This window comes from Oryctolagus cuniculus, chromosome 18 (genome assembly GCF_964237555.1).
Source record: "Oryctolagus cuniculus chromosome 18, mOryCun1.1, whole genome shotgun sequence".
Lineage (NCBI taxonomy): Eukaryota > Metazoa > Chordata > Mammalia > Lagomorpha > Leporidae > Oryctolagus > Oryctolagus cuniculus.
Genome location: NC_091449.1, coordinates 66312079 through 66367746, shown reverse-complemented (window position 1 = coordinate 66367746; position 55668 = coordinate 66312079). Strand labels below are relative to the sequence as shown.

The 55668-nt window shown below is 64.9% G+C and overlaps 1 protein-coding gene across 2 annotated transcripts; it reads right to left on the bottom strand.

The window, feature by feature from the left end:
• Window positions 1–6020: 6020 nt before the first annotated feature.
• CRISPLD2 (cysteine rich secretory protein LCCL domain containing 2) lies at window positions 6021–55164 on the bottom strand. Of its 2 annotated transcripts, XM_070061855.1 has the most exons (16): window positions 55026–55164; window positions 42233–42531; window positions 38654–38772; window positions 36906–37038; window positions 36085–36200; window positions 33817–33917; window positions 32866–32991; window positions 30179–30322; window positions 28264–28324; window positions 27134–27200; window positions 26584–26714; window positions 24636–24679; window positions 23226–23298; window positions 21595–21670; window positions 15456–15589; window positions 6021–8381 (listed from the first exon to the last, which is right to left on the bottom strand). In XM_070061855.1, the coding sequence occupies exons 2-16, from the start codon at window positions 42470–42472 to the stop codon at window positions 8327–8329; spliced, it is 1620 nt and encodes a 539-aa protein (XP_069917956.1). In that variant the 5' UTR covers window positions 42473–42531; window positions 55026–55164; the 3' UTR covers window positions 6021–8326. The 2 variants fall into 2 exon arrangements, with proteins under 2 accessions (XP_069917956.1, XP_069917957.1); XM_070061856.1 differs by lacking the exon at window positions 32866–32991.
• Window positions 55165–55668: the final 504 nt, after the last annotated feature.

Here is a 55668-nt window from a genome sequence, read left to right as displayed (position 1 = left end):
GCTAATGGCTTGTTTAAAAATAGGAACTCCATGGCACAGATGCCTGGAGACGGATCTTCTGCGTGGTCAGAACTGGCGCCCGCAGCAGCGGCGCCTGGAGGGGACACCCCGCCTCCTCTGTGGTCCCGGACCCAAAACGCAAGCCCGAGTCTAAGAACGAAGGCGCAACGGCCACCTGACCTGCGAGGCGGTCGCCAGTGCTCACGCCGTCATCTTGAGACAGAGCCAACGGCGTGGGCCAGGAGCCCCTGGGGCACCAGACGCCAGGAGAGCGGGATGGGAGCAGGGCGGAGCAGGCAGCTCCTGGCACCAACGGTGCTTTCCTGCTTTAGGGCGGCTCACGTGTGCAGGGAAGAGAACGCTCTCCTTCCGTCCGCAGAGTGGCAATCTTGGGAAGGGTCAGCGACGGATGCGGGGAGGAGGGAGGTGCCTCGGTCTGCCCCGCCGGGGCTCCCCCAGAACGCACATCCTCCCCACACCTCAGCGTGCCGCCCTGCGCCTTTGGAAAGAGGGTCTTTGCAGAGGGGATCCGTGACGGATCTCAAAAGGAAGCCCTCCTGGACTAGGAGTGGCCCCAAAGGCAGTGCCCGACGTCCTTGTAAGGGGAGGAGAGAGCACAGCCAGCCATGCGCGGCCAGTGGGCCCTGGGAGGACAGAGCGGGGACGTGCGGGACGCAGCCAGAGCCCAGGAGGCCGGGGGCCCGGGCAGCGGGCAGGGCGCCTTCAGAGGGAGCGCCACCGTGCTGCGGGACTGGCGGCCTCGAACTCACGGGGCGCACGTGTGTCATTGTTACATAGGCTCACAGGTCAACTGCCCACTTCTTTCTAAAGACTTATTCATTTGAAAGGTAGAGTTGCAGAGGCAGAGACAGGAACAGACAGAGAAGGAGAGAGAGAGAGAGAGAGAGAGAGAGAGAGGGAATCATCCATCCACTGGTTCACTCCCCAAATGACCACAACCAGCAGGGCTGACCAGATTAAAGCCAGGAGCCAGGAACGTCTTCAGGGTCTCCCACGAGGGTGCAGAGGCCCAAGCACTTGGGCCATCCTCTGCTGCTTTCCCAGGCCACAGCAGGGAGCAGCTGGGACTCGAACCAGCGCCCATGTGGGATGCCGGCACTGCAGGCAGCGGCTTTACCCGCTACGCCACCGCGCTGGCCCCAGGTGAGCACGAATGCCCGGCCTGTGCGCCCGTTTCCCCTTCTTGCCCCTCGGGGTGGGACGCGCTTGTGCACAGGGAGGAATCCGCACCCTTCACGGCCCTGTGCAGCGGCAGCGGCTGCGGGACCCAGAGCAGGCGAACAAGGAAGAAGTGGAAACTAAGTTTCATGAAAATCGTTGTTTCCTTGGCTCCCTGATAAACACGCAGAGACCCGGAGCTCCTGCCTCCAGGACCCGCAGAGCCGTGATCTCAGACCAGCACGGCCTCCCGGGTGACCAGGAGCACCCAAGGGCGCAGGCACCGGCTGCAGCAGTTAACACGCCGCCGGGGCGCCCGCACCCCACACCGCAGTGCCTGGGGTCACCCACCTGGGCCGAGCTCCCCTCAGGAGCAGAGGACGGAGCCCCTGGGAGCGAAGGGGACTCTCAGAGGGGACACTCAGTCCCGTGCTGAGCTCTGCCCACGACGTGCGCAGGGCGGCCACCAGGCTGCCAGCAGGGCTCGGGGTCCTGGACACCAGGGCAGCCCCGGTCCTCCGCGGTGGACTGGACCTCTGGTTGGGCTGGGCCAGTTGCTGCCTGCTGAGACCAGCAGCTACCCAGTCCCTGCGGCGCGCTCCCTGCGGTGTCTGGATCACAGCCGGAAATGACCAGACGCCCGAGGAAGGCAGGACACGCGGCCACCGCTTGACAGAAGGGGTCAGGACACTGTGGCCCCCGGATGGCCGTGTGCTTTCGAAAAGCATCGAGGGGTGTAGCGGGTAAGCTGGCATCCCACAGGGGCGCCAGTTCATCTCCCGGCTGCTCCACTTCCAGTCCAGCTCCCTGCTACGGCCTGGGAGAGCAGTGGAAGATGGCCCAAGTCCTTGGGCCCCTGCACCCGCGTGGGAGACCTGGAAGAAGCTCCTGGCTCCTGGCTTTGGATTGATGCAGCTCGGGCCATTGTGGTCATCTGGGGAGTGAACCAGTGGATGGAAGACACCTCTCTCTCTCTCTCTCTCTCTGTGTGTGTGTGTGTGTGTGCTCTACCTCTCTCTGCAACTCTTTCAAATAAATAAATCTTAAAAAAAAAAAAAAAGAAAAAGTGGGTCAGCTGGGTGCCCGTCCCTGGCCAGCCTGCTGCCTGCTGCCCACCTCCGGGCCAGACCAGGGGCCAAAGGAGGGGCTGGCTTTGGGGCCTGTGTCTTGGTTCTTGGACAGAGGCCGGTGCCAGCTCACTTGGCTGAGACGAAGGAGGAAAAGGAATTTGCCAGGCTTTCAAAACCGTGCCGTCGGCACCGGACTTGTTAAGGGGCCTGGAGACTTCTTAAGCCCCGGTGGCGTCTAGGGCAGGTCTGGGTTCGCAGCAGAACCTGTGGAGGAAGGTGGATTTGCAGACACTTCCATCCCGGGGACCCCCTGCTGCCCGGCCACCCACAGGGCCGCCCAGGCTGCATGTGCCGGCTTCTGCAGGGGCCAGGGGTGGAGGGCTCAGGACGCCGTCCTCCACTGCACCCAGGGGCCAGGAGAGGGGTGCAGCAGGAAGAGGAGGGTCCACTCTGGGAGTCCGATACAGCAAGGGACACGCCCTCTTCCGGGGTGGGGGGACTCGCTCCCTCTCGATGGGGGGGGGGTCCTCTCTGGGCATCGCTGACCATTAGAATGTCCTTTGTTCCACTTGGTAGGAATCTGTCGCCCTGTGACTCGCACTCATCGGAATTCAGTTTTTTTTTTTTTTAAAGATTCATTTACTTATTTGAAAAGCAGAGAGAGAGAAAGAGGGAGGGAGGGAGAGAGAGAATGCATCTGCTGGTTCACTCCCCAGTGGCCACACAGCCAGGGCTGGACCAGGCCAAATCCAGGAGCCAGGAGCTCCATCCTCGTCTCCCACGTGGGTGGCGGGGGCCTGAGCACTCGGGCCATCATCAGCTGCCACCCCAGGCACCTCAGGAAGGAGCTGGACTTGGAGTGGAGAAGCCAGGAATCGAACAGGCACTCCAAGACGCCGGCACGGCGAGCAGGGGCTTCAGCCCTGGGAAACAGACAGCAACCTCGTGGCACGCGGCACGCGCTCTGTGCACGCACGAGTCTGCCTGCATTTAGTCTGCAAGCAGCCTTAGAACACAGACACCCTTCACTGTGCCCTCTACAAGATGGGTGACAGTGCTCAGAGAGGCAGCCACGTGCCCAGCGTGGCACAGCTCAGGAAGTCCGAGTCCTGGCTCTGAACACCCACGGTGCCACGCTGGCTCCTGCCAGGGTAATCTTCAGTGACAGCTGTCACCACCCTGTCCCGCCTTCCTTTCTCCCATGTCAACGTTCTGGTTCTGTCTGTGTGGGATTGAGGAACGGGCACGTGGTCCATTTGGGTGCCAGGGACACAGGGCAGGCTGCTGGGTGACACTGGCAAAGCTTTTCTCACGCGAGAAAGAAAGTGTGAGGAGGTCCCCCCCGCTCCCACCCTCTTCCTGCCTCCAGTTGGGGACAGCGAGCGGCATGGCGCTGTCCTGTGACCAGGAAGACAGGACCAGAGCTGGCGGAGACGTGGGCCAGGCAGCCCGGACTCGCCGAGCTCCTGCCCTGGAGTCACGCCCACCCGCTGTCCTCAGGGTGGACAGCGTCCGACAGAGCGCACCAGGAATGCTGGGGGCCTGGGCTCAGTGGCACTAGGGTGGGGCCAGGGGGTCTGCATTCCTAACAAGGGCCCCGTGGGATCGGGATGCTGCAGGTCTGGGGGCCTGAGAACCCCCGCTTTAGAGCTGCCCACAGCCAGCACGGCCCAGCCCCCCTCCCCTCCTGGTCAGGCGCCAGCTGGGGTGGGGGGGCTGTGATGTAGCTCCACGCGGCGCTGTCCCAGGTACCAGGGCTGGGAGGAGGGAAGGCCGCGCTCCCTGTCTGTGGCCCCTTGGGGGCGCCCTGTGCTCAGCGGGTCCTTGGGGGAGCCACAGTATCTGGCCCAAAATTAACACAGGGCTGGCAGGCCCCCGCCCAATCATACCCCATCTCCACCTCCGTGGCTGCCGTGGCAACTTCAAGGCCGGCAGCCCCAGGGCAGGCGGGGGCGCGGGATGGTGGGGTCCTGGGGGGTGAGAAGCAGGCAGGGATGGCGCAGATGCTGAGGGCGGGAGGCAGGAGGGGAGCCCCCCCAAGCCCCGTCCCGCGGACGCAACACACGAAGCATCGGTCATTGTCACCCAACCCTGCAACCTTAGCACTTCTGTGTTATGTTTACTGCAGAGGAAAACCGTCCCACCACAGTGGGAAAGGCAAGGCAGGAGCCTCGTGGTGAGGCCGCGACAGTGGGCTGTGTGCCTCTGATCACCGGCTGAAGTCGCCGGCGTGGGCCTTTCCCCACCAGCTAAGACCCCTGCGTCCTGCAGCTCAGGCTCTGGCTCCCGGCTGCAGCTTCTCAGTGTGGCCGCTGGGGGGCAGCAGTGAGGGCTCAGCATCTGGGTCCCTGCCACTCACAAGGGAGACCCAGACTCCCCAGCTCCAGAGCCGGCCTGGCCCGGCCTGGCCCGGCCTGGCCCGGCCCAGCCCAGCCCGGCCCAGCCCAGCCCAGCTCCAGCCTCTGGGCCAGTGAACCAGTGGATGGGACTGTGACCCAAGTAAACAAAGAAAAAATTAAGTAAACATAAAAAGCATTTTATCTTATTTGAAAGGGAGAGTGAGGGAGGGAGGGAGGGAGGGAGGTCTTCCATCCACTGGCTCACTCCCCAAAAGGCTGCATCAGCCGGGGCTGGGCCAGGCCAAAGCCAGGAGCCAGGAGCTCCATCCAGTCCTCCCACAAGGGTGCAGGGGCCCAAGCACTAGGACCAACATCCCCTCCCCCTCCCTGCTGCCTTCCCAGGCCACAGCAGGGAGCTGGATCAGAAGTGGAGCAGCCCGGACTTGAACCGGAGCCCACACGGGATGGTGGCACCGCAGGCAGTGGCCTAGCCACTGTGCCACAGCACTGGCCCCGGAGTAAGCCTTTTTAAGCTGATGGTACTGAGAGTGTAGAATAATCCAAGTACGGCGCTCACAGGCAGAGCCGTGTGGGAGGCCGACAGCCCCGGGGAGTGCGTGAGCCGCTAACTGGCGAGCTGAGCGGTTCTAACAGCCGGGTTGGGCCCCGTGTGCACTCGCTCCTGCCCGGCTCGCCACGAGCTCCCTGCCCCACGAGAGGCCCACCACCCTCCTCAGAAGCCCAGCCGTGCGGCTGCCTCATCGCGCAACTGAAGCTCCAGAACCATGAGCCAGGCAAGTCTCCCTCCGTGGGCGGCTCATCTGGGCGATTTCACTGTAGTGGCAAAAAGCCGACCAACACGGTGGGCCTGGGAGGAGGGAGCCCCGTGCCCTGGAACAGGAGACCACGTGGCCATGGAGGAGGCGGGGCAGCCTGGGGCCGCGGCCTGGAGGAGGGAGCCTGTCACGGCCTGACTCCCGGCTCCGACGTGGATGCATTTGGACGTCACTGTGGAGGCGGCGATTACAGCTAAATGGGCTCTAAGGGTGGGCCTGAAGCCGCCACCACCTGTGCCCTTAAAAGGAGACCAACCCCAGGGCTGCCCACGCCCGGAGAGCAGCCCGGGTGAGGACACGCAACGGCCGCCTGCAGACCGGGGAGAGGCCTCCGAGGACGCAGACCTGGGACGTAGATCGCTGGGGTTTGTTATAGGAACCCGAGCAGGTTAGAACAGGGGGAGCAGGAACTTGACCCATCCGCGCGCAGTGTGACCTGGGGGCCAGCGGCACCCGCAGCGCCAGGGGCTCCTGAGACGCGCGGGGGCAGGCCCTGCCCCAGCCCCCGGGAGCCGGACTCTGCCTGCACTGGTGCACCCCCCATGGCCGCTGTCCCGCCCCCGGCCCCTGCCGGACACAGAGAGCAGAGTCTGCAGTAGGTTTCAGAGGTTTTATTTCACAAACGGTTGGGACTTGTTCCTCATAGACATGTTACAGACACGGCAGAAACGCGCCCGGCTGCACTGCGCCGACGGCGACAGCGGGGCCCCTGCTCACGCCGAGCGCACGCACACACGTACAACCAGCTCCGGCACACAGCAAGCGGGAAGACGGCATTTTTCATAGAGAAAAGGCAGGCGGACGGCGGGCTGAGCGAGCCCGGCCCAAGGGCCCGGCAGGTGCTCTCCGCCCACCCCCTGCGAGCTGCCCTTCGGCCTCGCGCCCCCACCTTGCTGTAAACGCAGGGCAGGTGGGGGGGGGGGGCTGAGGCCGCCGGGACCGCAGATGGAGGGGCGGCCTGCTGACAGGGGCTTCTCCTTTGTAGTCTTGTTTCTGTCTTCCGAAGAAAAATGGCTCCGACTGCGAAACGTTCGTGCCGACGGAAATGGCCAGGCCGGCTGTGGGCGAGGCCGCCCCTCCTGCTCCCGGGCCTGGGTGACAGCTCTAGGAGCTTGGGGGCTGTAACTTATTTTTCAATTATTTGAAAGGCGGAGTGACAGAGAGGGAGGGAGGGAGAGACGGGGTGGGAACGAGGGCTTCCTTCCAGGGGCTCACTCTCCCCAATGGCTGCCAACGGCCAGGGCCGTGCCGGGCCAAAGCCAGGAGCCCGCAACTCCCTCTGGGTCTCCCACAAGGGTGGCAGGGACCCGAGCACTCGGGCTACCTCCTGCTGCTGCCCGGGCACCTTAGCAGGGAGCCGGCTGGGAAGCGGGCAGCTGGGACTCGAACTGGCGCCCCGACTCGGGGTGCAGGTGTCATAGGCAGGAGCTTAGCTCACTGCACCATGCCAGCCCCGGGCAAACCCTGGGAGTTCCAGAAAGGAGCCCCCTGGGAGCCAGCCCCGGCGGCTCAGGACTCCTGAAGACCCCGTGGCGGCCTCGACGCGGCTTGTCACAGGCTGCGCCACTCCAGCCCCGAGACGTCGCGGGGAGGGTGGGGGTGCACACGCTTTTCCCCTCCGACCTTCGGCACTCGACATCAGGGCCTAGAGAGCGCCACCTGCCCATCACCCAGAGTCGGGGACGCAATGAAGCGGAGAGGCCTCCAGGCAGAGCTGCTCCAGGCGCGTCTTTGACCTTGAAAGTGCTTCGTCAGGGAGCTCGCACGCACGGGGAGCCGGCGTGGAGAGGGGGACAGGCGGGCCAGCCCGGCGGGGGACACCGGCTGAGTCATAGCTCCTGCAGAGCCATCTACAGCCGGGGCGTTCACGTCACCAGGCAAACTCCTGGCTTCGGCAGAGCTTTCGCGAAGTGATGGAAGCCAGAGACACGGCGCTCCCGGAGCCGTGGGGAGGGGAGCCGCGGGCAGGAGCCAGCCACACAAACAGGAACTGCGGTCCTGCCAGGGTCCCCCTCTCGCGCTGCCCAGGCGCCGCCGTGGGTTTCACAACCAGACAGAGCCGCGAACCTCAGTGAGGAATGCGCCCAGGAATCCGGTCCTCCCACCCCTGAAAAATAGGTCACCCAACGCCTGCCCGCCCGGGGAGGCTGCGCGCTCGGTCGGCTTCCCAAAGACCAGCCACAGAGCAGCCTTCTCCGCCGTCTCAGCCGGCTCGGCGGACCCGGGGGAGACCAGGAGCCCCGAGAACGTGGGCGGCAAAGCACAGCACTTGCAGGGCAGCCGCAGAGGGAGCAGAGAGGATCCCGATCCTCGGTCCTCGATGGGACCAAACGTCGTGGCCACACAGCGCGCGGGGTCCCGGGGCTCTGCTGAGCCAGCACTGCTGGGTGCAGGACCGGCCTGCTTGGGGCACCGCGCCAGCGCCTGCCAGGGCGCTTGGGCCTCTCCCGCCCCGGCCGTTTGACCAGCAAACATCGAGCCCAGTTTTCTCCGGGGCAGGGAAGGACCGCGGCTTTTGTTTTTAAATAAGTCCGTTCGCTCCATTCCTGAAGCTCAATCTGTGTCTCCTCCCGCTGCCCCTGCGGCCCTGGACGCCTCGCTGGGGGAGCTGTGTGGGCCTCCCCCTCCGTCCACCACCAAGAGAGCACTCGGCAGCGAGCTCTGAGAGACGGGTCGGGGTCCCCGAGGGAGACCGCCGGCGGGACGGGGCACCAGTCCTGCAGCCAAGACCCGAGGCCCAAGACGACACCTCACCAGGGACCACAGAGGGACGAGACGTCGGACTCCACTCACAGGGCTCCTGACCGTCCAGATTCCCACCCACACCCACCCAGCGCTGTAAAGTAACAAGCAGAACCCCGAAGTCCTGTGCAGGACGTGCCCCAGCGCCTGGTGCTGGACTTCACTGCCTGACCGCAAAGATCCGGAAGGCCTTGCCGTCCCCAGGCGCGCTCAGGCTGAAAGAGAAGGGAGAGTGTGTTACCGAGGGACCGGGGCCGCGGTAGGGATGGGGGCGGGGGGTCAGGAGCACAGCCAAGGCCCAGGGTCCTCCCACGGCAGGGGGCCGTTGGCTGGCGAGCCTCAGCGGGGCAGGTCAGGGTGCCGAGGCTACGTCTCACCGCGGCACCAGCCCTGGCCCGTGAGAGTCGGGCTCACCGCCCAAGGCTTCCACCAGCCCGCTCTGTGCCACCTGTCTTGTCCCGCACCAACGCGGCTCACTCAACAGGCTGAGCGTCAGGGCTCGGCACCGGCCGGCTGGGCGAGCGCTCTGCCGCTCACCTTCCTTGGTGTACAGGTGAGCAGTGAGAGGCAGCAGGCAGCGGTGACCCACTGCTGGGGGCAGGAAGCGCTTGGCACCAAGGAAGCAGGTGCTGCAGCCGGCCAAGGGCGGTGCCCCAGGGCCGCCCCCTCTCACGTGCACGACCCCTGGTTCTAAAGCCCGCGTGGGACTGGACAACCGCCTCTGCCACCCAGGCCGAGAGGATTTCGGTCACCCGCAGGGTGTCCCCCGGCCCCCTGCTCTCTGTGCTGGAAACTTCACGGAGAGCCACGCAGGAGGCGGCCCCATGTGCGGCAGTCGGGGCTGGAACGTGTGCCAGTGCCACCTCCTTTGTGCGGCTCGGGGAGGTCGTGGCACAGGGACGGCCCACGTGGGACCCGCCCACCCCTCGGGAGCCTGCCGTGGCCGCAGTCGCCGTGGCTGGGATCTCCCTTCTCCGGCGACTCACGGCGCCCGGCGCCCTTAGGCCCCCGCTGGCTTCGAGCAGGGCTCTCCGCCTTAACGCTGGGCTGCAGGGGGCTGGGCGCACACCCCAGAGATGCCTTCCTGGACACAGCCCGCAGAGGCGCTCTCCCAGGCGGGACCCATCTCTGTTTTCCTAATGCTCACTGCTACGGCATAAATGCTCCAAGTTGTGATTGAACCCAGTTTCTCTTTTTTTTTTTCCACTTGAATTACACTCTGGCATTGCATCTGAAAACCATTGCCTGACTCAAGGCTGTGAGTATTTAAGTTTGCTGTCCCGTGAGGTTTTTCTACTTGTTGTTGGTCAGGACAGACCAACAGGGCTTCCATCCGCTCGGTCACTCCCCAAAAACCCGCACTGGCCCCTGGCTGGGAGCTCACCCCAGGCCCCCCACGTGGGTGGCGGGGACCCGGGACTGCAGCCACTCCCGCTGCCTCCCGGGGCCTGCGCGGACGGCGGCTGGACTCAGGGCACATGCGTGTCTTCGCTGCTGGGCTGGCGTGTCCGGCTCTCACACACAGGCCTACAGTCCACGTGGAGTCCACGCTTGCAGCCGCCGTGAGGCAGAGGCCCCGGCTCCAAGTTCTGCTTGCCCATGTCTGGCTGTCCCGGCGCCACTGTGGGGACCCTACTCCGCCCGCTGACCGTGGACTCCGGCTGAAACCCCCGGCTGTCAGCGTGATGGGTGCTTTCCTGACCCACGTGTCTACGCCCAAGCCAGCACCATCGGTCCTGGCTGCGGCGGTGAGCGTGTGGAGCTGGGAAGCACACACACGCCGCCTGCCGAATGCCAGTGACGCTCTGCATTTGTGCCAGGTGCGTGGTACAAAGGGGCTCTGGGGGCCGGCGCTGTGGTGTAGCGGGTAAAGCTGCCGCCTGCAGTACCGGCATCCCACATGGGCGCTGGTTCAAGTCCCGGCTGCTCCACTTCCCATCCAGCTCTCTGCTGTGGCCTGGGAAAGCAGTAGAAGATGGCCCAAGTGCTTGGGCCCCTGCACACACATGGGAGACCTGGAGGAGGCTCCTGGCTTCAGATCAGCCCAGCTCCAGCCATTGCAGCCATCTGGGGAGTGAACCAGTAGATGGAAGACCTCCACCCTCTCTCTCTCTGCCTCCCCTCCTCTAACTATCAAAACTTCCCGTCTGAGCACAGGCAGCCCGGGGAAAGCTGAGCAGTGGCAGTGCTGGCCCAATGGACAGACGGCGGCTGCCAGACCGCACATCGCAGAGCCGACGCCCAGGGAGCACTCCCGGGGACTCGGGGTCCAGGCTCCATGCTGGCCCCGGGGAAGGGCATCCAGAGACTCAGGCTGACCGTTTCTGGGCAGTGTGTTGGCTGCACAGCGCGGCGGACGAGCACAGCTCCGGCGGGACTTGTTACCACGACCCCCTCAGGGCTGGGGTCTGAGACCCCGAATTGGAGGCTCCCGCACTAGGCAGGCAGCCCGGGCACACGCACAAGCCTCGGCCGTGTGGAATCCCTGGTTGTTTGTCGGCCTCCCCCATGGCAGCTTTGTGCACTTGGCTACCCCGGGGTTGAACTTTCGAAGCGTGTATCAGATGGGAGCACTCCCAGAGAGCGGCTGTGAAGAGAAGCCAAGAGCCAGCAGGCGGCCGGACGCAGGCCAGCGGCTCCTGGCGGGCCAGGAGGCGGCGGACAGCGGCTGCCTGGGGCTGAGACGACCTGGCTGGCCTACTGCTCACTGGACAGCTCACACCCCAGGGCCCTGCCCCGTCCTCAGGGCGGCAGGAGCCCCAGGCTTCTGCAGCCCCCAGCTCTCTGCACAGTGGCCAGGCCCCGTGTCTGCAAGGTCTCGGGGCTTCACAGCCCACTGGACTCACCCTGGGCTGGAGACCCTGCAGGTGGGCAGTGGGTCCTCACACTCACAGCCCCCCGCAGCCAGGGGACAAGGGAGCCACTGGGGCTGTCGGCCAGACCAGACGTGTCTAGTATCTGTGTGTCTGTGTGTGTGCATCTGTGTGTGCACGTGTGTGCCTATACCTGTGTATCTGTGTACACCTGTGTCTGTGTACACGTGTGTATTATCTGTCTCTGTGTGTTTCTGTGTGCACGTGTATCTGTGTGTATCTGCGTGTGTGCATGTGTGCATGTGCCTGTGTATCTGCGTGTGTGCACGTGTGTCTGTATGTATCTGCGTGTGTGCACATGTGTCTGTGTGTATCTGCGTGTGTGCACGTGTATCTGTGTGTATCTGCGTGTGTGCATGTGTGTCTGTGTGTATCTGCGTGTGTGCACGTGTCTGTGTGTATCTGTGTGTGTCCATGTGTGTCTGTGTGTATCTGCGTGTGTCTGTGTGACTGTATCTATGTGCGTGTATGTGTGTGTGCATGAGGCTGTTTTGTTTAAAGGATTCAACCCCGCCCCAGCATCTCCCACTCTACCAGTCTTCCAGGAAACTCAAGGCCCGGTGGACACAGGTCAGTCTCAGCAGCAGGAGCCCGGCTGGGAAGTCCATGCCTCTGGGCCCAGTCCACGCATCTGCCTGCTGTGTTCCTACAGGAGCCCTCCCCGGGACACCGCGGAGAGGCGGCGAGCCCGCCCGGGGCCGGGGGCAGCGACTGGCAGGGGCTCCTCAGCTGAGGCAGCCGCAGGTCCCGCCTGGGTCCCAGGGTGGCCCACGCGGGCTGCACGAGGGTCGTCCTGCCTGGGTCCCAGGGTGGCCCACGCGGGCGGCACGAGGGTCGTCCTGCCTGGGTCCCAGGGTGGCCCACGCGGGCTGCGCGGGCGGCACGAGGGTCGTCCTGCCCGGAGCCCAGCCCGGGGCTGCTGGGCCTCCTCAGCTGACTGTGAAGCCCACGGCACCTCTGACGGTAGCGCAGTTTCAGAGGACGGTGCCACACGCCTGCGCCGACGCCTGTGCGTGCTGCGAGCCCCTGGGGGCGGCGAGCGGCTGCAAGAGCAGGCACTGTGCGGGGCTCTGGTTCTCCACTCTGGAAACGTCTAAAGCCAGGAACCGGCGCTAAGCCTGCAGGCCCGCCCCGGCCCCTCCTCGGGAGGTCTGCGCCCCACGGCAGTGGCTTGTCCGGGTAGAAGGAGTCGGGGTGCTGCTTCCAGGAGCTGATCTCGGGGCAGGTGGCCTGGGTTCATGTCCCGGCTGTTCCCCCGTCACCTGGGTGACCGCACAAGGGACCCAACCTCTCTGTGCGGCCCCCTCCTAATGGACAAAGCGGGGCCACTGGGCTGGGGGCGGGGCTAGCTGGGCGAGCGTGCAGAGAGGCTGAGAAACGCTGGTTATGGGCAGGACCCCGGAGCCCAGGAGCAGCCTGGCGTGGCGGCCGGTGCGGAGCCCACGAGCTCTGAGGATCACTGCCCCACACTTGCCGCCTCCCAGGATCTCTGCACACGCACGGAGACGTCCAGTCACCCACGCCTTCAGACTCCCGGAGTGGCCCCTGCCACGGGCAGCCACCAAGCACCCGGGAGGGGCTTGTCCGAGGAAAACAGACCAAGTCAGAGTTCGTCCCGAACAAACTAGGAAAGAGCGTGGAAGTCTCACTAACCGCTTCTCTGTTTCAAATGATGACATCATGGATGTGTCGGGTTAAAGAACACGAATTCTAAGTCTCTCTGCTGTCTCTCTTCTCCTCAGCCACCAGGAACTGGCGAAGCCTGCGTGTGGCACACAGGATACACCTGCTGGCTTCCCAGCCACGGCCACAGCCCCGCGGTGGTGCCTCTCGAAGGAGCCGCCCGTAAGCGACGCGTGAGCTCACCCTGGGACAGCCGTGCGCCCCCACACAGCTCTGCACACAGCCACGTGCGGACACCAGGAGGTCCAGGAGCTGTCACCGCGGCGTGTGTCCCAGCTGCCTGGAAGCCTCTCTAAAACCAGTCCCGGCACCGGTGTTGCGGTGCAGCAGGTAACGCCGCCGCCTGTGACACCAGCGTCCCATGTGGGCTCCGGTTCATGTCCCGGCTGCTCCACTTCCGATCCAGCTCCCGCTAACGCACCAGGGACAGCAGCAGGGGATGGCGCAAGTGCCTGGGCCCTGCACCACGTGGGAGGCCCACATGCAGCTCCTGGCTCTGGGGTTTGCCTGACCCCGCCCTGGCCGCGCAGCCACCTGACGAGTGAACCAGCAGATGAAAGATCTCTCCCTCTAACTCTGCCCTTCAAATGGATAGATCTTAGCGCACACACACAAAACAAACACAAAACCCCGTTCCCGCGTCGGACAACACCCGAGCTGGCACTCATCCACTTCCCAGCTCACCCGAGAGCACGCAGACAGCCTTCAGCTTCCTCTGCTGTCCATCAGGTGGGGGTGGGGGAGTGCACCAGCGCGCCCCCCCCACCACCACAGGGCTGTCGGGAGGCTGCGTGGTGCGTGTCTGACCGAGGGGCTGGAGCCGTCCGCGGGCAGTCAGCTCTCACATCTCCCACGGGGCCGTCGCTGACACTGCAGGGTCCCGGCCTCCGCGGGGGACAGGGCCGGCCTCTGCGTGCACGCCTGGTTCCCAGCGGGGAAACTTCCCAGCGCCCTGCTTTGCACAGTGAGCACGGAGGTCCCGTGGAACAGGGGAGCAGGGGCTGTGACCACGCCGGCCCCGTCGCTCCCAGCTCCTGCGCTGCCCTCCTTGACGTCGCCCCCCCCGCATCCTGGTGCCGCGTCATCCACCCCCGCTCAGGGACGCTGTGGAGAGGCAGCAAGCCCCCCGGGGAGGAGGGCCAGCAACTGGCAGGTGCTCCTGAGCCGGGGCCTTGCACGCCCAGCCCTGCTGGTCCCAGCTCGCGGCCCCAACACGGCCAGGAGGGCCTGGCACGCCCGGGAAGCAGCAGCGACGCTCGGGTCGCCTCCCCGGAGCCCAGCCCCAGGGACCCCAACTCTCCTCACTTCATTTTGTGAAATACGCAGGATTTTCTAGGGGACAAAGCCTCAGAACTTGCTAGAGGGCGAGTCCCACCAGGCAGAGACCCCAGGGAACTGATCACCGCTGGGTCCTGGCACCTAGCCCATCACGAGTGCACCTGGAAGGAACCGCGTGGCTGGAGGGTTGGGACAGAGCTCAGGAGCCACACCACGGCCACAAAGACCACCCACTGCCCCTACTCCCGCCCTGTCACACATGGATCCATCGGAGCCTCACACGGGCCCCTGTGTCAGAGGAGGGGCCCAGGCCCGTCCCCGGCGACCCAGCCAGCAACAGGGAAGCAGGGTCCTGATGCCGCCCAGCCCTGCCTGCGTGTGGGGCTCGAGGGCTCACGGCCCCCTGGGTGGTCTCGGAAGGCCCGCAATGCATGCACAGTGCTCGGGCCCTGCCAGCCACATCAGTCACCCAGGGTGTGGGCCCCGTGCCCACCACTCAGCACCTGCACCCTGGGCTCACAACAGCGGCCGTCACTCCCGAGTTGCTGAGCCACTCCCAGCGCTTCCAACCCTGCAGGTCGGGCGTGGTGCCCGAGAAAGGGCTACCCCAGTGAGCTGCCCAGGCCATGGGGCCTGTGGCCCTACTGCCCCCCAGGTAATGGTTGCTATGAGCGCCCCCTACAGGCGACCGAGGGGCGGCACCACCATGGGGTGTTTTGAGATCACTGCGACCTCTCGGCACAGGGCAGGGCCAGGCCACCTGCACTGGCGAGATGCGTCCTGCGAGGGGGCCCTCGTGCAGCCTGCGGGGGTCTGGACCCAAGGAGGACGTGAGGGACACAGTCCACAGAGGGACGACACACGAGAGGGGAGGGGTCTTGGGAGCGGCCGCCTGCCCACCCCCGGGAGGACACTGGTTCTGCTGTCTGAGCTGCCGGCTGTGGCAGCTGTCGGGGTCGCCGAGCAGACCCGGATGTGCCCCCGACGGACAGACGGGCCGTGCCTCAGGAAGGGCCGGCGCCTGCTCAGAGCCTGTGATGCTCCCGACAGGCAACGCAGCACTGCAACGCGGGCCCCTGGACGCCGGGGCCTGTGACGCCCGTGAGCGTGAGCGTGCAGACCAGAAAGCAGGCTAGGCCCCGACTAGGCCTGGGCCCTCTCTGAGGAACATTCTAGAAGGGCATACCCAGGCCGGCGCCGCGGCTCAATAGGCCAATCCTCCGCCTGCGGGGCCGGAAGATCTGCCCCCACCCCCAGTGGGAGAAGCCTGCGCACCCCTGTGCTGCGCCCCACGCGGCCAGCAGGGGCGGCCTCCACGCACTCTGCAGTGACGCCACTCAGTACTGGCCGCCGGCCCACAGCAGCCCGAGGGCAGGCGCGACAACTGTCCCCATTCCCCAGACGAGCACGCGACGCTCAGAGCCCCCGTGTGAGCAGCCCGGGAAGCCGCCCTACCTCTCCGACTGCACCCCGTTCCTGAGCGAGCCCGCGTAGCTCTTCTTCTTGTCGACCGGCATCACGTCCACGTAACCCCCGAGCTCATCGACGACGGCCCCCGCGTGCACGGCCGCCCTGCAGATGCCCGAACTCTGCAAACAGAGGGGCCGCGGTCAGTGTGGGCGCCCGGGCCCCGAGTGCGCCGCGGCCGCCGGGGAGGGCCCTCCTGTCACCCTGCATGGCGGGGAGCCGAGGACACGGCCGCCCGCAGCACGGCCTTGTGAGAGCCCAGCGGAAAGAAGGGGCCGTCAGAGGAGGAGGTACTTTTCTCTGCAGGGAGGAGAGAATTCCACTTTGCTCCTGGCCCTGTTGTAAATGCTGCTGGAGTTTGTGGTCACAAAAGGCTTGCATAGCCTCGGGTGGCCGCTGCCATCATACGTGAGAGTGTCAATTGCTAAATCAACAACAGGAGTCACTGTGCACGGACGCCCCACGCAGCACCTCTGTCCTCAGGGAGCTGCACTGTGAGAATTAACTGTGAAACTTCAGTTCTGTGTGAGTGAATGTGGGCAAACTGTTCACATCTCTACTTAGCAGAGCGCTGGTCTTCTGTGTACAAAGTCAACTGAAAATGAATCTTTGTTGTTGTTGTTGTTGTTGTTTTTTTTTTTTTTTTTTTTTTGACAGGCAGAGTGGACAGTGAGAGAGACAGACAGAGAGAAAGGTCTTCCTTTGCCGTTGGTTCACCCTCCAATGGCCGCCGCGGCCGGCGCGCTGCGGCCGGCGCACCGCGCTGATCCGATGGCAGGAGCCAGGAGCCAGGTGCTTCTCCTGGTCTCCCATGGGGTGCAGGGCCCAAGCACCTGGGCCATCCTCCACTGCACTCCCTGGCCACAGCAGAGGGTTGGCCTGGAAGAGGGGCAACCGGGACAGAATCCGGCGCCCCGACCGGGACTAGAACCCGGTGTGCCGGCGCCGCAAGGCGGAGGATTAGCCTAGTGAGCGCGGCGCCGGCCCGAAAATGAATCTTAACAGAGAATGGGACTGGGGAGGGCAGAGGGAGGAGGAGGAGGGGCAGGAGTGGGGGAGGAGGGGCGGGAGTGGGGGTGGGGGGCGGGAATGGTGGGAAAAAAAAATCACTGTATTCCTAACGTTGTACTTAGAAATTTCTATTCTTGGCCGGCGCCGCGGCTCACTAGGCTAATCCTCCACCTTGCGGCACCGGCACACCAGGTTCTAGTCCCGGTTGGGGCACCGGATTCTGTCCCGGTTGCCCCTCTTCCAGGCCAGCTCTCTGCTGTGGCCAGGGAGTGCAGTGGAGGATGGCCCAAGTGCTTGGGCCCTGCACCCCATGGGAGACCAGGATAAGTACCTGGCTCCTGCCATCGGATCAGCGCGGTGCGCCGTCCACGGCGGCCATTGGAGGGTGAACCAACAGCAAAGGAAGACCTTTCTCTCTGTCTCTCTCTCTCACTGTCCACTCTGCCTGTCAAAAAAAAAAAAAAAAAACATAAATAAAAGGTTTCTTTGGGGGAAAAAAAAAAACCGTAAACCTCACTGAGGTGGGGGTCCTGGGCTGGGGCGGGGCTGGCGGGGGGGAGCTGCAGCATTGATCTACCTGCAGCCACGGGGACCACCTCTCAGCCACGCCAGGGCCCCTTCCTGGAGCAAGCAAGACGGAGCCACAGAGAATCCTGGGAGGTTCCCGGGGCTGGGAAGAGAAGTGACGCCCTGGACATGGGCTGGGGGATGGGGCTGTGGGGCTGCCGGAACTGGGGGGGGGGGGCAACCAGGCCGCGGTTCAGAGGGGACAGGGGCGCAGATTTGCGTGACAAGAACCTGATGGAGACCCAGCTCCCCACTAGGTGAATGTACCCAACACATCGACCGTACTTTACCCCCGACACAGAGGGGCTGCCCCAAGGCCCAGGACCGACTGCTCGGCAGCGCCCCCTAGTGCCGCCCTCAGCCGTGTGGGGGCCCTGAGCGTTTCCAAGGCTGCAGACAGCGAGGGTCTCAGGACCCACAGCAAAAAAAAAAAAAAAGCTTTGTGTGCAACACGTTCACAGAGGTGGAATTAAAAGATGATTCCGGTGGGAAACATCCCGAAATTCTCGCACAGATTTTACATAACACACGTTTTCCACGCGCTTTCCCCCTCCTATGCTATGCGTGAATCTCAAAATTTTGTGCATCAAGATTAGCTTTTTATAAAAAGATAAGTTTTTTACCTGAGAGAGAGAGAGAGAGAGTCCCATTCCCGGTTCACTCCCCAAATGCCCACCACAGCTGGGGCCGGTCCAGGCCGAAACCGGGAGCTGGGACTCGATCCGGGTCTCCCATGTGGGTGGCAGGGACCCAACTACCAGCGTCATCGGTGCTGCCTCCCGGAGTTGGCAGCTGCCGGAAGCTGCAGTCGGGAGCGGGCGCTAACGCCGAAGCCTGGGATTTGGTGAGGGACACGGGCATCCTAGCCAGCACCTGACTTCTAGGCCAAATGGAGTCCCACAAACCTGCTCTTTAATTCCCTTTTCCATGAACTTTTTGAAGCCCCTGCGCTCTGAACCAGCCTTCGGATGGGACAGGCGACACCCACGTGGGAGCCGGGCTGCGTGGGCTCCGGGACCTGCCCGCGGGGTGTCTGTGTCTAGGCCTGCGCAGGAACAGCCCCACAAGCCACTGCCTCCTCACCGCCTGGCCTGGCCTGCCCTTCAAAACCCACGTTTTTCCGAGCAGGGGCTGCTGCCGGGCACGGGAAATCCACCTCTCCCTGAGAAGGGAACGTGGCCGCCGTTCCCTGGAACGTGCTGGAATCCACACACGCCCCGACCCCAGGCCGGAGCAAGGACTGCCGACTCACGGCGGGGCTGCGAGCCGGCGTTTCTGCCCTGCACCGACACACGTGTGCTCTTTAGCGGAGCAGCGCCGAGGACACGGCTCCCCGGGCCCCAGGCCCCGCTGTCTGGGAGCGCAACGGGCAGGGGTCCTTCCAGAGGAAGAGCCGCAAGTTTCCAATTCAAAGGTTAAAAAGCAATACTGGGGCTGGTGCTGTGGTATAGCTGGTAAAGCCGCTGCCTGCGGTGCTGGCATCCCATATGGCTGCCGGTTCGGGTCCCAGCTGCTCCACTTCCCATCCAGCTCTCTGCTGTGGCCTGGGAAAGCAGCGGAAAATGGCCCAAGTCCTTGGGTCCCTGCACCCACATGGGAGACCTGGAAGAAGCTCCTGGCTTGGGATCGGCGCAGCTCTGGCCATTGCGGCCAACTGGGGAGTGAAACAGTGGATGGGGGACCTCTCTCCCTCTCTCTCTGCCTCTCTTCTCTCTGTGTAACTCTGACTTTCAAATCAATAAATAAATCTTTAAAAAAAAAAAAAAAGCACTACGGGGAGCCGCTGTTGTGGTGCAGTGGGTAAAGCCACAGTCGCATCACCAGCGTCCCAGCTGAGTCCCGGCTGCTCCACTTCCGAGCCCGCTCCCTGCTAACACGCCTAGGAACGCAGCGAGAGGAGGGCCGAGTGGGAGACCCCGATGCAGTCCGGTGCTCCTGGCTTCAGCCTGCCCAGCCCTGACTGCTGCAGCCATCTGGGGAGTGAGCCAGCGGACGGAAGCTCTCTCTCCCGCTCCCTCCCTCCCGCCCTAACTCTGCCTCCCACCTCGGAGAGAAGCAGGGAGCCGTGCAGTTGGGAGGTCGGTTCAGAGGCGACCTGGCCGTGAGCGGTGCGGCGCTGGCTGTCCCAGCTGGCAGGCAGGGCTGGCGTCACTGCTGCCTCCCCAAGCACTGTGACTGCCTGACCATAAGGGAGGCCCCGGGCTGCCAGGGGGACCTGTCCCTGCAGTGTCGCCAACTCGCCACGGCCGACACCGATGACATCCGTGGCCTCCCATCTGTGTAGGACCCCTGGGGACCAGCGACACAGACATCAAGCCGCTGGTGGGGGTGTGCACAGCTCCCACCCTGGGTGACCGCCAGGCCACACCCACCTCTCTGACCACTGATGCTCAGTGAGTGTTCCCCGGCTCTGCCTGCCTTCCTCCCACACCCCGCCCGCCCCACACACGCGGGAAAGCCTCCAAGTGTCCACTTTCTTTCACGGGATGCGAACACCTCAACATTTACTGATGACTGGTACCCACGCTCGCTGCCTGTGGGACCAGTGCCAGCCCTCGGAGTCTGGCTTCTGAGAAGCAGGGCTCTGCACAGGTCACGATTCCACCTGGGCGGGTGCTACTCCAGCCTCCAGGGTGGGTGTTATCAGTGGACAGGCCACCAAGGTCAGGGAGGCCAGATGCCCTGTCCCAAGTCCCTCCGCGGGGAAATAAACAGCAGAGCCAGGCCTCTGGCCACACTCAGCACGGGGCAGTGGCAGGGAGGACCAAGGGCACGGCAGGTGCCCGCTTACAGCTAAGGAGTCAAGTGCCACTGCCCCCATCGCGGGCAAAGACAAGACCCCCAGAGGACCCCCAGCCCAGGGTCCTCAACAGCAAGTCCCAGACCAGCAGCGCCCCCCGCACCTGGGACCTGGTGAGCCGTGCCGGTTCCCTGGCTCCACCCCAGCCAGAAATGCCGGCAGCAGCCAGCAGAGGCACAGGTGTGAGAGCTGTGCCCAGCACCGCCGGGGGCAGGCAGCCCGGGGCTCAGAGAGGGAAGCCTCGTCAACCATCGGGCCAGGCCTGAGGCTGGGGGCTCCTGCCCCAGGCGCTGCCCTGTGGGCCCCGCCCTGTGGCTCCAGCCCAGCTCCCCACAAAGGGAGGGGGGCCTGCCAAGAATCGCAGCAATGGGCCCTCGGAGGTCTGGAGACAGCGCTCCCAAAATAAATCTCTCGGCTGCACAGACATTTTCCAAAAGCCAACAGCATTTCCCAGAACACGGAGTGACCTAGAAACCAGCGCAGGGTGGAGGCGGCTCCTCCTTGCCTCCTCCCCATCCTCTCCTGCCCCTCTCCTGCCCCTGCCCCCGCACAGCCAGCGGTGGGCCCAGCTGAGCCGGGCTTCCTTCCTCCAGGGAAACGGATCCCTCGAGGGGGTGAATTGTAAAGGCCGCTCTGTGTCCTCATCAAGCGTCCGTCTTGCTCTCCTTGCGCCCCGAGCCACCTTCTCTGTCTGCTTCACGTCTGTTGTGGGGCACGGACGCCAGGACTTCCCTACCTTCTTCAGACACCGCACCTCCGGGGCTGTTCCGCCCTGTTGGCCACGGTCACCCTTCAATCCCCATTTCTCAGCCGGTAACGCCGTCTGCAGCGTCTGCATAGTTTTGCCCACCGTTTTGTTTCGCTCGCAATCAGTCTCTGCACACAGGAAGGAGCTCGGGTCCAGCACGCAGCCTAACAAGGGACAACTCCTGCGTGAAGACCCTGGCCTTCAGAACCCGGTCTCAGCCCAACAGCTTGCAAGAAGGGAAAGCACTCGTTCAAAGAGAAGAGACACGGGGGTGGGGAGAGCTGTCACCAAGGTTGCTTCGACCTCAAAGGACAGGGGACCTCTGCCACGTCGGTGGGGGGAGGGAGTAAGACATCACCTGCAGAGGAGCGAGGGGCCAAGACTCGCTGAGAGGCTGAGAGGTAGGGTGGTCCCTGTAGCACAGAACCCCAGCCCTGAGCCTCGGCACAGAGGCCAGCAGGTTGGCCAGACCGCACAGCCTGCTGGCCAGACGGCTGGGCCCTCGTGCACCTGTGTGGGTCACTGCCTCCCCAGGTAGGTCCTGGACAGGTGGGCGCAGGGAGGGGCTTCACAAAGTCAGGCTCTGGCTTCCCTGCCAGAGTCACGGGGGTGGGGGGGGCGGGGGGCGGGGACTGCGGCAGCAGCCAGCGCTGTGGCCAAGCTGCCAGCGCGGGGCCACGCGCGCCTCTCCTGCCAGCTCTGTGCGTGCGCGGTCAGAAGCACAGCTGGTCCCCGGCTGGGCCCTGGCTTTCCGCAGTGTGTCCGACTGCGGAGCACCTGGCCAAGCTGAGCAGGTGCGGCCCCAAGGCCTCGCCCCCCCCCCCCACAACGCCTGGGGAACAGCAGCACCCGGCTGGGCAGCGGTGCCAACACCCCTGCGGACGGGGCCAGGAGTCCCGGCGGTGGACCTGCGCAGCCTTAGTTCAGGGCGCAGACCGGGGCCCTCGGGGTCTGGGGTCTGCACGTGATATGGCGGTGGGCACCAGAGACCACATACTCACGTCTGCATAGATGTTGGTCCCGATGACGCGTGCCGAGGAGGACGGCTCGTCTCTACAGCGCGCTGGGCACCGCACTCTGCAAGACAGAACGGCTGTGACGCGGCCGCCCCAGCCGGCGACACCAGACCTCGCTCCCTACAGTGGCGGTCACGCCTCCCCCGCCGCTGGGCAGCCTCACACCACGCACAGAGGGGCACGAGGGGGCGAGGGGCGGAGCCTAGAGGAGGCGGGGCGGAGAGGGGGCGGGGCGGAGAGGGGGCGGGGCTGAGGGGGCGGAGCCTAGAGGGGGCAGGACTGAGAGGGGCGGGGCCTAGAGGCGGACCAGAAAACCAACATGGTGGCCGGGAACCATGGGCCGGGCAAGCAGAGCCTGGAGGGTGGTGCCGGGGCCTGCGAGGACACCCTCTGCCCCTCTCTTTGGGTGCAGCTTCACACCACGAACGCCGCCAGTTTCTCTTGCTGGGTTTGCTGCAATTGTTTTCTGCTCCTCTTCAACGTTTGAGAAAAGCCGCGGCCGCTTGTGCAGGGCGCAGCGGCACCGGGGAGGGGCCCACAGGAAAGGAGCTGGCGCTTCTAGCCCCCTCTCCCTACCCAGGCTCCCTCGGGGGCGTCTCCTCGCCCGGATCTTGGGGGTCTCCGCCGATCGTCTCCCGAGAACCTGTGCGTCCCGAGGCCCAGGAGAGGGACCACGTGTGCTACAGCACCAGCCTGCACGGAGCTGTGCTGCCCTCCACACGCGGCACCCCCCCCCCCCACCGCATTTATAAATCTGCAACAGGGCCGAGCCTCAGCCACTGCAGGCCGGGGAAGCTTCGCTTTAGGATGGACCTTGGGTCCAGGGTGCTGCGGGGACACCGTTTATCCTCGGTAGTGATGCATCATTCCCACCGAGACCTGGGACACCAACCGCCACACCCTGCTCGAAGACGAGTCCCGGACGCCCTGCACACCTGGGCGGGTCTTGAGGGCAGGAGCCCACCCTGCCTGGAGACAAGGAGACCCCGTGGTGGGCAGGGTGAGGGTGGGAGGTGCATCTCGACTGCGGCGGTGGTGTTGGTCGCAACACACAGAACTGTGGCCTCGCGCTGAGCCGTCCCATCGCGTGCCTGGATAAAGCCGATCTTTCAAAACAGCTGCCTCTAACGCGATCAGACAAGATCGCAGCGAGGACAGACGACAAGGGCTCACTGGAGGGGGCCGAGGACAGGAGACAACGGCTCACTGGGAGGGGCTGAGGACAGCTGCTTCCTGGGTTTTCGACGCTGACCTCAGACAGGCACGCACTCAAGGTCATTCGTCTCGGCAGAGTCAGCCCAGCCTCCGGCCACTTTCCCCGTCACGTGGGCCAGGGCACACAGGGCTCACGCACTGGGGCTTTTGGTGGTGCGGGTGCTGGGGGCTGTCTTGACGCTGTCCCCGCTCGGTAACCCCAGCCGGCAGCCACGACCGGGACCAAGCACCAGCCGCCTGGGGAAGCGGCCTGGGCGCCCGGGCCTAGCACCCAAAACCTTTGACTTCCGGATGCCACCTAGCACGCGGCAGCTGCTTCTCCCAGCCCCAGGCACGAACACCAGACGTCGGCTCTAGAGGGGCAGGACCCCCGCCCCGGCCGGCTGCTTCTCCCCACACACCTCGGGCAGTGGGACATGGGCTTTTCAAATGGGCAGAGCTGAGCGACCGTGGTGTGGCAGTCCAGGTCCTGCACTGTGAAGAGAACACAGCGGTGGGCAAGGGTCAGGTCCCCAGCAAGCCTAGGCCTCAGGCTACCAGTCAGTGAAATGGGTTGCTGACTCTGGGCTGGTGGGGGGGGCTTGAACAGAGTTGGGGCCAGAACCCACCAGATACCCCATAGCTAGCTAAGGGCCACCCTGGAGTGAGACCACCCCCAAGGCCTGTGTGTGTCTGGACCGAGGGTGACTCTTGCGCAAGGTTGTTTGTTGGGTATAAACACAACACGTAAGGACAGGCCACAGGTTCGAGTCCCGGCTGCTCCACTGCCTACCCAGCTCCCTGCCAACGGCCTGGGAAAAGCAGCAGAGGCGGCCCCTGCCCCAACGTGGGAGACGGGGAAGAAGCTCCTGGCTCCAGCCCGGCCCAGCCCTGGCTGGGGAGTGAACCAGTGGGTGGAAGACCTCTCTGTCTCTCTCTCTGTAAACTCTGCCTTTCAAATAAATAAATAAATCCTTAAAAAAAAAAAAAAAAAAAAAAAAGACCGGGCTTAGAAGAACACTGGAGGGCAGAGAAGCACACGATGCTTCAAGGACCGACTCGGCCCCCAAATGCCACGCGGTTCCCCACCGAGAGTGTCACCGGCTGGCGCATGCCGTGTATGGCACAGGAGAAAGAAACCGGGGTGTCCGCCCACAGGTACCCGGCGGTTCCCCCGGCTGGCAGAACTCCCGCGAAGTCATTCTTTAAAACGTGTGTCTCTGTTTTTAAAGCCGGCTGGAACACGCAGGCATTATTTTGTGGTGTGCAAAGACAAGGCCACTAGTCACTCCAGTGACCTAACCCGAGACCCGCGCCGCAGCGGGGTGACCAGGGTCCCACAGTGGGGGTCGGCGGAGGGAGGATGCGGGGGCAGGGCCTCTCCCCGCGGCTTGCCCGTGGTCATGGCAGATAGTGGCTCAGCTTGGGCAACCGTCAGCCACCCGCTCCCGCTCCCGCTCCCGCTCCCCCTGCCCCGCATGTGCACCTGCTGGGCGCACTTCTCCCCACCCTTCTCTCGTCCCTGGCTCTAACCACTCAGCCACCCAGCTCCGCTTTCTGCCAAGCCCAGACTCGGGCCTCAGAATCCTTCTCCACACTACCAGGGAGGCCTCCCAGCCACCCAGCCCCGGGCGGCAGCATTTCTGAGACATCAGGTGGCAGCCCCAGGCCCGTGTCTTTGGTCCACCTACTGGGGCCAATTTCAGGCGTCTTCAGAGAGGAGATAAAGAAACGACACCCTCAGGAATCACAATTCTGAGAACAACGATGCTATGGGGCGTGAGAGTGCGCGCACGCCCGAGGGTTAGGGTCCCGAGGAGGTGGCCACTGACCTTTCACCTTGGACACCAGGAAGGAGCCGGAAGGCTTGTACTTGCTGGAAGAGAAAACGCCAGGTGATGCCAACCAACCGGGTGCAGGGTGCGTCCGCTCGGGGCTGCCCGCGCACGACACTTCCTGTTGTCTCCCATCTCACCCCAAATCTCTTAGAGTGTTCTAGAGCAGAGCTTAACCTTGCTGGTACCAAGGACTCCTCCAGCAGGCCAGTGGAGCCCTACTCAGAATAAAGATTTTTAAAACAATATCATCAGGGCCGGAGCTGTGGCACAGTGGGTAGCCGCACCTGCAGCGCCAGCATCCCATATGGGCGCTGGTTCAGGTCCTGGCTGCTCCACTTCTGATCGCACTCCCTGCTATGACCTGGGAAAGCAGCAGAAGATGGCTCGGTGCTGGGTCCCTGCACCCACATGGAAGACCCAGAAGAAGCTCCTGGCTTCGGGTGGGCACAGCTCAGGGTGCTGAGGCCAACTGGGGACTGAACCAGCAATGCAAGACCCCACCCCCACCCCGTGTGTGTGTGTGTAACTCTGACTTTCAAATAAATAAATCTTTTTTAAAAAATTGCAAAAGAAAAGGTTGCAAATGGAAATGTCTAAATTAGAAAATTCTCAAAAGCTATGCCAATCAATTGTAATACAAAAAACAACGTAAGTTCATTTTAAAATGTCACAAAGGAAATCAGCCACTATAAAACAGTCAAACAAATTCATGTCAAAGTTGCGGCTAGGAATCACCTAGCTTCCCCAGCGGGATCCAGACGGGATCTCTCACCCCTCACCCCCCACCCCGAAACCATGGCAGGGGCCGCAGGGTTCCAGCGAGGGCACCAGCCCCACCAGCCCGCTCTGAGGCCAGCATTCGTCATGGAAGGAGAGGTTACAGGCCAATCAGTAGTTGACAAGAATGAAACCCATCAGCTTTGCATCTCTGTTCACGGGCCCCAGAATCCTACCGCGTGAGGAAGCTCTGCTTTAGATGCAAAGCCAGCTGTGGGAGGGACCGAGGCCACGCAAGAGGCCAGCGCTGGCCACGCCCCAGCGTGACTGCCTGCACAGACATCCCATAGCCCGTTTGCGCTCTGCAGACCTCCTGCTGTTCTGTTTACCTGGCCCTGAGCAGAGCCCCAGCTGAGAGAGGACACGGCAGTACCCCATCACCTGCACCTGAGACCCTTCCAGGGCCCCGCCCCACCCTTACAGAATTCCCGCGTGGCCTCACAACTCCTTGTAACAGCCACAGGAGCGGTGGCACGGGCCGCCTCGGGACCCACCTCCTAACAGCCACAGGACACTTGTTCTCGGCCCCAGCCGGGAGTAGTTTCTGGGGGGAGTAGTGCAATCCCCCTTAGCCACAGAACAGCAAGCGGCCGGCACCTGGAGGTGCCGCCACGAGCAGGAACCGGAGGGGGCGGGTGCCCTGGGCGTGGAGGGAGGAGTCTTCTACACTTTCTTAGCCCTGTGGGAATGCTGCCCTTTCAACCACTAATGGCTCCCTGCACGTGGACCAGCCGGGGGACAGCCCTGAGCCTGGGCGTGGCCGCCCGGGGAGGCAGACGCGGCTGGAGGACACGGAAGCAGGTGTGTTGGATCTCCACGGGCAGATCAGACAGGAGCCCCCAGACCAGGCCCCTGCCCCCAGCCCGCCTCCAATGCCCAGGAAGCCCCGCCCACCCTGGCTGACAAATGCCATCTTGGGGATCAGCAAACACGGGTTGGGACCAGCATCTGGGGATTTGGCACAGACCCGGCTGGCTGAGCACCTCCACTCCCAGGACCCAGACCCCAAACGCTTGGAGGGGCCGATGGGGCAGCACCGCACTCCGTCCCAGCGATAGCGGCTCCGCGGCCCGGGGCGGCCTCCCCTGCCCCCGGCTCCCGCGTCTCCGCCTGGCTCCTCACTCCCCAGCAACCTCAGCGCCGGCTCAAGCCGGGACCCCGTTACCTCAGAGACTCCACGCCGTGCTTCTGCGACTTCACGAAGAACGGCTTCCTCCCGTTCCTGGTCACGTCCACCAGCCCGCCCGTGTCGTTGAGGACCCCGTGGTGGAGGGCGGCCCGGCATATGCTGGACGACTGCGGGGGAGGGGAGGCCCCACGTCCTCTGAGTCCTTCCTTATCAGGAAAGCCCCAGGCGTCTGTGCTCAGCCCACGCGCGCCAGGCCCCGGTGGGTGGGCGGGTGGGTGCACATACACACACACACACACACACACACACACACACACACGCCGGCCCATAACCGCCTCTTTGTTCCCTGGGTTGTTTGTCTTGAAAACCCCATCAGAGGCGCTTTAGGAAGTAGGCGGGGGACAAACAGCCCTTTCTGCCCACGCAGCCAGCCGTGCCGGCCAGGGGCCCAGCCCAGGCCCGGCGGCACCAGCTGGCGAGCCGGCGCGTGTGTGCAGGGAGCGGCACCGGCCATGCTGGGTGAGACGGGTAAACCTTGTCCCCAAAACCACCTGCCTCCCTTCAACACACAGCAGCCCCCACTCACACTTTCATAGAACAGAGACCCGAAGATCTTGGTCTTGTCGTGCAGGCAGCCGGCTGGGCAGTGGTACCTGCAGGGAGCAAACAGCGCAGCGGTCAGGGGACCCGGCGCTGGCGCCTCCCGGCGGCTTCCAGGTCACCGCAAACGGGCAAGGTCAATGGCGGCGCTTCCTCGGCTCGGTTCCCGAGCAAGCCACGGCCGAGCCAGGCCCACACCGAAGCTCATGGCCGCAACACAGTGCCCACCCACTATCTTCACCTGCCTAACTGGAGGGCACGTGAGGACACAGGCGACTTGGAGCAAGGACGGGGGGCCTCAGACGCACCCCAAGCCCATCACGTCACAAGGCTGAGTACAGAGGAACAGCCACCTCCTAGGGATCAAATCGCATGGATTTTTTTTTTTTTTAACAGAGTAAAACCCAGGCAAGATGTGCCGGTCATGAAAGAAGTAATACCCTAACCCCACAGGACACCTCAGAAACCCACAGCCACTACCCCCTGTTTCCAGGGTAGAGCACACAGCACGGCCTGGGCACAGCTCTCCCCACACCGACCACTGTGCCCGTCTCCCGTCACCAACGTGGTCGTCGGCTGCCCCCCGCCGGCTGTGCAGGGCGCTGGGTGTGGCTACGGCAGGAGCAGAGCCTGGGCCGCCCTAGTCTCCTTCCCGACGCTCCTGCCCAGGTGTGTGCCAAGCGCAAATCCCAGTATACAAAACGGGAGCTGTCATCTAACGAGTGCTCTGCGGAGCCCAAGTCAGCCCGGGAAGAGCCAAGGCCAGGATCAGGACGACAAGGTGACACGCTTTTCCCATCGCAAACCCTGCTCGTGCCCCGCGGCAGACGCTCTCCCGAGCACACGGGCGCCGTTAGTGACTCCACCCAGAGTCGGCTCAACTGCAGCCCAGCTGCAGGCTGCCCCGTCCTGCAGCAGACCTGGGACCTGCCAAGGCCAAGGTTCTGCTGGGCAACCCAGGCTGAACTGCGCTCCCAGCTGGGGTGCCCAGGACCGAGGGGTCTCCCAGGACTCGCGGGAACGTCCCGTGCAAGCCGGGACCAGGCACGGATTCTGTGAGCCGGTCAGGACGCGACCTCTGACCCACAGCACGAGGGGGACCCAGCCAGACCTCACCTGTTGCACGTGGACCCTTGACACCTGTCCTTCATCTTGGTGTCGCACTGGATGACTTGCGCTAGGAGAGAAACGCGGGCACGCACGTCACCACAGAGCCAGTTCAGGTTAAAAGACCCCTGCCCACTCCAAGGGACCTTCCAGAAGATTCTAGAACCCACACCACGCCACGGCAAGGGCAAGGCGGTGTCTCACAGCTGCCGCTTCCCCGGGGACACGGCACCACAGGCACTCGTGTTCTAGTGGCAACAGGGCCCTGGACCAGAGCTGCCGTATGCGGGTCCGTTCCTGCCTGCAGGTAATGGGGACGGCGTCCATGTCCACGGCCAGAGTCTGCGTGTGTGTTCCAGGGCCCGCACACAGCCCCACGAGGTTCTTCACCTGAGCCCCTGGGCCGGGGACACAGCCGTTCCCGCAGGGTCACCTCTCCCCACCACGGTGACCTCTGCTAAGCTGTCCTGTTTCATTGCATGCCGGGGATGGGGCGGGGTCTCAGAGCAGCGCTTCCATGGGAACATGGCAGCCGGCACGGCTACTGGACACTATCAGAAGGCACAGCGATGCCGCCTCGGACTTGAGGACATGACAGGGCCCCAGAGACCTGCAGACACAGGTGCACGGCGAGTGCTGGCCAAGGGCACCACAAGACCAGAGGGGTTGGTAACAGACCGGGAGGGTGTCTGAGGAGCTGAGCATGGGCCGCTCCCCCAGGCCAGTCCTCACCATGCCGTGAGGCTCAGCTGGAGAGACTGGACTGGGGCGTGCAGCTTCCAGCCACGTCTGAGTGGACGCAGCCCTGGGGGCCACGGACGGGGCTGGGCCCACGTGTGCTGGTGAGGTGCCGGGGGACATGGACAGGGCTGGGCCCACGCGTGCCGGTGAGGCACCGGGGGACATGGACGGGGCTGGGCCCACGCGTGCCGGTGAGGCGCCGGGGGCCATGGACGGGGCTGGGCCCAGGCGTGCCAGTAAGGCGCCTGGGGGACATGGACGGGGCTGGGCCCACGCGTGCCGGTGAGGCACCGGGGGACATGGACGGGGCTGGGCCCATGCGTGCTGGTGAGGTGCCTGGGGGCCATGGACGGGGCTGGGCCCACGCATGCTAGTGAGGCACCAGGGGATCCCAGGGCACACAGAGGCTTTGGGGACACCGAGCTCCGGGCAGCTCCTGGGCAAAGTGCTCGACTTCCCGTCCCACAGGGCTGCTGCACCCACCCCAGATAACCTCGGGGGGGGAGACCTCAGCTGCCGCTGGGGACCGCTGAGTACAAAGCACCCCCACGGCACCCCGGCACAGGCTGGTCACCCCAGCGTCACGGACGGGCAAAGGGCAGAGTCAGCTGGCGCCGGTGTTGGCGCTGTCCCCCAGAGGCCGGTGCTCCGGCGAGGACCCCAGACAGGACAGGGAAGTCTCAGCTCTCACCCCGCCCGCGGAGCAACGCCGCCCACTCCACTCCTCCAAGGCTCGCTGTGGACATGGCTTAAAAACACCATTTCAGGGGCCGGGGCTGGGGCACAGTGGGTAAGCCGCTGCCCACAACCACGGCCGCCCATATCGGAGTGCCAGGCGGATTCCCGGCTGCTCCGCTTCCGATCGCTCTCTGCTAATGCCCCCCCCGGGGGGGGGGCGGCGGGGCCCTGCTACCCACGTGGGAGACCCAGATGGAGCTCAGAGCTCCCGGCTTGTGCCTCTACCAGACCCGGCCACTGTGGCCATTTGGGGAGTGAACCAACAATCGGAAGACCTCTCCCCTGGCCCGCCCTGTTTCTGTCACTCTGGCTTTCTAGTAAGTAAATAAATCCTAAAAAACAAACAAACAACAAAACCAACACTTTTATAATAAACGTTTCGGGGCTGTGCAAGGCCCTCCCTGCCCACTCCCCGCCCCGCCCCGCCCCGCCCCGCCCGACTCACTCATGTAGCTGCCCGCGGCCGTGCGCTCCGGCTTCATGGGCCTGGTCACGCGTGGCTGCTCCCACACGTATCTTTCTCCGGGAATGGACGCCGTCTCCACCTCGTTCGTCTCGTCCGTCTCAGGCTGTCGGTCCTGGGTCTCTTCTTAGTGGTGGCGAGAGAGAAACAACACGCGGGACTCAGCTGGGTGGCTTCCCAGGGAGGAGAGCCACTGGGCGCTGAGCTTGCAGGTTTGGGTTCACGGAGACCAGCGGCGAGCGGCGCGGCAGGCAGAGCCGGCCAGGCGGAACTTCCAGCCAGGAGCGCACCTGGTCCCGCACCCTCGGCACACGGCCCTCCGCCCCAGGGCTGCAGGCGGCCCCCGCGGGTCCCCCCAGTCCTGCCGCCCTGAGGCTTTCCCAGGGCCAGGGCTCGCAAGGACCTCACCGCGGCTCTCAGAACCCAATCACGCCGGGCAGAGTCCACGTGGTTCACGGCCCCCACGTCTGCCCCTCCCGGACACTGCGTCTCCCGACCCCTCCCTCTGGGCCATGACTGCACGTTCGCAAAATCCTCCTGCCGTCGGCCAGGTCTTCACTGGGGAAGACGGTGGCGACCTCTCACCCGAGCCGGTGAACAGACCCTGGGGACGCCCAGCTGTAAATCCCGGCAGGCCGACCACTCTTCCCACTCGCCCGAGTGGCCTCGCCAGGGACGACCCCGGGCGGCTGTCCACCGGGGACCGCTTCGCACACAGCGGCACCCCACCTCACAGAGGTCCTTGCACCAGAGCTGCAGAACCCTCGCCTTCCACGCCCCCCAAGTGAGAAAGACAGCACACACGTGCGGGAGCCCACCTCACGGTGGACCACCACCAGTGACCGGTGCAGCGGGGGAGCAGGCTAAGCCGCCACTGGAGACCCCAGCGTCCCGCTTCCGGCGCGGCTCCCTGCTAATGCACCTGGGAGGGCAGCGGACAACGACCCACGTCCTGGGGTCCCTGGCGCCCGTGTGGGAAACCCGGGTGGATTTCCTGGTCCCAGGCTTTGGTCTGACCCAGCCCTGACTGTTACAGCCGCCTGGACAGTGACCCAGCAGGTGGAAGATCTCTCTCTGTCCCCGCCTCCCAAACAAGAAACTATATTTATCTTTTTGAAAACCGCACTTGGCGCACCCCAGCACCGCAGTGTAGCCACTTCCGCCTCCACCGTGCCCGGCACCCTCCCGCCATGCGACACACGCACACGGCTGCTGCGATCCAGAGACCCCAAAAAGACCCAAACCCCACATCCAAGGCACAGCTCGTGCTGAACGTGCCGGCCTCTCGCACCGCCTTCCGCCACGACGTGGGAAGCGGAGCCGACGCGGGCCGGGGGCCGTCTGCGGGGTGCTGGGCGAGAACACTCTCAGGGAGGCGGCGGCCCGCTAGGGCGCCAAGTGGCTCTCAGGAGAGCCCTGGTGTCGTCCGGGGGTCACCATCTCCAAGGCCCACCTCTATGCACCCAACAGCTGTGCGCTGCCTCCGCCCACAGCCAGCAACTCCGCCCACGTGAAGGGCGTGTGACCCCTCACCCCGTGCCTGTCTCCTGGCTGGTTCACTCCCCACCGCCGGCCAGGGCCGATGCTGTCCCGAGAGAAGGGAGCGGGGGAGAACCGGACATAGCAGCCACTCCGAGCCCCAACCCACTCCTGGTCGGGCTCACGGCTCCACGACGGTGCCCTGGCAGCCATGAACTCCCGAGACCGGGTGCTGCCAGCTTCCCTCCCCTCCCCCACCATGCACCGCACCCAGCTCCCGACGCAACACGGATGACCAGACCGCCACCGAACCCTGCCACGGAAGACAAAGCGCGCGCCCAGCAGCTGGGGCTCCGCCAGCGCCCACGCAGCCGCGCCCCCGGCAGGAGCTGCTGGAAGACCCGGGTGCGAGGCAGCACGCCCTGCGCATGCGCGCGGCCACGCACGCCGCCCGGGCCTGAAGCCCCCACTGTGTGCAAGCAGCCGGCTTCCTGCCACTGGCCTCATAATCGCACTTTTATGTCGCCAAACACAGTCCAGGAACGTGGGCGAAGGCCTCCGAGGGCGCCCTGCCCAAGAAGACGGGCGGACGGCCCTCGCCCCAGACGCACACAAGGAAACCACACTTGCTCGCCCAGGGCAACTGGGCTGAGCCCGGCCTGCTGACCAATGACTGTCCCTGTGTACACCACGCAGGCCGGGAAAAGCCCGGACGAGGTCACTGCATGTTCGCTCTATGACCGGCCGGCTGCAAGCCTGGGGTCTCCACCGCCAGCCGGGCCAGCGCCTCCGCCTCAGGAAGCAGCAGAGGGCCCATTTCACAGATGGCAAAACCGAGCCTCGAAGAGCCCAAATGAGCACCCACGCTCCCACAGCTGGGATGGGGCCGGGCCAGGGCTCCACCCCCGTCCCCAGGCCGGGAGCGGCTGGAGAGAAGGAAGTCGCGATTATCCCCGCGTCTCCGCTACAGGTCGCGGCCTCGCCAGCCACCCTCAATTTGCGCTTATTAAGGAGCTTACGCTGATAAGACGCTTAACCGGAGACCCGGCACGGCCAGCCGGGGGAGCCGGGCACGTTCCTCCCCGAACAGAGGCGAGAGTACCTGGGGTTTCGTCGGGGGCTAAGGACTCGGCGGGCGTTTGCGCTCAGAAAACGGCACTCCGTGGACTTGGAGGCCCCGCGGGACACACCTGCCACCTGGCCCTGGAGCGGCCCGCAGTCGTGACCGTGGGATGGGAAAAGTCGACGCGGGACATAGGGTCGATGGGCGTACTTGGGCAGCTGCAGCGTCTGTCGGCCAAATCCAGGGAAGCTTCCTGGAGGAGGGGCAACATCGGAGCTGGACGAGGCACGCCCAGGTTCGTTGGCAGGGTGTGCAGGCGCCCGCCTTGCTGCTGTGCCTCTCGCCCGGGAAGCCCCGCAGCGGGCAGAGTGATCCTCACAGGGCGTGCGACCCAGCTCTACGCAGGGCCTGACCTCGCGACCCCCTGCCGGCCCCTCCACCTCTCGCCCGGTCTCCCAGGTGCTGCAGGGCCCGCCGAGGGAGCCACGCAAGTCCCCAGGCTCCGCCCCACCAGCCGGCAGCCCTGGGCCACGCTGGGACCCTTCAGGAAAACTCCGGGCACGGGAACCCCCGCCGGCCGTCACCACGTGGGCGAGGCAGGGAGAGGGAGCTCCTGGCCTGGGAGAGCCCACGAGGGGTGCACCCTGGGGGCGCAGGAGAAGCCCCCGCCCGCCTTCCACACCCCCTTCCCTTGTCCGCTTTGTGCCAGACCCCAGGCACCCAGGAGGATGAGAGGGGTCTGTGTTCAAGGCCACCTCCAGCGTCCGGCACAGCAGGTGCCCGTGAGGGGGCAGCCAGGGGTCTCCAGGAGGCAGGGTGGGGCGGAGCCAGGCTGGGGGGCTCCGGCCACTCCCAGGGGGTCTGCGGCAGGATGGGGTGGGGTGACGCCGCTCAGTCTGGAGACCTGGCATTGTTCCCCGCGGCAACACGCCGAGGGCACCCCGCCCACTGGCTCCACCAGGCGGCGCTCCCCGCGGCGTTCCCCGAGGGCACCCCGTCCCGCTGGCTCCACCAGGCGGCGCTCCCCGCGGCGTTCCCCGAGGGCACCCCGCCCGCTGGTTCCGAGGTGCTGCCCTACCTTTGTAACACAGGTTGTTCCAGCAGCCGCCTCCGTAGCTGGGTGGGCACGCGGAGCAGGGCGGGCCGGCTTTGTAGGGGGCTTCTCCGATCCAGTTTCCCCTGCAAACAGACCAGGGACACCCTCAGCAGGGGCGGCCACTCCTCTGCCCGGCTCACCCAGGGACCCCAAGCCAAGTCACCGGCTGGTTGGAAGGACGGCGCGTGCCGGGGGGTGCTATGGGGAGGGGGCTCTCCTGGAGCCGCGGCGCACGGCGTCCAGAAGACTGGAATCGCAGGGCACCGCGGGCACTGCGGTAAGACGTCCTGCCGCCTGGCACCTCGCCCGGCTCGGTGTGTGTGCTGTCAGCCCCTGGACCCCAGGCAACCCCGCTGCCCTCACAGCACGCCAGACACCACCCAGGACGCGGCCCCTGTGCAGGAAAAGCCGGTGCATCTGTGGTGAGCGTGTCCAGGACGAGGAGGAAGCCAAGGCACAGAGAGGTTAAGCGACTCGCCCGAGGTCACACAGCAGTGAGGGGGCAGCTCAGCACCCTGGGCACACACTCTCCCCTCTGTGTCTCACAGGCACCGTCCACCTGCAGCTGGGGTCCCTCCCCCTGACCCCGCCACCCCATCAGATGCCTCCAGGCCAGGCCGCAGGTGCTGAGTGCAACCCCAGCCCCTTTGCGGCACATGCTCAGGCCGCCATAACCAGCGACAGGCTGCTGTCTAGAAACTTCCATCTCAGGGGCCCAGCCGCCCATGCAGCCCACGCCTGTGTGGGCCGCCAACCCCCCTGCCCTGAGCCTGTCTCCTCTGGAAACAGACCCCGAGCCGTGCGAGGCCCCACCCACAGGAGGCCCTCCAGCCAGCACCGGCTCGGTGAAGGCTCCTGTGAGCATGACTACACCAGCAAGCCCACCGGGACCATCCCTTAGTGCCCACGGGCCAGGGCAGAGGGAGGGGCCCTGCTGTGGTGTCCATGGTGACATCCAGAGGGGTCCTCAGCCCCCAGCCACGTCCCCGTGGTGCCCAGGGCCCCAGATGTCCCCAACGATGAAGCCCAGCTCCTGCCTCCCAGGCCCCGGAGCTAGCCGGTCTCCTGCATCCCTGGGTGGCCCTCAGCTGCCCCACCCCAAGGGCCTGAGCCGTGCAGCAGTCCCCAGGCCCCCAGCTCTGCCAGGGCCCCTGCACCTGGGTGCCTGCCACACAGCCCCAGTCTCCGACTCGCTCCTTCAGCATGTGGTCGGGGTGTGCGCACCACCAGGAGAAAGCCACAGTCCTCACCCAACACCACAAGGGGCCCACGGAAGCCACGGAGCACAAAAGACAGACTGGGCACCGAGAGCCTCCCGTCTGGCCCCGTTCCCGTGGGCAGTCCACAGACCACACAGAGACCACAGGGAGAGAGGAGAGCAGAGACAGGACCCGGCGTGGACGCGGGTCCCATCCGGGCTCTGCTTCCTAACTCCGGCTTCCTGCTAACGCTCCCTGGGGGCACAGGTGACGGCTCAAGCGCTTGGGTTCTTGCCACCCCCAGGGAAGGCACGGATCCAGTCTCCGGCTCCTGGCTTCGGCCTGGCCCAGACGTGGCAGGGATTTGGGGAGTGAACTCTGGGGGTGGGAGAGCTGTCTGTCTCCCTTTGAAACAAATAAATAAACATGTAAATGAAATCAATGGGAGGCGGCGCCCGTCCTGCCCTGGGCTAGGCTGTGCCCCACCGGCGCCTGCACAGAGCCCCAGCTCCCAGGCGCCTGCAGCCGGAGACACGGCCTCCCGGGACGGAAGCCAGAGAGAGGACGGCGCGAGGCTGGACCCCAGCAGAGAGCCTCTGCTCGCACGGCACGGGGGGCCCGGCCAGGCAGAGCCCTCGGCAGGACCCGCCTGCCAGCCCGGCGCAGGAACCTGCAGCCGCCAGCACCAGCCCGGCCAGCGGCACGGCTGGGGGAAGCCCCGGGGCAGGCCCGGGGCACTCACACACGCGTGTCCAGCTGCACGCCACAGACTCGCGGGCTTCGCTCTACGGAGGGGCCTTCTGTCCAGAGTGACAGGGGCTAAGGGCAGGAAGACGGCTAATTCTGACCCCGCCTTCCAGCCGGGCTTCTGACCTAAGCACACACAGCCGATTCCTTACCGCCCACGTGTCCCGGGGGCTCCACCGAGGCAGCTCTGCGGCAGGAGCCCCGTGGGCCAGGCGGCAGCCCCGCGGCCAGGCAGCAGCCCTGCGGCAGGAGCCCCGCAGGCCCGGCCGGCACCCCCAGCCCCAGGCCCGCGGCCCGCGCTTACTTGGGAGAGTAGTTGCAGACGAGGTACACGGCGTTCTCCCAGATGCTCCCCCACACGTCCATGCGGCGGCAGGTGTTCACGGCACAGCCCATCTTGTTGGTGGTGGCCCAGACTACCTGCAAAGACAGCAGGGGTGCGGAGTGGGGCGGGGCTGGGGCCACGGGGCGACCGCTTCCCCCCAGCCCTCCCGAGAGCCAAACAGTTCCTTCAGGAAGCAAAATAATAAACAACTGGACTCCCCCTAAGAAAAAAAACCACACACACAGACACACACACACAGAGACACAGACACACAGTCACAGACACACACAGTCACACAGACACAGACACACACACAGACGCACACACACAGTCACAGAGACATACACATACACACACACAGATGCACATACACAGTCACACACAGACACACACACACAGAGAGACACATACACACACAGACGTACACACACATACACAGAGACACAGACACACAGTCACAGACACACACACAGATGCACACACAGAGACACAGTCACACACAGAGACACAGACACACACAGTCACACAGAGACACACACACACAGTCACAGACACACAGAGACACAGACACACACACACACAGAGACACAGACACAGGCACACGCGCACACGCACGCATTGAGGATGCCCCTGGCGGTGCCACCTGGCCGCAAAGTCCCGGGTCTCACTCGGTCTCTACCTTGCCCTGCGCAGTGACAGCACTGGAGACGGAGACAGCGAGAGCGTGGAGGCCGCCCCCTCCAGCGAGGGGCAGGGCAGGGGGGCAGGGGGGCAGGGGTGAGGTCAGCCGCTCCGGTTACCTGCGTGTAGTGGGCGCACGTGGGCCCCAGGCACCTCTCCGGACACCACGGGCTGCACTCGTGGGGCTGGGGGAAGATGAAGTCCTTCACCTCGTCATACCAGGCCTGCACGTGCATCGCCGGGGAGCGGTACCTGCGGGGCACAGCGCCTGTCACTCCCGGCCGCGGCACAGCCCCCGCGGGCGCCGAGCGCCCAGCACTGCCACCACCTCCACCGGCCCCTGTGAAAGGCGCCGAAAGCCAGGACGGGAGAGCAGCTCGCCCGGGGCTCGTCCCTGGGGTCCCCTTGGGACGCCTTCCCACCCCCGTGGGCGCAGGGCGCTCCACTCGAGTCCTCCGATGCTTTTGTTGTCACGCCCACGGGGACGTCTATGAGCCCCCGACCCCACATCTCCAAGATGTTGCTAAACCAGACTGAAGACGAGTCCGCGCCAAGCCCAGAGGGAGGAGCGTTAAGGAGGCGACAGACGCCGCCCTGCGGCAGTCACGTGGGGGGGTTGGTCCTGCAAGCTGGGAAACACCAAGCTACGGGGGCAGAGCAGCAGGGTCCCCGCCACATCCCCCTCCTGGATCCTAGGCACCCCAAGACTGAGGCCCAAACCAGGAAACTCATCCGAGGGAAGCTCCCCGGGCCCCCCGGGGCCACGCAGCCAGGGGGCGCAGTCTCAGGACGTCAGCACCCAGAGCCCCCGCATTGAGAGGTCCCAGGGGGCCACCAGCCTGACCTCCGCGAGGGCACTGCTCCCTAGAGCCCCCCCCCCCCCCGCCAGGTCGGCACCAGCTCTGTTAAGCAGGAAAGAGCAACTGGCGGTGACCCCTGCTCACAGCCGTCACCAGCAAGGGGAGACCCAGCGTCACGCGGGAGCGGCTGCCTGTGAGGGCCACGTGCCCAGGGAGGCAGGCAGGGAGCCGCAGTGGTCAGGGTCAGGCCCGGAAAACGGCCAGCCCGCACGAGGGAGCTGTGGCCCCGCCCCCCACCCCCGACACTGCCTCCCACGTCCGTGTGTAAAAAGCAAAGTTTCCCCTGTGGATTTCCTTCCACCGAGTCACTCCCTGCCTGGTGTGCCGCCAACCTAAAGGTGAGTGTGGCTGCTCCGGGCCAGGGCCCTCAGTGCCCCCGGGGGTCCCAAGTCTTCTTGGGCAGCGGGCGTGGTGTGGGCTGTGGTCGCTCCCCCAGTGTAGCACTCTGTCCCCAGGGGGCGGCTTCCAGCTTCCTTGGGTGCAGGGGTGCATGGCTATGGGGGGCAGCTGGCTTCACAGAGCCGGCAGCCACCAGCTCCTCCCAGGGGACACAGGTGTCACCAGGCCAAGGGGCCGCGGAGGCTCGGAGGGGTCAGTGGAAGGAGGGGTGAGGGGCACTTTCCCCTCGAGGTGGAGCCCGGCTCGGTCTCACAGGGTGCGCAGGAGCCAGGCTCGTGGGGGCTGAGAGGAGGCAGTGAGCCCCTGGGCCCCTGCCCCCCCAGCAGCAATGGGGACCGGAGCCCTTTAAGGGAGATGAGTGCAGAGAACCCATGCCCTGGTCTGACCACCCAGGCTCCAGCCTGCTTTGCCAGGTACTCAGACAGGTGTCCGGTGCCGAGCCTCAGTTTCCCCACGTGCCTGGGGGCAGGTGCTCGGCCTGTCTGTCTGCCTCTCTCAGGCTGAATTCCCCTGAGGCACGAGGAGGCTGAGCACTGCAGGTGCCCAGCAGTGGCAGCCGGCTCTCGAGGGGCCCCGGTGGCCGCTCGTGGGGAGCCCTCTCCTCTTACCTGCCCCAGTGCACAGCCAGGTTCTGCCCGACGAACACCAGCAGGCTGGAGGGCCCGTGTTCCCAGAGGCACTGCTGGGCCCAGGACGCCGCCGACCTCTCCAGCTCTTCGTCCCAGGTCTGCGGGGGGAGGAGAGACGGGTGTCAGAGGCAGAGCCGTGGCCAGCGTGCAGCAAGGAGCGAGGGCCAAGCTCTGAAGGCTCCCAGGCCGGCCCCCATGCCACTGCTGACCCCAGCCAGTCCCACCTCTGCCGGCCTCGGAGACTGAGCCGAAGGACCCACAGATCAAACACCACATGCCGTGCAGAATGGCAGGCGAGCGACAACCGGTCCTCGGCGGGCCCGGGAGCCGCTGCTGATGGCCGCGGCCCCCGGGTGTCACCTGTGCCCCGGGTGTGCCCGGCCTCAGACCTCACCCGAATCCCTCCATCGCGCTCAGCCGCGAGCATCTGCAGCCGGGCACCCCCGTTCCCGCTTTACATAGCGGGAAGCCGGGCTCTGAGACGCAACACCATCGGCGGCTGCTTCCACAACCAGGCGCCGAACCCGGTCTCCAGGGACCTGGTGGGCTGTCCCTGCCGGTGAGCGCTGTTCTGTGCTGGCCACGGCAGGCATGACAATGGCAGAACAACTCCGTCTCCCACATGGCACAGGCGTGATCCCGGCTGCCAGCCCCAGAACAGCCCAGTGCACCCTTTACCCTCTCCGCACCCCAGAACCCTCATCTCAAACATGGGTGTGGGTGGCAACAGGCGAGGCGCAGCTCCAGTGCCAAAACTCGCCACACGCGAGTCTCCTGGCCATTTTCTTTCCGTGTCTCCTGCGGCATCTCCCAGCAGGGAAACTCCGAGTTGTGCCCTGCCGGGATCTAGAGCGGCCTGGCACAGAGAGGGCGCCCCGAGGACAGAGCCTCACTCCTCTCCACACCTCCCTCCAGCAAGAACCTCGAGGTGCGCCAGGCACGCGGGAGGCGCAGAGTCAGCGCAGAATTAATCCTTTAACTGAACCGCAGGTGTGCGGACGGCAGGGACACAGGGAAGGGAGGCCAGCCCACCCGCCACCCAGCCGCTCCGTAAGCACCACGCCGCCCACGTGCAGGCAGCGGGGACAGAGTGGCTGAGCCTTGGCCTCACCGCTCGCAGCCGTGCAAGTCCTGGGCAGCATCCGACTCTGAGCCCCAGTGCGCCGACGCGCAGGACGGCCCTAACGCTCCCCGCCGCAGGGTGCGGTTCACCCCGTACGTGTCAGCATGGCTCGCCTCGGTTCCACGCCTGTGCACGTGGCCTGTGGGCTCCCAGAGCGTGGCAAATACTCCATCTTGGATGGACACTAGACTTTCTCAAAGTCTCTGGGAGCCGGCGGGTGGACTGGAGGTGGGCAGCCCATCATCAGAGCTGAGGACGGACCCTGGCAGACTGGGACCCTTCCCCTGGGGGTCCCCAAAAGCCAGCTGGGAACGGAGTTCCACATGGGAGCCTGGGGCAGCCACCCTTGGAAAACCCAGGCCAGGGCCCCAGGGTTGACCTTGGCCAACCCCCTCCCCTTATACCGTCCCTCCTTCCCCAGCTGGACAGTCCGGGGATCCCAGGAGACCGCGAGAAGAGGAAGGGTCTTCAGAGACCCCAGGGCGCCTGCCTGCAGCAGGAGGAGCAGAGCTGGGGTGGACCCAGGCAGGCCGGCTCCCACGCTGCCCCCAGCCGCGGTCCCGGGGGAATGGGGCCGTGGAGGGGGAGGAGTCCGCACCTGAACCCCACAAACTCGGCTCCATTTCCTGCACTCTAACCCTAAGAACAGCCGCCCAAGCTGCCGGGGCACTGGGTTTTTTTGAAAGGAGCCTGTATTTCCCCCCAGAATCAGCACGTTCCCTTGGGAAAAGGGCCGGGGCAATGTTCCCGAGGGGCAGAAGGACTCGGCTTCGTAACACATTCCCAAAGGGGCAGCCTCACGCAGGGACGCCGCCCAGCGACCCGGCCACGGTGACGCGTGAGCCGAGCACGGTGACGCGAGGGGCTCGCGGGCACACAGGGCGCCCTGGACCACGGCGAGTCCACTGCCAAGTGCAGAGGGAGAAGCAGGCAGTGGCCTGGGCTGGCGACGCCCCAGAGTCTCCCGAAGCCAGCGAGGAGGGGAGGGGCTCCAGGGCAGGGGCGGGGCGTCCCAGGGGACACCGGGACCTCTCTGCCCCAAGCTAAGTGAGCGAGACAGGTGGCTTCCTTCCAGAAGCTCTGGCTGCCTCCCTGCACATGGGTGACAGAAGCCCCAGGCAGAAGGGCTACAAGGAAGGGGGGAGCCCCTCCCGACGCGGCCGAGGCCCCCACCATCGAGGCGTGACGGGAACAAGGAGGGCAAGGTGGTGGAAAGCCAGGAGGGAGGCCGGGCCACGCGGGACAGCACGGGGGCGTCTCGGTGCCAGCTCCGCCGCCGGCCAGCTGTGAGCACCGGCTCTGGTGTGCTAGTTCCTGGGTGGGAGACACAGCATGCGTGCTTCAGGGGGCGAGGAGAACAGGACACGGGACAGAGGGGAGACCAGTCTGGGGCAAGCGCTGCCTCTCCGGCCCTCCGACTGTCCCACACGGCAGCCAGGGGCCAGCGTGGCTGTCTGCACTGAGCTGAGCCAAATCAAGTCAAATTAGAAGTCAAGTTCCTCAGGCATCCTGCACCTTTCTCCTTCGTCTTCTTTAAAAAAGATCTGGTTACTTGGAAGGCAGGGGGAGGGGGAGGGGGAGAGGAGGAGGGGGAGGGGAGGGGGAGGGGGAGTAGAAGGCGGGGAGAGAGATCTCCCACTGCTAGGTCACTTCTCAGATACCCTCAATGTCCAGGGCTGGACCAGACCCAGCACTACCTCGCGGTGCCAAGAACAAAGAGCTGGCGCCAGCGCCATGGTGCAGCGGGCTAAGCCTCCACCAGCATCCTATATGGGCACCAGTTCGAGTCCCGGCTGTTCCACTTCTGTTCTAGCTCCCTGCTGTGGCCTGGGAGGGCAGTGGAAAATGGCCCAAGTGCTTGGGCCCCTGCACCCTCTTGGGGGACACAGAAGAAGCTCCCAGCTCCTGGCTTCGGCTCAGCTTCGGCCATGTGGCCATTTGGGGAACGAACCAGCGGATGGAGCACCTTTCTCTCTGCCTCTCTCTCTCTCTCTCTCTCTGCCTCTGCCTCTGTAACTCTGCCTTTCAAATAAATAAATGAAAAAAAAAAAGGACAGAAAGCCAAGAGGCGCGGTGGGTTCAGCCGCAGCCTGGGACGCCGGCACCCCGGCACCCCCGTCAGGCACGGGTTCCGGTCCCAGCCGCTTTGCTTCCCGACCAGCGGACTCTGGCCAACTGGGCCCTGCCAGTCACCCGGGAGACCCGGCTGCAGCTCCAGGCTCCTGGCTTGCACCTGGCCCAGCCCTGGGGGAGTGAGCCAGAGAGTGGAAGATCTGCCTCTCTTTCAAACGTATCTTCCAAGAGAGCGAGCAAGCGAACCAAGGGGATGTCTCTCAGCCCAGAGCCCCGAGCCCGCCCCCAGCCCGGCTCCGCCCCCCGCCCCCGCCCGGCTCCACCCCCCGCCCGGCTCCACCCCCGCCCGGCTCCGCCCTCACCATGTACTCCATGTTGGAGGCCGCCGGCTGCACCTGGCCACGGAGCTTGTTGTGCAGCATCAGGATCTCCTCGCGGTCGGCCCTGGAGATGGCCCTGCGCGCGCGGGCATGGGGCGCATCCTGCCGGTACTTGGCGAGCAGCTGCTCCCAGTGGGTGGCGTTGGGCAGGAAAAGGCCTTGGGCCCCCCAGGCCAGCAACACCAGCCCCAAGGGCAGGACGCCGGGCGGGACGCGGCGCATGGCTCCCTGCAGCAACACCGGGCTTCCGGGCTCCTGAAGCAGAGGCGGGTGCGAGAGCCCTGGAAGGAGGAGAGGCGGCGGGAGGAGGGAGAGTGGGTGTGCGGCCACCATGGCCTGGCCAGAGCAGGGAAGAGGCAGGCAAAACCCCCCCTTTCGGAGACGTGGACACCGACACTGTGGCGCACAGACGCCCAACGTCAGGACAGAGGTGGGAAGCGGAGCTGGGGGTCAGAGCCCACGACAGGAAGTGGATCAGGGGTCAGGGCCCACGACAGAAGTGGATCAGGGGTCAGGGCCCACGACAGGAAGTGGATCAGGGGTCAGGGCCCACGACAGAAGTGGATCAGGGGTCAGGGCCCACGGACACGAAGCCCACGGACACGAAGCGGATCAGGGGTCAGGACTCACAGACAGGAAGTGGATCGGGGTCAGGGCCCATGGACACAAAGCGGATCAGGGGTCAGGACCCACGGACAGGAAGTGGATCAGGGGTCAGGGCCCATGGACACAAAGCGGATCAGGGGTCAGGACCCACGGACAGGAAGTGGATCAGGGGTCAGGGCCCATGGACAGAAAGCGGATCGGGGGTCAGGGCCCATGGACACGAAGCGGAGCAGGAGTTGGGCCAGGGGCTTCCAACGGGCTCTCCTGGAGTGGTCTCCCCTCGCCTCGCGCCCTCAGCACCCAACTTCTCACTGGGTGGGCCTTTCCCCCACTCGGGGCTCAGCTGGGTCTGTGGCCTGATTGACTTCTACGCCCCCCTCCCCCCAAAGGCACTGCTGAAGTCACTCACATCCCCGAGGGGCACGCCACGGACCAAGGTTAAGAGCAAACCTCCCAGGTCCTGCGAAGTGAGACTCAGTTTACCCAACGTGCTTGGCACGGAGTATCCGTTTTGCTCTGGATCCAAGACAGAGAGGACGCTGTCCCCCGCCACCTCGGGGAGCTGGCACTGGGTGGGTGGGCAGCGGAGGAAACCTACAGTCCCACACAGCGGGGTGGGGCTGACACAGTGCAGGAGGCCCAGGGGCCACAGTGAGGGCCCTCGGGCTGCACGGGAGGGCTGCGGCCCTGCCACCAAGCTGCCCCTCCTGGAGCCTCGAGGGGCTGGGTCCTCGGGGAGACGTCCCTGGGTCTTTGCCCACACAGCTTCGCTTGCCAAGCTGGCTCTGGCTGCAGGAGGCCGTCCTCGGGGACCAGACGCGGACAGACGTCAAGACAGGCATCCCGGGCAGCGGGCCAGCCCCAGCCAGGCTATGGGAACGCCATGGTTCCCACCCGCACCCTGGCAACACTCCAGGCCCCTCTGCGCCCGAGAATAACGGCCCCCCTCGGCCCCTCCGCGGCGAGCTGGACACGGCTCCCCCCTCAGAAGGCGGCCTCCGGGGCACAGCCCGGCTCGGGGGGGGGGGGGGGACCTGTGGGCCCTCTCCGCCAGGGCCTCAAAGCAGGAACACAGACATTCCCAAGCCCCCCCGCTGCAGGCCAGGCTCACGGCCATATATGCACATTCCCAGTGCGCAGGGCCAGCCCGAGCAGCAGGACGTCAGGCTGAGATCGGAGGACAGGCGCTGACATCACCGGGTGTCCCTCCTGACGTCAGGCGAAGGCTCAATCTGCCCCAAGCCCACGAAGCAGAAGCGGCTCCGTGACTCCACTGCGGCCCGAAAGATGCAAACCTCGGTGCGCCAGGAGGCAGGCGTGGATGTCATGCCAATGACGACGGAGACCCAGGACCCTACTTCTCTCATTCGTGGAGACTTTTGTCTACGCCACACAGACACGGGTGTGTGTTCTGTGTGTCTGTGTACACGCGTGTAGACTGGGGCTGTGATTAAACCAGGACTAAATTCAGACCAAGTTCACGGGGGGAGGAACAGAAGTGGGGAGGGGAGTCCGGGAGTCTTCGCCTCTCAGAGCTTATTTTCAGCTTCAAATCTCAAGCGAATAGGAGGGCAGGCGGACGCGTGCTCACTGAGGGGCCAGGCCCGGGAGCAGGAACTGCGCACCGTGACCCGGGGGCCATCCGCAGGGGCAGCCCCTGGCCGTTTCTATTGTCTTCAAAACTCTGGGTGAAATCGAACAAAAGGCCGGCACATGCACACACAGTGCAGGGCTGGTGTTGTGGTGCGGCGGGGAAAGCCCGCCACGTGGGCGCCGGTTCAAGCCCCGGCGGCTCCACTTCTGATCCAGCTCCCTGCTAATGCACCTGGGAAAGCAGCAGAGGACGGCCCAAGTGCTGGGCCCTGCACCCACGTGGGAGACCCGGATGGAGCTGACTCCGCCCCAGCTGTCACAGTGAACCAGGAGATGGGAGATTTCTCTCTGCATCTCTCCTTCTCTGTCACTCTGCCTTTTAAATTAAGAAAAATAAACCTTTAAAAACATTAAAGATAAATGATGGCTGGCTCGGCTGCATCCTCCCGAACACGTACTCATCCCCGGGTGCTCCCAGGCCCCTGCTCCCCGTGCAGCATCAAGGCATTACAGGGACACCCGCGGCCAGAGCCGGGCCTTCCCAGCAGCCTGCAGGGACAATGCACGGTCTCTCGAGTGGGCCGTGGAGCCAGGAGGGGCAGGGACTCAGAGGGAGCTCCCCGCGGGCGTGGGCACAAGCAGGAGATGAGTGGCCTCTCCAGGTGCCTTTCTGCACCCGCCACAGTCGCTGGCCAGGCCGACGCACACCTGCCCGTGGCCAACCCCGCACAGCACGGAGCCGGGCAGCGCGCCAGGGACTGGGTCTCAAAGTGGTCTGGCCCGGCGGGAGCCCAGGGGCCCTGGCAGTGGGAGTGGGGGGCGAAGCGACAAGGCCACAGCGGCACAGCCCCTGCGGAGGACACCGACGACTTTAAGCCGAAAAGCGGCACCACACTCAGAGCCAGCACAGGCCCCGGCACCTCACACGGTGACCTTTAAGAGGTCACGGGGTTCAGGTGTCCTGGGGCTGGGCCCTAACCCAGCAGGATGGGGTTGAGATGGAGAGCAGGTGAGGACGCAGGCCCCCAGGGGAGAAGTCGGCGTCCACAAGCCGGGGCAGAGGCCCCGAGAAACCAGCCCGCCCTCACCTTGATCGACCACCTCACCTCCCCGCCTGTGAGACCATCAGCTGACCTCTGACCCCGGCACGAGGGATGCTCCCGTGCCCCACCCCCACCCCCGCACAGCACTTCTCCCCGATTCGCCCAGGGGTCGCCAGCCACGAGACCCCTTAGGGAGGCCCCCTGCTCGCTCTCCTGGCCTCCCAGCTCACCCGAGGCGGCCTCCGCGGGCTGCACGACAGACAGACACAGGCTTCCTGGAAGCCTCTGCTCTCTTTGGCCAGAGTTGCAAAACCAAGCCCTAAGCCCACACGCAAGATAAGGCTGCAGGGCCTCTTGCAAACACACCAGACGCCGGGGCGTGACCGAGGCTGGCAGGCGACCAAAGAAAGCTCTCGAGTCCAGGACGCACGGCCAAGGCCCACGCCTGGCACGGCACAGCCGCGGGGACACAGTTCCACGGCGTGGTGTGGCGCTCACACACGTCTGCACCTGCCGGGAGGGAGCTGTCTGCATGCCCATTTTACAGCCCCCGAGACTGAGTCCAGAAGGCACTAACTGGCAGATGAGAGGTGGCGTGGCTGATGAGGGAGGGCACCCGGAACCCAAGCTTGCCCTCGTGTGCACAGTCTCACTCTGGGAGACTGTATTAGCCCTCCGACCGCCCCCGCCACCCCGGCCAAGGGACCGGCAGACCCCTGCCCCGTTCCCAGCAGGGTCTCCACGCCCGGGCTCGTGGTTGGGTCGGTTGCATCACCTCGTCCAGCCGCTCTCAAGGGTGTTTAGCTAAGTCTGCCAGAAACACGGATCTCAGGCTGAGCCTGGCGGGCGTCAGCTCCGTGTCTGGGCCGAGCCCTCGGCTTCCGCACATGCTGTTCCCAGCGCCCGTCCCGTGACCCTGGCCTGCCCCAGCCCTGCCCACGCTGCACAGTCATCCCCACTCCGGAGAGCAGCGCAGGGGTTGCCGCTTCCTGGAAGCCTCTTCCAGCCGCAGACCTGGAGCCTGATTCACGACTGACAAGCCAGCGGTCAGCAAGTATCCATGGAATGAGTGTGCGCCCCCTGCCCCCAGGCCAGGACAGGCCAGGGAGCCGTATAAGGGCTGAGTGAGCGCAGCCCAGAGAGCCGGGTGGGTCCGGTCCTGCCCCTGCCCCCTGCCTGCCGTGGCCTCGGCACTTAGCTCCTCTGGGCCCCGGTCTTTACATCTCTAAGGTAAGAAGGGGTGAAAGGCAGGCCCGGAGGCTGGAAGGAGTGACCAGGGTCACGGACATGTGTGCTTGGCCAGCACTGGCTGCCATGGTAACGATGCCAACACCAGCCGGGCCACAGATGCGCCGGCTGCAGTTCTAGAGCTGGAGAGAAGACGCAGGGGGAAGCGGCTTTCCCTGCGAAGTATCTGAAAGCCCTGGGGTCGGGTCGGTGCTGTGGTGTAGCGGGTAAAGCCACAGCCTGTGGCACCTGCATCTCACATGGCCACTGGTTCAAGTCCCGGCTGTTCCACTTACAATCCAGCTCCCTGCTGTGGCCTGGGAAAGCAGTGGAGGATGGCCCAAGTCCTTGGGCCCCTGCACCCGCGGGGGAGACCTAGAGGAAGCTCCTGGCTCCTGGCTTTGGTTTGGCTGTTGTGGCCATTTGGGGAGTGAACCAGCAGATGGAGCATCGTGCTCGCTGTGTATCTTCCTGTAATTCTGCCTTTCAGATTAAAAAAAATAAAAAATCCTGGTGTAGCAGTTAGGACGCCAGCTTCCTGTATCACAGGCCCTGGGCTCAGGTCCTGGCTCTGCTTCTGCTCCAGCTCCCTGCCGGTGCACACCCCGGGGGCAGCAGGTGACAGCTCAAGTGCTCGGCTCCCCGGGTGGAGTTCCCGGCTCTGGTTTCAGCCTGGCCCAGTCCTGGCTATTGGAGTGAAACACTGAAAGGGAGCGCTCTCTGCCTCTTTCAAATAAATAAAATTAATAAACTTTTAAAAACTTTTAAAAAAATAACTATTTTTTAAAAACTATAGTAACAAAAAACCCTGACACAACAGGGTTTATTTTGTTTTTTAAAAATATATTGCAATATAGAGAAGAGGTGTTCTGTCCACTTCTGGAGGCTCAAGTCCGAGACCAAGCACGTGGCGAGGGCACTGGATGGCAACGGCAGGTCAGGCGGAGCGAAGACCGTGCGGCCAGGGAGGGAGAGCGGCTGGGCCGACTCAGGCTTCTACACAGCCCTCTCCCAGCACCGGTCCCGAGGGCGCGGCCCCAGCGACCCAACCAGCTGCCACTGGACCACCCCTCCCACACTGCCGTCGACGGACCCGACGTCCACGCTCCTGGCCCCACAGTCTGGGGCTCTGGGGGTTAGAGCCCTGCCCGAGCACAGGCCCTGCCACCCCGGGAGACCTGGTGGGGCTCCTGGCTTCCGCTGCCTGCCGGCGTGCACCCTGGAAGCAGCAGGTGACAGCTCTAGTACTTGGGTCCCTGCCACCCACGTGGGAGACCTGGTGGGGCTCCTGGCTTCTGCCTGGCCCAGCCCTGGCTGTTGTGGCCTTTTGGGGAGTGCGCCAGTGGCTGGAAGACCTCTCGCTGTGTTTGTCACTTTGCCTTTCAAATAAAGGAATAAATAGTAAACGAAAAACAAGAAACCAGCCAATGCAGGCGACTCCTCCCATTTTCTCCTCTTCCTAAGCTGATGGGGTCATTGTCATTATTAGACCCATTTTACAGATGAGAAGATTGAGGCTTGAGAAAGACTAGCAACTTGCTCACGGTCACACTGACGCCCGAGGACAACGCCGGCTCACTCACTGCGCTCCAGCCGCTGAGCAGTCCCGGCTGGGCTGGCAGCCACTGTCCGCAACGCCAGGCCGTCTCCGACCTACTGCCCCATGTCACAGCCACTCCCACGGACAGCAGCTGACCCCCAGGCCAGGGTTCCCCAGGCTCTGCTGTTCCCCAGAACTCACAAAAACGAACTGGAACTCTGAGCAAGAGGCCAACCACAAATGAGCCATCCCCACAAACCACGCAGCAATTCCAGGAATGAGGCCACGGCCGGCGGGAGGGACACCCCCAGCCCATCCCGGAGCTGGGCAGGACGCCGTGTGGACAGGCACCGGAGCACCAGCAGGCCCGGGCGCCCCTCCCGCACCGGCTCTCCCCTCCAACCCCTCCCAGGAGCAGGGCCAGGCCTGGGGGCGGGGGCACAGCTGTCCTCCACTTGCAGCTCCGCATTGCGTGGGGTTCCCTGAGCGGGGGCGGCCACAGTGCCCTCGACCTGACAGCGACAGCAGCAGATCCAGACACCTGGAACCTTCCGTCCCCTCAGCAGACACCAAGCGCACAGGATGCAAGGCACGGTGCACCTGCCCAACGAGCCCAGGCTGCCGCAGCAGCTGTGGCCACCATACCCAGCGTCCTGGATGGGAAGAGAACAATCCCTCAGCAAACGCGTCCTCGTCCACTTTGCACAAACTGCAAGCCAGACGCTCTCTCTGCAAGCCAGGGCAGGCCAGAAGCGACCGGAGATCCCACACTCTGGGTCTGCTCTCCTTTCCCATACATGTGTGGGGACTTCCCTGCGGACAGCGGGCCCAGCAGGGACTCTGCCCCCAAAGGAGCAGAGTGATCGCCCCCAGTGGCACTGCGGGGCGGCTGAGGGGGCAGAACGTGGGTTCTGATCCCACCTCCACTGGAGGAGCTGTGGAGAGGCCCCTGGCCCCTCTGCGCCCGTTTCCTGACCTCCGTGTGAGCCCTGGGTTTCCTCCATGGCGCGGAGCCAGAACCTTCTTCCGCTTCTCCTCCTGGGTGAATTCGTGTTCTGCTCACCCCTGCTCCGGGCTGCCGGGCTGGCAGCGTGGACCAGTCTCCCTGCCCCAAATGCCCGATTCCCCAGGACAGCGTGGCACCGGCAGGGAGGAGGCAGGAGCCAGGCCATGGAGTCCCCATGCTGCTTTGCAGGAAACCGCCCCAGGGCAGACCCTGGGGGTGTGCAGGTGAGCACCCGCACCGAGACAGCAGCAGGCAGACGCAGGGGCTGGGGTAAGCCCGAAAGGCATCGGGTGCTGGGAAGTTCTGGGCAGCAGTGGGGAGGAACGCACCGCTCAGTGGGACAGCAAGGCCACTGTGCCCTCCAGGAAGGGGAATCGCAGGGGGCAGGAAGCCCTAAGACAGAACCTCAGTGGCTCGCATGATCCAGGCATGACTGGGGGTGGGGGAGGGGAGCCGAGCGGGGCCACAGAGGTGGCCAAAGCCCAGTGGCAGGGCCTTGAAGGACACTGCCAAGGAGTCCCGAGGTCACCCACAGAGCAGAGGCAAACCAAGTGCGCTGCGCTGAGTCTCATTCACGTTTTGCAACCCCTTCCGGCTGCACTGGCACCGACCTCACGGAGTCAGCACCGAAATGCAGCCAGATGCCAGAGACGAAACGTGCGCCGTCCCATTTATGGGAAGTTCAAAGCCACGCAAAGCCCGTCCATGCCACGAGCCGTCTGGAAACGGCAGCCCAGAGCAGGGTGCAGGCAGCCGAGGGGCCGAAGGGGCCCAGGAGCTGGTCTGGCTGTGAAAGTCCACGCGGGACACGAATGACCATGCACTGCTCTCCTGGAGTCTGAAGTCCCCTTGAGACCTCCGTGTGAAGAAGGGGTTAAACACGAGCAGGAGCAGCAAGATCATCACCGTGGGGCGAGGGAGACCCCCAGGACGCTCCCTGCAGAGTCCCAGAGCCGGAGGTCAGAGAGCCCTCCAGCTGAACTTGAACGTGTCCTGTCGGAGCCCAGCTAAGGCTCCGTGGCCGGCGGGGGCCTGCCACTGGGACCAGCAGAGCCTGCGACATCCCAGATAGCGCCCGGTTCATCCGACGTCCCAGAGGGCACTTTGAGCAGCCAAGCCAAAGCCCCATGGGAAATATCCGCTCCGTCCCCGGCCAGCCAGGCCTCGCAGGTCCTGGGAGCGAGCCGTGGTTTCAGCGGTGCTGCCTCCCTGGGCTGAGCACAGAGGGGCTGTGTTGGGGCGGCCGGGACGGAGCGTGCGCCCAGGTGCGCCTCCCAGACCGGGAGGCACCGGCTCACTGTCGCAGGGGCGGTGGTCCCGAGGAGCTATCAATACCGGGGCACCCAGGGCACCAGTGTGTGCCGGAGGCAGGTGCTGCACTCCCTGGGACCCTTGCTCAGCCCCACAGCCCCAGGACTCGCAGCTGCCATCGGGTGGCTCTGGAGGGGCTTCAAGGCCTCCGAGGGGGGTGGTCTCACGGCGTCCAAGCCGCCAGGGCCCCAGGACACGCCTCCATCAGCTCGAGCCTCCCCAGGGTCACAGCGCTGGAAGCTTGGTCCAGCCCCGCCCCCACAGCCTCTGATTCAGGAGGGCCGGGTGGCCTGGAAACGCCTTTCTGTCCAGTTCCCAGGGGCGGCTGCTGCTGCCGGCCGAGGGAAGCCACTTTGAGAGCCGCTGCTCTCGCTCGCCCCAGCCTCTGACAGCTCCCCTCCCCCCCAAGCTTGCCCAACTTCCTACCAACGACCTGTACGAGAACACATTGGTGTTTTTACTGCCCCCAGGGTTCCAAGCACTTGTTTTCAGCAGGTCATGGCCATCACTGCCGCCAGGGACGGAAGGCATCGCCGACAGGTGCCAGCCGACGCCGGCCAGGGGCGTGGCTGCAGGGGGCTCTTGCCCTTAGCTGCAAAGTGTGGTCGGGGCAAGAGGTGTAAGGGACAGTGACGCTGTGGCAGCAGGACAGACCAAGAGGTGAAAAGTCAGCTCTCAGAGTCGGAACCCTTCTTGCTGCGTCTCTGCGTGTTCTCCGTCACCGGGGAACACAGCTCACGCCAGAGGAGCCGCTACACAAAGGCTGCTGTTATTCCCATGTGGTGCACTGAGGGGCACAGCCCACACACCTGCTGGCAGGTCCTTACTCCCCAAGCCTGACCCTCCGGATCCAGGTGCTCGCGATGTCCGGCCGGCTCTCCAAAGGTCCCTGGCCCTCGGCCACCTCCGGGCCTTGGCATGCAGGCGGTGCCTCTGCCCCGTGCGCCCCGGCCAGCTCCCCACCTGCCACCACCATCTCGCTCTACCCACAAGACGCTGGCTCGGCGCTCTGCAAGTTCTCAGGCTCTTATCCAGCCTGCAGCTCTAAGATGCCAGCCCTGTTCTCGCGCTCAGGCCTGGACACAGCCCAGTGGGGTTTTTCCTTTGTGCGAGGGCTGGGGCAGGGTTCGTTCCAGGATCGCCGGTCTGCAGGCAGAGCGGAGGCGTGGTTCTTCCCGCTGGAGCGCAGCCACTCTGCACTGGGAGCGGGCTAAGCCCCAGAGACGGGGACTGAAAATGTGGGATTTCATCATTTAAAATGTTCTTTCTAAATGGAAGTCCGGAGGTTGCATAATCCTCATTAGGACTTTTTATTTTCCCTCTGACCCTGTGGTTTTGCTCTAAGCTGATACAGCCCTCGAGACAACAGAAGATAAATCTCCCCGGGCTGGACCACGCTGTCCTCGGAGCCTGGAAAGGGGCCTCTGTCCAGCAGAACTCCAGCTGCACGGCCAGGGCAACGTGACCCCAGGCGGGGCGCTCCACAGTGCGCCCAGGAGCAAGGGTTCCTGCAGCCATGGCAAAGAACCCCAACCATCTCAGGAGGAGATGCCCCTGAGGAGGGGACAGGTGCCTCAGCAGCTCTGCTCTAGCCATATACCCGAGCGGAACGAACCCACGCACCTGCAGCAAACCCTGCGCACAAACGCTCAGAGCAGAACTGCTCCCCCAGCCAAGTGCAGAGACGGCCCAACGCCCAGCGAGGGAAGAGCAGGCAGGCCAAACGCGGCCCCTCCACACAGGGGAGTACTCGTCGGCCACGTGAAGGAACCGATCCTCACCACCGTGTGGCTGAACCTCAGACCTGGTGCTGAGCGGCCAGAAGGCCTCGTGTCGGACGGTAGTGACCAGCACGAGCCAGTCCCCGGGGTGGGGAGATCAGTGATGCTGGGGGCAGAGGGGAGGGAGTCGCCGCTTGTGCATATGGACGGTCAGACGACACCGCACATGCACCCAACGCCCTGGCGCGTGCACGTGGAAAACCACACCAGGGCATACCCCCCACAGGTCCCCAGGTCCCCAGGTCCCAGCCCATCTCCCCAGCTCATGGGGTGACATCCAAGTGCGCCTGCGTAGCATTTTCCCTTCTCAACAAGCCTCCAGCTCCTGCGTGATGCTGGCTGTAACATCTGGGACTGATCAAAAATGAGTGAGTTTGCAAAAAAAAAAAAAAAAAAAAAATCGTCCAGAGTGGAGCGGCAGATGCAGAGGCCCCTCCCCCCCACAGCAAACCGCACTGGTGACAGGAGGGAGACAGTTCAGCTCCCACAGGCCGAGGGTCAGTGCTTGGGGTCCCACTCGCAGACACTGTCAAACGTGCCCTACAGGGGCCTCAGATCCACGGGAATTTTCAGGGGATGAAGGCTGGGGGCTTTGAGGGACCTGATGCTCCTCTTACCTCGCCCCCACCCCTGCCCATTGTCCTGTCTCCATCCCAGAGGCAGGGTCCCGGGACCTGTCAGCAGAGCCGCACCCTGGGGCACCTGCGTCCTGGCAAAGTGCCCATGCTGGGCACGTGTCTGCTTGAGTGGGTGATGCCAGCATCCCAGAGTGTGTGGGTTCAAGCCCCAGCTCCGGCTCCTGACTGCAGCCTCCTGTTAAGGCAGACCCCAGGAGGCAGTGGCGATGGCACAGTCACAGGGGACACCTGGACTGGGTCCCTGCTTTGGCCATTTTGGGCATTTGGGGAATGAATCAGCAGAGGGGAGATTTCCCTGTCTCTGTCTCAAAGAAAAAAAAAAAAGGACAGGACAGGAATATAGTTGAATCACCCACCTGGCTGGACAAACTCGGTGAAGCTGTCACTCACCAACAGGGCCCTCCCTCCAGGACTGGAGTGGGGCCCAGCCGGGAGGGCCACTCTGCCTGCCCCTGGCTGCATCAGGGTGGGGTGCACGACTTTCTTGTCCCCAAGCCTGTTTCCCCCTTGTAAAAAGTGCCCACCTCACCAAGCCAGCCGGCCAGGTCAGCCGCGAACGCCCGGGAAAGATCCCGCCCGTGGCAATCGTCAGATGAACGCCAGCTGCCGGCGCTGCTCGCGCACTCCACTGCATCTACTCTCGGCTCCTAAAGGGCTCAAGAACCGGCACTCACCACCGGCGCGTCCGCTCCTTGGCGCCTCGTCCAGCCCTGGGTGAGGGTCAGGTGCAGCCGGGCAGGGCAGAGAAGGCTGGGGAAGGAGGCCCGGAGTGCGGGGCCGGAGCCAGAGCAAGCTGGGGGAGGGGGAGACAGCAGCACACGCCAGCGGGGGGCTCTCGGGCAATCCCCTCGCCTCGTTAAGCCCCAGCTTCCTCAGCTGTGAAACAGGACCTGCGCGCCTGGTGCCCAGGTGCGTTGCGGGACTTTGCTGCAGGAAAAGCCACAGCCCCGCCCCACAGGGGCTCACCAGCCAGACAGCTCCTTCTCCCGCGTGGAAACAGCCAGACCAGGGGCGAAAACCGATACCAGGGGCCCAGCACCCTCAGCCTGTTTGCTGGAGGCCCCCCAGTCTCCCGCTGCCTCACCCAGCAGGCTGCACACCCCAGTTGGGGAAGGTGAGCTCAGCTGCGGAAGGCACCCTCAGCACACGGACCCGCTCTTGTCTGCAAGGGGCACTGGGCACTTGAACACGTTCTGGCCGCTTCCCTCAGCCGCAGCCACCCTTCCTCAAGCAGTACGGCCGTGAGCAGGCATCGGTGGACTCCCTCCAGGCCTGTCCACCAGCCCAACCTTGGCAAAAGGCGGCTCTGGACGGTACCACCTGGGCAGCTGGCCCTGGCTCTCTCCGGCTGGGGCGGCAGCCGATCGCCCAAGACCCTCAGCTGCCAGCACAATCCTCCCCAGGCACGGGTTACACTGACGCCCACTCTGGCTACAGAGACTCCGGAAGAGCAGGAACTCCGGTGCCCCAGCTTGCACACAGCCATCCGAGGCGCTGGAGCAGGCGGAGCTCGGCCCGGCCCTCGCACCCCAGCTCTCTGACCTTGCAGGTGTGCACGAAAGGAACCCCCAAAGGGGCGTGGCCCCCACGGAGCAGCATGCGCGCCCGCCCTGTTCACCAGCCGGGCACACGTGGGTAGAACCCACTGGAACGCTGTCCAATACCAAAAGTTAACATTTAGAGGGGAAGGTTTTGTCACCCGTGCCACTGGCGTCCACCTACAGACACCCACCGCCAAGCGGGGGGCGCCGCCGACGCCAGCAAGTCCCGCAGCGCACGCCCACGCCGAGGAGCGCACAGCCTCCCGGGCGCGCACAGCCTCCGGGGCGCGCGTCTGCGCTCACGCTGGCTCCCCATCCCGGCTGCTCCACCTCCCGGGCCTGGACGAACGACCGAGCCTCCCCGGGCCTCAGTGTGTTCATCTGTAATAAGGCGCGCCCCGAGGCAGGGCTCCGAGGTGCGGGGCGAGCCCTGGGCGCAGCGGTGGCACACGGAGCTCTCGGAGGCAGGAGGGTTCGAGTAACGCTTACCTCCGCGGGGTTCCAGTCGCCGCCTCACCGGCAGCTAGCGGGCAAGTTCGGCGGGAAGAGCCGACGACACGCGGGAGACCGGGGGCGCCGACGGACGCCGAGTGGAGTCCCGAGCCCCGCTCGCCGCCTCTTGTAATCCGCCCGGGACCCGGAGGCCACGCCCTGCAGGGGCCGGGGGCGCTGATTGGCCTGGCCCTCTCTCCCCGCCCACCGCAGGGCCCCCCGGCGGGCGGAGGCTCCGGCGGCCCGCCGGGCTCCGGTGGCCTGGCCGCTGGCGCCCAGGGCTCGGCTCCAAGGCGGGCGCGTTCCTCGCCCCTCGGCTGTATTGAGTGCTTGCTATGGGCCCAGGGCGGTGCCAAGCGCTTTCCACCAGGGGTTAGCAAACTGACCAAATCCCTGCTCTCTTAGGCTGACCTGGAAAACCGGAGTAGGAAGGCGACCTCCCGAGCTTGGCAACTGGGGCGAAGCCTAGCGCTTGCAGGGTTCACACGCGCGCCCGCGCGCCATTCCCCGCCGGGCTATGGGAGGAGCAGGGGATTGCGCCATAGGCTTGGGGCAAAGCTGCCCCCCGCTCCTGTAGTCAAGGAGCCACAGACCATGTCCAAACCTGAGCTTCCTGCCAGTGGCATCTAGCACCCTCACC

Excerpts from the sequence above, each read along its gene's own strand:
- CRISPLD2 (XM_070061855.1), bottom strand. The coding sequence starts at position 42,472 with ATGCGCCGCGTCCCGCCCGGCGTCCTGCCCTTGGGGCTGGTGTTGCTG. Across the intron at positions 24,680-26,583 it reads CACGGCGTGGAGTCTCTGAG|CAAGTACAAGCCTTCCGGCT; the intron begins GTAACGGGGTCC and ends TTTCTCTTCCAG. Across the intron at positions 23,299-24,635 it reads CCTGGTGTCCAAGGTGAAAG|TGCAGGACCTGGACTGCCAC; the intron begins GTCAGTGGCCAC and ends TTCTCTTCACAG.